Below are 70632 nucleotides of genomic sequence, written 5' to 3'. Positions count from 1 at the left end.
AACTCAAACAATGCTTGCAACAGTTTATTGAAAATTTTGGTTGTTCAGTTATGCCACTTGCATGTTTTCTTGTGTGTACCCCTATATATGAACATATAATTAAGAATACATGCATGCAGTTAGATGTAGAAGCTGGGTGATCATCATGCACTTTCTGGAGATATTATTCGTATTCAAATTCCATATGTTGTGCAGATTTTCAATATCTATATTTTATTTAGTGCTTATAATAAGTTCTCACATCATGCAGAATTACAGATTCAAAATATTCTAATCTTGACTGGAGCCTCAAGTATGCTTGTTTCAATAAAGAAGTTTCTTTTTTTTCCTGATTTAGAGGTTTTATTGACAGTAACCTCTCACTATTCTTCTGCAATAATTCATTTATATCTTGAAATTTTCATCACACAACTCTCTGAACTTTTAGCTGTCTCACATTCTCACTTTGGTCCAGTCCGTTGGCGTACATAGGGTACTAATTAATATTCTGGTCCCAATAAAACTAACGTGATTACCACACTATGCAGCTTCTATAAGTTGTAGGACTACTAGGGCACCATTCAGAGACTATTAAATCTGCATCTGCAGAAAGGTGTTTCCAGCATAGTTATGGATTAACGCCCACTTACCTGAAGTACATCATGAAGAGGGCGCTGCTTTTTTGTCAGAAACATGATATATTCATACATGATCAAATAGCTAGCATGATGTGTAATAATTAAGTCCCTGACAACTTACCTGGATCCTTCCTATTCAGGTTGGATTGGAAGATAGCAGCACAGTACAACAATCAAAGTTTTCACAAGGATGAGACGCTCTGCAGTAGTGCATAAAATCCTGCGCCGATCCTTTAGGGAGAAAAGCCACTGCAAAACCTGTGGCAGCCGAAGTCTATTGGCCAACCATTTTTTCTTGAACACACAGAAAAGTTGCGTATCTTTGTATTAAGAGAGAAAGAATAGTCCAATAGAAGAGTACACTTCCCACCTTGGATCAGGGTGGGACATGTTTAGAAAATAAAAATAAAGGACTGTTACAAGAAACACAAATCAAAAGGACCAGACCACAAGACCACCAGATAGCTAAACCTATGCTGTCACTAGGCTGGGGGTAAAGAGCAGTAAGTTCCTTAGCCCCAGCAAACCTCCAGAAGTGGGATTCATCCTTGAAAGCTTGAATTGCTCATTGCAGATTTAGAGTAGCTCCCTCGAAAACACAAGCATTCCTATGCTTCATTCCATAGTATCCAAGCACCGATGCATAAGGAATTGAACCCTTTTCTTGTATTGTTTCTGGACCTTCTTTTTAGAGGGTTTCCACCACAAAGCAAATGATCTGTAGACCTGTTGGTAGGTGCATGTCAAGTGAGCTAGGCTCAGGTGTAGGATTTCAAACTAGAATTGTCTTGCAAAAACACAAAGAAGTGAGAATATGCTGAGCAGTCTCGTCTTCCTGGGGTGTGTTAAGATGTGGTGTGCCGAACTCGCGGTGGGGTCAGATCCGACCAGCAACCAAGCACGCCCTTAGTGCCAAGTGTAATAGATCCGATTTTCATTTTTTTTTCTTTGAGTATACTATGTACGCCAGTTTAAGCTTCTTTATACTAATTTCAGAATTTTGTAGGCACGAAAGTATTTGCAGTGCAGGTTCCTTAACATTCACTCATTGAGAAAATTAGCCAGCCTGTTCAATTGATTCCAAATTAGGATCTTGACAAATTTTTAGTAGGTCCAACTTGTAAGCTTTATTCATCAATTTTGTCAAAATTCTGCCATTATGGATCTTAAACAAGTTGCCAGAATTTAATAGAATGTGTTGCCCACCACCAATGCTTGAAGTTAAAGAAACTCTCAATAGAAATAAATAATGAAATTCCCAACACATCCCATTGAAGTTCTGGTACGGTCTTAAATATTCATCTATTTCAATCTGATGTCTCAAGGAACACTCAGCACAAGTACTGAAATTATTATATTTCTGATGTAAAAACAAATCTGTAGAAGTTCTGCTACTTGAATCGGTGAATGGGCTACCGTATATAGTTGTTCTTGCTATGTTCTATTGACTCATGATACCATTATTCTCCATAACAAATAAAGTCAAGCATATGCTAATATGTCTATTACATGTCGAATGCATTTGAATTGTTTCAGACAAATGTAATTGGAGATGATGAAATTTAACACATCTCCTTTTTTATCTTATTCTCCTAGCTGTGTGGTTATAAATATAGGATTTGTCAATTTGTTGTGATCCTTAGCCACAGGGATACAATTATATTTACTTCAGCCTATATATACAAATTAATGTCAATATCCTCTCTATATATGCATTTTGCTATATTCTATATTCTTGTCTTTGTTGCTAAGACATGGTTAACTTGTTACGATGTATACATAATTCAATTTCAAATGTATTACTAGCTCCTATGTCAGTTTCAGTGTTTTGACCTGTCTTGTTTAATTTCCAGAAGAGTAGGTTGAACTGATCAGGTAAAGGCATTCCTTATCCAGCACTCACTATCTGGATTGATAGACGGTATGTATATCCTTTCTTTCAGATAAAGGAAAAAAATGTTCTGGCCTCCACATCCATATATACATGTGGGTTCAGATAGCCAATTATTACATATCAAATAACATTTAGCTAATAAACTACAAAAATACCACATAATGGAAATGGTTCTAAGCAAAGCAGAAAAGGAAGGAATAATAGAAAATATATGTTTTTTTTACTTTAGAAGTTATTTTTTATAGTGCCATTCAAAGCATATTATTTCGTTCTGCAAGACAATGGCTTTTATGGCGGGAACAAATTCAATGACTGCTCCGTCATCACTTTTTGTTGAATTCAGCTCACCTTTTCTTATCTGAACGACTTGGCTCGAGTCTTGCACGTATTCAGGACCCTGCTCTGTAGTCTGAATAATTGAACCATTCAGCCGGCCATATGTCGCACCCTGAAATTTTTGGATTTCAAGATGTGATTAAAATTAAAAATAAAACAATAATTTTCTCATAATTTTAAAATTTTTCAACATTCATATTTCTTCACAGGGAATTTAGTGTAAAATAAAATATATGTATGTTGTTTTCCAAATTAAATAAGGTTGTTCTTTTTGTGTTGCACTCATGCCGCATTGCATTTTTTTTTGTGTTGTTCAGTTTAAATTTGAATTCTCTGAATTCGAATTTGTATTGAACTTGTTTGTTTCCTTTTCAAAAATGCAAAACCAATCTCCTTCCTTTCCCTGGTTTTCAGCCCAACCCACTCTCTCTCTCATTCTTTTCCTTTCCCGCGGCCCAAATTCCCTCCTCCTTTTCTTTTTCCGGCCCGAAACCTTCTCTCCGCCGGCCCAGCTGCTTACCCGGCCCAACCCGGCGCCCTTCTCCCGTAGCCACCGACAGGCAGGGCCCGCCTGTCATCCCCGACCTCGGGTCGGAGGCGGACTCCTCCGCTGATTCTGAGCGCCGCACGAGCTCTCCCGGTGTGGCCCGCACACCAAGGGCCCCGACCCCGCCCTATTTAAGCGCCCCCCCTCGCCCCTTGAACCCTACCAAGCCGCAGCACTGTTTTTGCCTCGCATAAACCCTAGCGCCGCCGCCAGACGAGCTTGAGCTCGGAGCCGCCGCCGTCTCGCCGTTCCGCCACTCAATCGACACCGACGACCGCCGCCAGAGCTTCGTCTCGACGTGAGCAACCTCGCCGGACCCTTCCCCTCTCTTTATCCCTCTGTTCCGTGCGGGAATAGCTCGTCGCAGCTTTTGCTCCGCCTCTCGCTGGCGCACGGCCCGCTCCGGACCCTAGCCCACCAAGCCGAACCCGCAGACGCATTCGCCGTGTCGCTCTCTCTCTCTCCCGGACCAAACCCGAGCCTCAGCCAAGCCCGGACGGCCGCATCCGGCCTACACCGGCGAGCTCGCCGCCACCTGACAACGTCGCCGGCGTCCCAGTGCCGCCCCCTTCCGCCGATCCAATCCAAGCCGCCCGATCTGAGATCGACGGTCCAGATCCGATCTGACCCGAGTCAACCACAACCCGTACCGTTCAATCAAGGATCTTTTGCAATTAAACCCCTCTGTTTTCCTAAAATCAACCCACGCTCCGGTGTAGTTCAAAAGTATTTACAAAAGAGCCCTTTTATTTATATTTTAGACCCTGACCTTTTAGGAAATAGAACCCGCCGTCCAGGAATTGTAGTTTTGCTTTCTAACCCTCGCGAGTTAGGTTTAATTTTGTTTTAGTCATCGGTTTCTTTAGTCAGAGCCCCTTTTCTTTCAAATCTATCGCAGATAAGTCCCTAGAACCTTGTTTTAATCATAACTTCTTCGTTTCAACTCCGTTTTCATCGATTCTTGCGCTCATGTGATCCTTGCAACGTATGCAATAGCTCTATCACCCTGTTGTCCTATGTGAGCACACTTTGTTGTGACTAAAAATCTATTCTGTTAGTCCTTAACCCTTTAGTTAGTCGCGACTAGATCCCTGAAGCACCGTTTAGTCTATAGAATCACCGTTTCAGTTCCGTTTTCCGCGTTTCTTGCGCTCTCGTAACCGTAGCAGCGAGCCCTATCCGTTAGTACGCTCTCTTAAAGCTTTTCTTTTGTTTGGTGTATTGTTCATAGATGTATCTTGTTGTTTGCTTTGTATAGTTTCCGATGATTGTCTCGAGTAGAAGGATTGTTGTTTGAGGTTTGAAGATCAAGTTCCCAGTGAGCAAAAGCTGAAGAGCAGTAAGAGTAGCTTTTCATTGGAGAAAGGCAAGTTACCCTAACCATACTTCTATCTATGCTTATTTATGAGAATACTTGATTTAATTGGAACATGGAGAACCACCCAAGAAAACCGTACAACCACAATACTACATGGCTCTGGTCTTGGCTAAGTAATTAGATGAACTATATGTTGTGTTGGGGTTGTTTTGCTTGGTGGTTATGAGTTTGTGTGGTGGAGCGGGTGAAGAAAGTTGTGTCTTCTGAGGGACCGCAATGGCAGGGACCAACACATACATATAGGGATTCTTTGTAAAGGCCTCGTAGCGTCCCTATGCAATCACACCTCGGAAGTGTGGTATTGTGCCTGATCAGCACATATGCGTGGTTGGGTTCAAAGTTCTTCGGAACTTTTATGCGAATTGTGGTGAAAGTGTACAGCCTCTACAGAGTGTAAAACTGATATATCAGTCGTGCTCACGGTCAAGAGCGGCTTGGACCCTCACATGATTAATTTAACGTAAAGATGGGTTTAAATTATTTTCTGATTATTTCTTGTGGCCTTGCTGAGTACCAACCATAAGTGTACTCACCCTTGCTTACTGCTGCTCAGAAGAGAAAGTTGCTATGAAGTTTATTAAAGATGTTGATGAGTTCTAGGCATACGCAACCCCAGTCGATTGCCTGTGAAGTTTGAAGCCTTCTTTTCCAGGATAAGCTGTATAACTCTGATAGTCTTTTAATTGTTTTATTTATCTTTTTCGTAATACTGTTATTGATTATTCACTTATAATGTCTCTATATGTATGAAACTTGATCCTGGCATATATAGTTATGCATTCAGTTTTGTCCTTAAAACCGGGTGTGATAGAAGTGGTATAAGAGCTGTATCGACTGTAGGACGTAAGCCTAGATAGAAATGGTCATTTTCTATGATTTCTTTTGATACAAAATCTATTTCTGTTTAATCCTTGACCCTCTCCATTGAATATTCTCTCTCCTTAACCTTTTTTTTCTTTTTCTCAATCAGCCTTGACAACTCACCTTTCTCACCTGACTCTCTTTCCATTTGCACTTTCATATTTGCTAATGTAAAATCCTTTAACTTTGTATATTAACCTACTCTCTACTTGATAATTTTCTTATTGTTATTCGACTCTTGGTCAATTACCCTTTCTTGTTTTTCCACACCCTCAACCCTTGTGTATTTATTTTTTTGTTTCCTCTCTGAGATCACTTCTTGCTTTTGATCATACATCTCCTTTGATGAATGATTTTCCTGCTCACATCCTTTTGATATGCTGGTGAAATTGATCCTTGATTTTTTTTAACTTACCTTTGTGGACCTATCTTCCCTTTGCTTTATTCACAATATGCTCCGTGCCTCTCCTTTCTTTCTAAATAAATGTCATTTTGGATTCGTCCCTTGACTTTGATTCCAAGGTATCCCTTCTGATTCAAAATTATTTAGATGATCTGTGCCACGTATCCTAATGCCTGCCAAGCCGTCTATGGAATGGAGCTACTAGTTCATCATGAGGAGTCAAGTCGAAGCAATTGGAAATTATACCACTTGCCCACATTCCTACTCAAGTTGGATGAAGGATCCAGAGCACCACCACAAGATTAAGCTTGAGCAAGGTTATGATACTCGCACTACCACTACAATCACGAAGGTAGAGTCAACATTGGATAAGTTGAAGGAGGCACGTGTCATCAATGACAAAGCTGGAAGATATAACCATGCTTAGGAGTACCTTCTAACTCTATTCACAACGTTTAGCATCGTTTCTTGACCGTGTTGACTGGTGGAATTCGGTGTTTGTATGATGATATTTGACTTTATGATCTTGTCTGATTCGTTTCTTTGTAATGATTGTTGGTGTATTGTGGGTCTTCTACCTACAATGACATCAGTTGCCTAGATGTGTTCTTCTTTTATACCTCCCCCTCCTTGTTTTCCTCCGTCCTTCTACCCAACCTTTTAGAAGATATCAAGAAGGAAGTTCAAGGAAACACTGACAGTAATAGTAAAGATATCCAAGCATCTGCAACAGACGACAAATGAAAGCAAGCTGAAGTCAAGAATACTCTTTTCCTTTTTGCTACCCCCATGTCCTTATCCGCTCCACCTTGCTTCATTTAACAAACATGACCACTACAAGTTGGTGAAGATGATATCATGGATTTTACCTTGCTATTCAATCTTCTTTATAATTTATTCTCTGTACTAACCTTATCCCTACCACCTAGACAGATGGTGAGTCTCAATAGAAATCCAGAAGATAGAGCCAATAAAGATGACCTCAACGTTCCAGCACAAACTCAGAGGCTACAAGTAATGGCTCCAATCATGGTCGATACCCGACAACATGTTACAAAGCAAGCGTCATCCCCTGGGAACAACAACTCTGTTAGCAGTGATAACCATCAGATCACAACATTTCGGCCGTCGTTTGATAAAGAGAAGCTATTAGCTATGCAGGCTCAAGTCTTACAAAGAAGGATGCAGTCCAATACAGTATCACCTCATAGCATGGAGTTGGCCAAAGTAGAAGTCCCCACCGGACCAGTGAAGACGCAAGTTGCTGAAGCATGGAACCGCCAAAGAAATAAGAGAAGTCGTGGAACACCAGAGCTGGAAAGGGAAAGACAACATAAAGATATTAAGACTCCAGGAATATGTCAATGTTGTGAGCATTATGGTCGTCCATGTCTCCAGGAAGAAGATAGCTTAATAACAGCAGAAGCAAGGCAACGTTACCATTCGGATATCAATAGGAAGTTGTCTATGCAAGATCTAGACTTAGAAGGAGTTGCTCAAAATCCGACTATAAGCCTCGAGGATTGGACTATCACTTTCAAAGAATTTCAGCCTAAAAGAAGCAAACAGTCCAAAAAACTAGTTAGTAAAGCAAGCCAAGAGAAGATGGAGTTTCCACAACAATTGGCAGATAGCAATACTCGGCTCAGTTTTAACCAACCACAGCCTAAAGTTGTTCAATCTCCATGTGACCACTCTATCAAGAAGGATCCTGTTGTACAAGCCATTCCACCAAGAGTTGTGGAGGAGTAGAAAAGTAGTCAGGATGGACGTATTAAAAGAGTATTGTGCTATAAATGTGGTGAAAAAGGACACTATGCCAATAGATGTCCCACAAAACGAGAAAGTCGGGATGGGTATGCTAAAAGAGTGTGTTTTGGATGTGGTAAAGAAGGGCATTATGCCGATAGCTGTCCAACAAAGCATAAGAAGACTAGGTCCCGTGATGCTCGATTATATTGCCTCAAGTGTGGAGAAGACGGACATCTTGCTAGTTGGTGTCCCAATAGCCCGCACTCGGTCAGACATCATCAGATGGCCCCCTTGCCAGGACGGATGATCAAGATACTTCAGCCAGATAAGGATGCCATCAATCCCCAATGCTCAATTCTCATGCCACCTCGAGTCGCCAAGATACTAAAGCAAGACAAGCATGTTTCTACAAAACAGCGGATGCCTAAGGATATTTGGGAAGATCGGAATTTTATGGGTGGCTTAATTTCGTCACTTTACTTGGAGGTTAAGGGATATTTATGAGGACTTGGGAAATGATACAAGACACCCAAGCCAGAAAGAAGCAATCAAGCTCTATTCAAATCACTTTATCAAGGTACGACAGAAATTCTTCGATAGATGGGCCAACAAAGTTGAGAAAAAAGAATGAAGAACTAAATGTGGAATTAGACTGAGTATCCATGAAGTATTCGTGCGAGTTACCAGAAATCAAGAAGTATGTTTGAGGGGATATTGTAAGATGGAATGACCGGGAAGACAATTAATATGTGTTGGATGCTACCCACCTAAATCTTTATTTCTTGCTAGCCTTGTGAATCTCGGGATGAGATTCCTTTTAAGGGGGTTAGTTCTGTCACACCCTAAATTTTTTGGATTTCAAGATGTGATTAAAATTAAAAATAAAACAACAATTTTCTCATAATTTTAAAAAAATTCAACATTCATTTTTCTTCACAGGGAATTTAGTGTAAAATAAAATATATGTATGTTGTTTTCCAAATTAAATAAGGTTGTTCTTTTTGTGTTGCACTCATGCCGCATTGCATTTTTTTGTGTCGTTCAGTTTAAAATTGAATTCTCTGAATTCGAATTTGTATTGAACTTGTTTGCTTCCTTTTCAAAAATGCAAAACAAATCTCCTTCCTTTCCCTGGTTTTCAGCCCAACCCACTCTCTTTCTCATTCGTTTCCTTTCCCGCGGCCCAAATTCCCTCCTCCTTTTCTTTTCTGGCCCGAAACCTTATCTCCGCCGGCCCAGCTGCTTACCCGGCCCAACCCGGCGCCCTTCTCCCGCAGCCACCGACAGGCGGCGCCCGCCTGTCATCCCCGACCTCGGGTCGGAGGCGGACTCCTCCGCCGAGTCTGAGCGCCGCATGCGCTCTCCCGGTGTGGCCCACACACCAAGGGCCTCGACCCCTCCCTATTTTAGCACCCCCCCCCCTCGCCCCTTGAACCCTACCAAGCCGCAACACCATTTTTGCCTCGCATAAACCCTAGCGCCGCCGCCAGACGAGCTTGAGCTCGGAGCCACCGCCGTCTCGCCGTTTCGCCACTCAATCGACGCCGACGACCGCCGCCGGAGCTTCGTCTCAATGTGAGCAACCTCGCCGAACCCTTCCCCTCTCTTTCTCCCTCTGTTCCGTGTGGGAATAGCTCGTCGGAGCTTTTGCTCTGCCTCTCGCCGGCGCACGCCCCGCTCCGGACCCTAGCTCGCCAAGCCGAACCCGCAGACACGTTCGCCGTGTCGCTCTCTCTCTCTCTCTCTCTCCCGGACCAAACCCGAACCTCAGCCAAGCCCGGACGGCCGCATCCGGCCTACGCCGGCGAGCTCGCCGCCGCCTAACCCCGTCGCCGGCCCCTTCCGCCGATCCAATCCATGCCGCCCGATCTGAGATCGACGGTCCAGATCCGATCTGACCCGAGTCAACCACACCCCATACTATTGAATCAAGGATCTTTTGCACTTAAACCCCTCTATTTTCCTAAAATCAACCCACGCTCCGGTGTAGTTCAAAAGTATTTACAAAAGAGCCATTTTATTTATGTTTTAGACCCTGACCTTTTAGGAAATAGAACCCACCGTCCAGGAAGTGTAGTTTTGCTTTCTAACCCTCGCGAGTTAGGTTTAATTTTGTTTTAGTCATCGGTTTCTTTAGTCAGAGCCCCTTTTCTTTCAAATCTATCGTAGATAAGTCCCTAGAACCCCGTTTTAATCATAACTTATTCGTTTCAACTCCGTTTTCATCGATTCTTGCGCTCACGTGATCCTTGCAATGTGTGCAACAGCTCTATCACCCTGTTGTCCTATGTGAGCACACTTTGTTGTGTCTACAAATCTTTTCTGTTAGTCCTTAACCCTTTAGTTAGTCGCGACTAGATCCCTGAAGCATTGTTTAGTCTATAGAATTGTCGTTTTAGTTCCGTTTTCCGCGTTTCTTGCGCTCTCGTAACCATAGCAGCGAGCCCTATCCGTTAGTACGCTCTCTTAAAGCTTTTCTTTTGTTTGGTGTATTGTTCTTAGATGTATCTTGTTGTTTGCTTTGTATGGTTTCCGATGATTGCCTCGAGTAGAAGGATTGTGGTTCGAGATTTGAAGATTAAGTTCCAAGTGAGCAAAAGCTGAAGAGCAGTAAGAGTAGCTTTTCGTTGGAGAAAGTCAAGTGACCCTAACCATACTTCTATCTATGCTTATTTATGAGAATACTTGATTTAATTGGAACATGGAGAACCACCCAAGAAAACCGTACAACCACAATACTACATGGCTCTGGTTTTGGCTAAGTAATTAGATGAACTATATGTTGTGTTGGGGTTGTTTTGCTTAGTGGTTATGAGTTTGTGTGGTGGAACGGGTGAAGAAAGCTGTGCCTTCTGAGGGACCACAACGGCAGGGACCAACACATACATATAGGGATTCTTTGTAAAGGCCTCATAGCGTCCCTATGCAATCACACCTCGGAAGTGTGGTATTGTGCCTGATCAGCACATATGCGTGGTTGGGTTCAAAGTTCATCGGAACTTTTATGCGAATTGTGGTGAAAGTGTACAACCTCTGCAGAGTGTAAAACTGATATATCTGCCGTGCTCACGGTCAAGAGCGACTTGGACCCTCACATGATTAATTTAACTTAAAGATAGATTTAAATCATTTTCTGGTTATTTCTTGTGGTCTTGCTGAGTACCAACCATAAGTGTACTCACCCTTACTTACTGCTGCTCAGAAGAGAAAGTTGATATGAAGTTTATTGAAGATGTTGATGAGTTCTAGGCGTACGCAACCCCCAGTCGATTGCCTGTGAAGTTTGAAGTCTTCGTTTCCAGGATAAGTTGTATAACTCTGATAGTCTTTTAATTGTTTTATTTATCTTTTTCATGATACTGTTATTGATTATTCACTTATAATGTCTCTATATGTATGAAACTTGATCCTGACATACATATAGTTATGCATTCGGTTTTGTCCTTAAAATTGGGTGTGACACCATATTATGGCGTGCATGAAGCAGTGATGTTAACGCTTTCCCTGTCGAGCAGCTGTAGCATCAACTTGAAATCAGGCAGATGAAGTGAATTATCACTGTGCTAGTGCTTTTTGGCAGTGAACTCATGCATCGTCTTGTATGCAGATAGTAGTTTTGTGCAATTGTTGTATAATTTCCTTGACCAATCCTATAGTATGTTCTAAATACATCTTTGAACCTTGTGAATCTATTATCATTTGGATACAGACATACAGTGTCATTAGATACCTACATAAAAAATTGGAATATTTATGTCCCGAATATAACTACATATCAGTCAACATTGATATCACTACGGGGAAATGACATGTTTGCCGTGTGCCCAATAAGTTGCACACAGCAAAGGCCGTTTGCCGGCAAACTCACGGCTTCCCGTAGTGTATTCTCAAACTTAATTCTATATACATCTCATTCTCTCTCATATACAATTATTTATATAATTTAGATAATTATTAATAGATATTTATATATAAAATACCTATATTGGAGTATTCTTGTTTTTGGAAGGACACCGTATCGACGTACCTGTATTGGCATACCCATATCGAGTATCGGTGATACATAGGGCAGAACTACACCTACTCTATCTAGACCTAGGTATACAAAGGGAGATGTAGACCTACCGCCAGATCCGCAGCTCCCCTTCAACACCCACAGCAGCAAGTCTGCCAGAAACGACGGGGAGCCGACAAAACAGCGGTGGGAAGTGGATCGCCTCTGAGTCGCCCTTTTCAACAGCAGAGAAATGGAGAGAAGGCGAGAAGTTTCGTAAGTGGACTTTGTTTTGTCGCAACAGTGTAACTCTGTTTTGGCATCCACCGCTGCAATGCATTCATATATTCATGGGGCGGCTTGCCTTACGAGCCTCGTTCTAACAATTTCTATAGACAAAGAGACACGTAGTCTAGTAGTTATAAGAGTCTCGGTAGCACCTCAGGTACTACATTTTTGTTGGGATTTCGTCAATTTTAAGGATTTGACAACTCAGTCTTCGAAGATGCTGGTAGGATAGGATTTGTGCTCGTGCATTCATAGAGGTGAGTGTGCGTGTGCCTGTGAGCGTTTGGGTTGTACTGTGTAATTAGAAAAAGATTTAATGGTATAAATTTCGACGATTGGTTACAAAAAGTGTGATTTGAAAAGATTTCATCCGATGTGTTTCAATGAAATAAGTGCTTAATCGGAGTATTTTATTTTCCTGATGGCAATCCCAAAAAAACAACCGTCCCTTTGAGAAAGTAAAAACGTAAAATGCTCCTGGTAAAACGAAGGAAAACGCACGCACACCGTTGGCCGCCCTCGAAGCCGCCGCGCGCCTCTCCCAGCCCGTCGCCGACGCCGCCTCACTCATCCGCCGCTCTCGTCCCTCCCCAGACCATCCCAATCCCTCGGCGGCTCCAAGCCGTGGCGCTCGCTTCGTCGGAGCTCCCCAGGCAGCTGGTATCGTGCTCCCTCCTTGCCGCCGCCGCCGCCGCCTCTTCTTCGGCTGTTCACTCGACTCGCCCCCTCCCTGGACGCCCACCAGGTAGGTCTCGCCGCACCCTCACCACTCGTATTAGGGTACGGAAACGTTTATCTCCCGCCTGGTTCGGCCCAGGATAACAAAAGAAAAAAACTTGTTTCTTCTGAGATCGAGAAAAGCCGGAAGTAAAGGGGGGTGAAAAACAGAGTAGTTGTGCAAATTCCAAAACATTTTAGGCGCTACAGACACTGAGGCACCATAATCCCCACTTGTTGCAGGGGATTACTGCACAGAGTGTGAACAGCTGTTAGCGTTACGGTGCTATGAAGCAAGCTGATGTGTAGTCCTGGGAGGCTTACCAGATTACAGCTTTTTGTTCGTTGCAGGGCTGAATTCTTTGCGGAAAATGATCTGCAAGGCACTCCTAACTGGCTGGGTTCACCTGGCAGTGCTAGCACAGCTGTGGGTACCAGAAATATGGCTGTTCTCGGGAGCGATCAGCGATGTCTGGTGTTTCGTTTTCTCCATGTACATCACTCTCATCCAGGCATACAGCATTGCTTTTAACTTGTAGGCACAATTTTTTTAAGAGGGATGATAAAGCTCAATTAAAATCACCTGAAGAAAAAAGGATGTTTTTTAAATAGTTAATTTTTATGTTTTTTTTTGTTCTCTTGAATAGATTCAGAGGGAATGATTCGCCGGATATGGACTCGCTTCCTTAGTGGGAACCATGGCGTCCGAACTCCGAACTACTAGGCAGTGGTTAAATCATGTGCTACCAACTCTTTTGGTTTTGTCAGGTGAGCAGCACCACACTCAATTGTTAAATGATGGGGTAAGTTCATATGCTGGATACCTTGTTACATCAAATTTACATTTGAGGCCCTTCTTTTCTTGCTGTCCTGGCTTTCTGTTTCAGAAATGACTTGAGGACATTATCTGCTGTCGAACACTCTTTTTTTGTTGCTGTGGATTTTTCTCGAGAACACTATTATAGTGGAAATTGACCATTTGGACACTATCAAATTGAGTACAGTTGATTGGTGTCCTACAAGGCTACAACAAATTTGGAGCCTTTGTTGTAGGACACTAATAATATCTGAGCTAAATCTATTAAAATGACAGTTTCTACTGGCTAATTTCCACTATAACATTCTCTTTGAGTAAAATTCACTATTTATCCAGTATAAATTTTGCTTTACTATATTGATTGCATTGTTGGGTTATGGTTGCTGCATATTTGTTGCAACATAACTGAAATTGCAACTTATTGTCAACATTTCTGGCTTGAGCAGACTGTTTTGAAATATGCTACCTCTTCTTTTGTTTGTGGTCTAAATTTTATGGGTCATGGTTTCATAACTTATATATAGATTTGTGATCAATTAACTGGTTTATGAATAATTCCTAAATATTTAGTAATTGTGATATATAATTCATTGATACATTTAGACTTAGAATTTGCAGCAATAGTTTGATTTTTTGTTGCTTTTACTTCATAATAAAATTTTATATTCAACCCTAAAAGATACATGCTTTCAGAAAATAAACTTAACTGGTCCTGTGAATTTGTGTTCGATCAGTATCACTGGAAGTCTACTCTTCTTGCAAGTTCTGATTCTATCGTCTTTAGATAAATATGCCCTTGGCTAATCTTCATTGATGAAAATTGCAGGAAAATATTTGCACTTGGTGCTCTAGTTGTTTATGGCGACCATAGCACAGCTGTTTTGCTGCGGGCTGGGAGCTTGAAGTTGATTTTATCTTTGGACACATGACCCAATGGTTTCTATGGCTGTTGCTGGAAGCAAGTGTGGGATGGATACGCGGATACTTCGCAAAACTCACGTACCGGTATCGGATACCCGTACTCCACGGATACTCCCGGATACGTATCCCGTAAGTATCGGACTATTTAGGTATTTTCAAATAATAAAAATAAATCGGATACTCGTGGGATACCTGTGGATACCTGTCCGATACCTTCAAACCCTAACAACACCACTCAATCGCTTCGTATAAAGGTCATCCGTTCAGCTGTGCCACCCTCTCATCTCCACTCGCGCAGCCGCAGGCCCGCAGCAGCCTCGCACGGCTCCCTTGCTGTCACCGCCACAGTGCCACCCGCCCACGCCTCCTCCTGCTCCTTCCACGTTGCTCATCGCTCCCTTGCCGTCACCGCCGCCCGGCCACCCGCCCGTGCCTCCTCCTGCTCCTTCCCCATCGCTCGTCGCTCCCTTGCCGTCACCTCCGCCCGCCCACCCGTCCGTGCCTCCTACTGCTCCAGCGGCTGCGCGGCCTGTCCAAACAGAGGCCCGCACATCTGTTAAAGCACTATTTAGGGTGATGTTGCGCTGCTGGAGCTCGCCGCTGGCGGGCCGCCACGGCTGCCGGAGCGCGCCTCTGGACGGCCCGCGCGGCCGCTAGAGAGGGAGAGGATGAGCCGCGGCCTCCGGAGAAGGAGAGGAGGAGCCGCGGCCGCCGGAGCTGGCCGCTACACAGAGAAAGAGAGAGAGAGTGTCGGAGGTTGGGGAAGAAGACGACCGACATCCATTCGTGTAACAGACGAACATGTAAGATAAGGTTGGTTCTTTTTTCCTTTGCCCCTTCTCTTTTCTAATAATTATAGAACATATGAATATATGAGTTTATGACGCATTATAGTCCCTGGAACTTCTATTTTCTCACATTCTAGTTCCTGAAACTTTTATTTATTTTTATTTTTTATATATATTGGCGTATCCCTGTATCTTTGTTTTTGGAAAAATGGCATATCGGAGTATCCCCGTATCGCTTACCGGTATCCGTATCCGCGTATCCGGGCAACATACAACTCTTTGGATTTATTTTCTCTCCTTTATTTCGCATATTTCTATGTTTCTCCTTTTTGCAAGGCCAAAATTCCATTTTTGGTTACTTATAGAAAATTTCCCCCTTTTATTTTGGCTTCAGTTGCTGGATATAGCTTGCATCTTGGTAACTATGAGGTTGTGAGGATGGCTTGGAAAAGATTCCTTCACAATGTTTGCCAAGGAGTACTAACAATCTCAACAATCTGCAAACTTCAGTCTTTAATTAGGTTTTGATAGGAACCAAACAAAGCGTCTAGATAGATCCTGTACGTATTTCCATAGATTAATGAACAAACAAGCATACGATGTCTTAAGCTAGTGCCAGCCTTTGGGCTATAGAATCCTCTACCAAATAAGTAGCATATTTGTTGGATGCAAGCTGTGCATCTATTACTAAATAAATAGTAGATACGACAAGAATTTATGGAGCATACGTCATGAGGTTATCAACGGTAAGTTTGACCGATCTTGTGGTGAACCTTGTATATTTGGCAGTCAATTAGACAGGTAAGAATCAGAGTACATAGATGGCGTTCATGAACTCTTCTACTAAATCAATGAGTAGAGTTATTGAGTAGATTTAAGACAAATCTTTCTGGATTCGCTGGTATTAATCTATTACTAAATAAATAGTAGATACGACAAGAATTTATGGAGCATACGTCATGAGGTTATCAACGGTAAGTTTGACCGATCTTGTGGTGAACCTTGTATATTTGGCAGTCAATTAGACAGGTAAGAATCAGAGTACATAGATGGCGTTCATGAACTCTTCTACTAAATAAATGGGTAGAGTTATTGAGTAGATTTAAGACAAATCTTTCTGGATTCGCTGGTATTAATTGTGCACCTCCATTCTGCCCTATAAAAGGAGCCTCCATCGCACCGGACCGGAGGCACCCTTCAGTCTGGTCTTTGGTGTCTTCAATGGACAACCTCAATACCCATTCTGAACAGGCCAATCAACCTCAGAGACAACAAGCAAATGGCCTTCCTTTGGATATACCAACAAGTCAGGTCTTAGATAGTCATATGATTGAACAACAGAGCACAAATCAGACGCCGCAATGGTTCTCCCTTGAGCAGCACAGGCTGCAGTTGGCTCAGGTTCTCCAACTCTGCGTAAGTGACTTTTTGTGCACCATTTTGGTTTTGAGTCTTGGATAGACGTTGTCTTACTTCTGCTTTTTTTTTTTACTTTTTTCCTCAATAAATAGAACGAGCAGGTTCAGGTGTTGCGGCAGCAGGAAATGTCTTTACAGAATGCAGTTGTATCAAACAATCTGACAACCGATGTGCTGCTCCAGAATGTTGAAGAGGTAGCCAGCATGCGCTTAGAGTTGCAAAGGATCCGAGAGAATGAAGAAACTTCACGGCGTGCTTGGGATCATTTGCTGCAGCATGTTGTTACTGTACATGAAACGAACAAGCCACTTATCAGAATGATTGCTACGTTGCAGCAGGAAATAAACTCACATGTTTCAGGCCCTGGAGATGAAGCATCAAGTGTGGCAAGCAGAGACAACCAGGACTGATCGTACTTGTATGGTTTGCAACTCTGGTGGTGCTTGTATGATGTTGCTGCAGCACCTCTGCGCCTGCAAGCCATGTGTTCTTGACTCCTCTAACACCATGTGTAGTCGATCTCACGGCTTGCCCTATCTGCGGTGCTGTGAAGGATGTTGCGATCGGGACCCGGTTCATATGAGAAGTGAAGAAACAATAGCAGCGATGGGAACCTGTTGTTTCTGATGTGCCCAATAAGAGCATGTATGTGTTTTCTTTTTTTCCGGTGCAAGTGTGTTGGAGCCTTGGTTTGTTATCCTTGTATGTTGTTCTGTGGTAGTCTTCATATCAATGTCATATTTCTGTTTTCTCAATATTTTTAGGCATTTGCCATGTTCTGATCCATCATTTCTTCTTTTGAAGTTCCTGGTCTCCACTATATGGAATTATGTTCCATTGAACTTGATCTCACATAAATCACAGAGCACCTAGCACCTGATCACGAATAGAGTGTAGGGTGCTGCTAAACACCTGTGGTTGGTCTGGCCTGCGGTCGGCTGTTCTTCCTTCCCCATCTCTGAGAAAAACGCCTGCACATAAGGCTAATAAATTTGGTGATTTCACTATAGCTGTGCTGATGTCACTATAGCTATGCTATCCAAGTCAACGTCTTTCTGGCATGCACATCCTCATGCTTTGCCAGCTAACTAGCATTGGTTCTGAATAAAAATTATCAGCATATTTGTTTTCTTCAGAAAAGCACGTGTGAGAATGTATTGCATTAAGAAGAAATTGACATGGTATCTACTAAATAGCTGTTAAGATATAGTCTACAATTGTCAATAAATCTGGTAGCGGATACAGCGTGCTGCTGCAATTAAAGTAGGTTATCGAGGAAGCAGGCGCAGGCACAACAAAATGTCAGGGAAACGTCACTACAGCCTTAGGCATTTTAAGGAGGGCTTGACTAACTAGAGTAGGACAATTTAGGAGGTCTGCTATTGCTGGACTAGGGAAAGGATGCCGTTTGCCTCAACCCACGGCAAACCCAAGACGTGCTCATTTCCACACATTGAGGTGTCCAGGACAGTAGGCGCAGTATCTGGTTAGATCATCGCGGACCATATATCAGAAACATGCTGGGTTTTACTACCTCCGTTCTTGATTACTTGACGTTTCAGACAGTTGAAATGACTTGCAGTTAACTACGTTGAGCTGTCGGAAACGTCAAATAATAACGAATGGAGGGAGTATAAGGTTTGTGTGACAACATGCCAAACGAAGCATTGTTTTGTAACCAGGAGGTTACACAACATTGAGCCCATGAGCCATGCATATTGCACCAAAGTTCGACTACAGTGTTGTCGTGGGTGGACCCAATCACACGATCTGGGTGTATGGTGGTGGTGCTTAGCATAGAGATGGTATGTATATCTGTTGAGAGCAACCCATGGTCAGGGCTAATTAACTGGCAATGTCTGGCCATTATGGATCCTCCGTATGGCACAAAGTGAGAGCATGTAAGAGTCTTCGCGAAGCAGTGTTTTCAATTGCCGTTTCCCTTTCCCTTTGCTACAGTAGAGAGGGGAGAACAGGCGATTCACTTGGTCCGCCGCCGTTCTCGCCGGCTCCCCGCCTCAGTAGGCCACTCCGGCGGCGGAGGAGGTGGGGAGCCGGCGAATCGACGCGCGGATCCACCTGTATAGCTAGGTTTAGGCTTTAGCTCTCTTCTCCATGGCGTCTAGTTGGCGTCGGTGGCATATTTTGGCGCTCTGCTCCGTCTCGGTCGAGCTCGCCGGCGATGGCGCGCGGGATGGAGCTGTGCAGTGGCAAATAAGGTGCTTCGGGGCCTTCTCCGACGTTGATGGTGGCGGATCCGGCATCGGCTTCGGCGAGGCAGCTGCGAAGCTGTTGTTTCTCCTTGGTGGGTCCGGTGAGGTAGCTGCCGGGGCGCGCCCTGTGAGATCTGCTCCGCCCTCTTCTTCCGCGGTGACGGCGCTGGCTTCAGCTCGGGCTCCGACGGTGGGGACCTCCAGTGCTGTTCCACTGATTGCGAGGAAGAGGTGCGAGTCCTTTCCCCTATGTGTGGTCGGGGTGCAGGCAAATCTGCTCCCCTGGGTAGGGTTTTGTTTCCTCGGGGTCTCTGGCATTCTTTGGTTCGCTTGCGGCTTCGGAGGCTTCGCTGGCTCGTCGGCGTCGTCAATGATGCCTCTGCTGCTCAGCCAAATCCATGGCGTTGACTGTAGATGATCCACAACGTTCACGTCTTGTGGCTCACAAAAGCTGGAGGTCGCGCCTTTGGGTTTGGCTACGGAGCTTGTGTCCTGGCTACGGCGTTCCTTCACCGGCTCCAGCGGTTCGGAAGGCGGCGTGAGCTCGGGATCGAGGACGACGATGGTGAAGGGCTTCAGTGCAATTCTGTTGTTCCTTAGGGTCGTCTCTGTAAATCTTTCCGCCCGGAGATTGTGCTGTGTGGGGTTAGTTGTAATTTTATCTTTCTCCAGGGGGTTCAATGTAATGTGGGGATGAATACATGGGCTCAGTGGCGGAGCCTCGGGAGGACCATACGGGGCTCCGCCCCCCTCCCTTCGCCAGGACAAAAGCACCCAGCGAACATCTAAATTTGCATGCCTGCATGTCTTCTAAACATCCATCCGATTGCAGCGGCTCGCTGTCGCTCGCCTAATGCATTGATGCCGACACACCTTCGTGTGCTTGCCTTGTCGTGACACTACCACCAACCAATCTACACGCTCAGCGAGCAAACTACGTGCTCAACTAGCACAACCGCAATGCCTTTGCTCACAGCTCTTGTACTCCCTGTACCGCTGCAGGTCCTTATCCGTTTGTTATGTGTGATTTTTTTTTTGTTTCTTCTCAAGAGTTATTGATGCATTAGGCTTGCTAGATGCAGATAGGGCTGGAAACGAGCCGAGCCGAGCCTGGCTCGGCTCGGTGTGGCTCGGTGGGTTAGCGAGCCGAGCCAAGCTCGGCTCGGTCATTTTGTGAGCTAGGAAAGTCTGCTCGGCTCGGCTCGTTAAAGGCTCGCGAGCCGGCTCGAGCCAACTCGCGAGCCGACACACTGCTGTAGCATATTCATGCAGACATAGTCTTTGCATATGGTTTATACTTCAGTACACAGGCAAGACCGCAAGATAAAAAACAACTAATGAACTAAACATTTATCTACTCATCTACAGATAAAAACTTCAGAGGCAACACATTTCGAGGCAGCAGCCACAACCCACAAAAGCATTCTACTGGAAAAGCATTCCACAAAAGCAGGTAGCCGGGTACCATCCAGCAAGCAACAGCCAAGTCCATCTCCAAGCATTCCACAAAAGCATGCAGCCAGGCGCCCAGGCACCATCCAGCAAGCAACAACGAAGTCCAGCTGACCAGCTCCATGTCTTGATGTCTCCACTCTCCAGCCTAGAAAACATGCAATAGAGAATAGACATAAAAATTTCAGAATAGTAGAATATTAGTATTTCGTAACACTATTGTAATAACAGATGAAAATCACATCTTACTAGTTACTCTCTACAAAGCTTTTTGGAAATGAAATATTCTCGATGTCATCCTCCTCGTCTTCTTCCTGAAAATAGAAAGAGTAATTAAAGTCAAACAAAAAAAGAAACCAACTAGAACAAATAGTTAAAGAATAACATACCACATATCTACGGGTTCCATCATGTGCACCTCGAATCCAGCTAGATGCGCATATCAATGTCTCCACCGTAGAAGGGCTTAGAGAACTACGATAGTCATCTAGAGTTCTACCCCCAGTGCTAAAAGTAGACTCTGAAAACACAGAGATTACCGGAACAGTTAAGAACTTCTTTGCCATTTTCCACAAATCAGTGGTTAAGGAAATGAAATCCACACCTTTAATGATCTTTGCTAGTGCTTCTTTTTCAGACTCATACACTTTCAAGCATTCAGCTTTTATGGTCTTCCTACCAATAAACTGGTATAGAGAATTCAAATAAGTCATAACAATGTTAAACCATGTGTGCTCAACCATCCTAAATGGGTACTCATGAACTATAATCATCTTGGCAATTAATTTCTTAACTTGATCATGATTATAATCTTTTGGAGACGTGATAGTAGGGAGACTAGAACCAGATTCACCTGCCTTTGAAGGAGCAAAGCTCAAAAGTTTTTGATCTAGCTTCTCTACTATATGTTTCTTGTACATGTCACAATTCTTCATGTGCCTTGATAATGTCGACGTTGTTGACCCTTGTATGTAAGCATACATCTTCTTACAGTATTTGCACTTTGCCTTTGATAACATTTTTCCATTCTCATTCGGATCTGGCATAGTCACCTTATCAAAGACATCCCAAACTTTGGATTTGTTCCTGCTGCCCCCTTCCCCTTGCACCTTAACCTTCTTCTTCACCCCCTGCGCCTTTTCTTGCCTCCTTTTCCACTTCCACCATCAGATTCAGCAGCACCTTCCCCACCTAGCACTATCAACTCATCCTTAGACATCTCATCGTTCTTGTCAAATGAATTACTCTCTGAATCAGTCCCCTCACTTTCATTACTCTTCCCTTGCACAGCAGATTCCATACCCAAGAGCTAAACAGATTGCTACGGGCAAAATAAGAAAGCATCTCAAATTACCTTATACTGGTCAGTGCAGAAGAATGAATCAAGATATTCTTGCAGACTCTAAATGATTTTGTTTTCTTATTAAAGTACCTGTATAGCCGAAGAGTAAGATGACAACGGCAAACAGCGTAGACTCGTGTCTCCTGGGGCGGTGGGTTCGTTCAGGCGCAGCTTGGGGTCGAGCCGTCGAGGATGAAGCGGGAGTTGGGCGGCGGTCGGCGCCTCGGCGGCTTCAGGTCGAGGAAGTCCGGCGTCTGGCGGCGGCCGGCGGCGCTGCGCGGTCTGGAGCTGGGGTCGTCGCCTGCGGCCGCGCGGAGGCCCTCAGCGGCGAGGAGGAAGTCGCGGAGGCCGCCGGTGCCCGCGAGGTTGGATGCGACGCGGGCGTAGTACTTGATGCCGGCGGGGTCGCGGCCGACGCCGACGTCGGAGAGGAAGGTCGGCGTCGGGCACCTCCGCGCCTGGGGGACGGCCGGGACGGGGAACCGGGGAGCGGACAGCGGAGAGAACCGTGCAGAGCAGGCGTGCAGCGTGCTGGCGGTGGCGGCTGCTGCGGCTGTGCCTGCGCCTAGTCCGCGGATGGGGTTGAGAAGGGGGGAGTTAGGGACTTAGGGTTTAGCTATTGGGCTTTGGTGTGCTGGCTTGGACTGGTTTGACCTCAACTCGCGAGCCAGCTCGGCTCGGCTCGGCGTTTTAGCAAGCCGAGAAAAGAGGCTCGATTCGTTCTTAGCTCGCGAGCCGCTCCGAGCCGAGCCGAGCTTCGAGCCGCGAGCTTTTTTTCCTCTATGGACCACGCGTAGATCCTAGGGACTAGTGAGCTAGCGACAATGATAGTAGGCGAGCCAGGTGGAAAGATGGAAGGGAATTGAATAGGGGCGAGGCTAACATGTAGAGTAGAAATTTGTTGTTAACATGTGGGGCACGCAGAGCTAGTGGTCCGTGAGAAAATTTTAGAGAGAGATTTTCACCGTTTGCTTTATAAATATGGTCCCATCTACTTTCCATTTTTATTGAAACATTAATTAATAATTCCAGATACTTCTTCTTCAAACATCATTCACAAAACTAAGAATGTATCTGGGCTAAAAAAACTAAGGATGTGTCTAAACCTTGCTCCAAAATTTCAAAATTTTACCACTACTTATAGCAAGAATTACATTACCCTTCTTTCATTAATACATTTTTTTTTGTTTTTAATAAGAGTGAGATGCTGTTTAATATTCAAAGAAGAGCCTGCTTGGTTGAATATTAAAATGTGGGCATGCAAACTAATTTTTTTTTACCAAAATCTTGGCAAGTTTAGAATAACACTTAGTTTGGTGGGCTACATTTTGGAATCCAATCAAATGAGTGCCAAAATTTATAGGCTTGTTTACGTTTTAGCATGCCCACATTTTAGTAGCCAACCAAGCATGCCCGAAGTGTTAAAACATTTGGAAATTCACAAAGAGGTACATCTAAACATTATAGCAAATATTTGTAGTTCATTGATTTAAGTAGGTGTTGATCCTACCTAAATGGATTGAAATTCCCAATTGATTTGAATTATCGAATTAAAAAAATATTGTGGCTTTTTTAGATTTATGATAAAATAACTAAATTAATGATAAAACCACCTAAGAGTTTCATAGGTTTTTATTTATCACTTGCCTTTTTATCTGCAATAATTGTATGTATTTTTTGTAAATTCATGATTTAAAAAGAATGAAATTAATAGAATAATTTCTAAAAAGAAGCTTTAGATATTTTTGCATGCATACATTAACATCTAAAATTATGGCATTATTGGGGAAAGCGGAACCAGGTTCGTATATTAACATAGAAATGGAAAACTAAAATAATTTGATTTGATTCTTTTTTTAGATTGATTTTATATTGTTGCTTAAGAACTATTTCTAATCAATATCAAAGTTGCCTTTTTATCACACAAGTTTTTAGATATTTTTATCTACTTGTATTTGGGACGACATAGTGGATTTCTAGATGTCTCAGTTACGAAGGCCCTTTTTGGATGGGGCTCCATTCTATCTTCTTGAGGATAGATAAGCCATTTTTATTTGATGGGGCTCCTATCTTTAAAATCTATTTTGACCAATTAGCTGCTACAAATATGTTCAATATTTTGGTAAAATTAGCTCAATGTTTTCTTAAACAGGTTCAATATTTAACTTTTAAAATGTTGAAATTGAAAAGACGAGATGTTGAGATTAGAAGCACAAAATGTAGGAAATACTAAAATCAAAATGTTGAACGAGTGCTTCATCTACGGCGAGCTGGGTGTTTCTTCTCTGGCAAGCTGGGCGCGCGGCATGCGCGGCAGTGGGCGCAGGCAGTGGCGGAGGGCAGGCGCTGGCTTGAGCAAGTGGCGGCGGCACAGGCGGCACGCATGGGGAGTGAGAGAAGAGGTAGGTTGATGAGAGAGGAAGCTAGGATTTGGATATGGATCCAACAACTATGGTTGCGTGAACGAATCTCAAATACTGAAAGGTGGGAAAGAAAAAAATCTCCGAAAGATATATAGGATTCCCGTCTTTGGATCACCTACGGATTATCAAAACTAGCTAAGAAATTTGTGTGGTATTGAGACAACCCAGATTAAATTTGTGATGCAGTAGAGCATGGCACCAGGCCCAGATCACCTCCAGCCACCACACCAGCCCATGAGGAGGGCAAGTGCAGCTTTCAGCTCTTGTGGTGGGCGCTTTTTTCATTTTTATATTTAAAAAAAAACAAAATTTCAAAAATATATGTCGAATAGGAAAAATTTCAAAAATAGGTGCCCGTCGCCCCCGTAATGGGCCACAGGGTGCCTGTCGCCCGGCGACAGGACCTAAATGTAAAAAAAATTACATTTAGGTCCTGGCGCCCAAGGCGCATTAAACAGTGAACTTGTAAAATCGATATAAAATCGTAGAAAAATCAAAAAATACAAACTCAACTGTTATGGATTCTATGAAACAATATCTACAACTTTTGTTACATAAAGTTTTTCATTTGATCAATGTATCTTGCTCTATTTTAAATACCAGTTTAATGCACTTTTATTTAAATCTCAAGATCCATCCTTTGGATGCATGTCATCTTTGGCCAGAGTGTTGTATATGGTGAGCATAGGCTTTTATAAAATTGGTAGGCCCAGAAAATATTTCTAGAATAAGTTTTTAAATTAGATCTTGCAATATGTCTAGTTTAAATTGGTTATTTATCCATGCTGCTATACTGAGTATTAGAAGCCATAACTTTTACAGTACCATTATTTTATTTCCTAAGATCTATAAAAAAAGTTTGGTAAATTTTAGATAAGCACAACTGACCAAATGAATTATTTCAGATTTTTCTAGGTACAAGAACTATTTTTCTTGATTTAGATACATTGATCAAATGAAAAACTTTATGTAACAAAAGTTGTAGATCTTGTTTCATAGAATCTAGAACAGTTGAGTTTGTATTTTTTTATTTTTCTACGATTTTATATCGATTTTACAAGTTCACTATTTAATGCGCCCTGGGCGCCAGGAACTAAATGTAAATGTTTTTTTTACATTTAGGTCCTGTCGCCCACTGGATGGGCGACAAGCACCCTGTCTCTCATTAGGGGCGCGACAGACACTTATTTTTGAAAATTTCTCTATTGGACATATATTTTTGAAATTTTGTTTTTTAAAAAATATAAAAATGAAAAAAAGGCCCTTGTGGTGGTATGGACTCGTTAGCCAGTTGGGCCACAAGTGTGACGGGAGTACTGTGCTGTCACTTTCTTATTTTTTTTAAGAATTATAAATCTGAGATAAATACGCTAAACTTTTCTAATATACAAACAAGATTTGTAAAAACGAATGTAAAATATTGGTGTGTTTTTGTTCTCACCACCTCTATTCGGTTTTGTTACCGCTAATGCAAAACGAGCAGAAATGTAGAAAATGTGCGATGTTGGATGAGATTTATCCAATCTACTTTCACCCTACTTACTCCACACATGCACACCTAAAATCTATTATTTTATTTCGAAAAGAATGTACCGACGATATTAAAATTAATGAAGTAATCGCAGTTCTTTCGATTAAAAATACGAGTACCTAAGATGATCATGTTTGACCCCATATCAACTTGCCGGTCCAAGCTCGAGTTTCCCTCGGCGGCGTCGGCTGTCGACGGCGAGCTTTGGTCCTGGATCAGTGGAGCTTGGGGTATGACCCCGGTCAACAGACTATCGGCGACGCCTTCATCTCATCTGTGCGGGTGAGTGTCTATTGCGACTTTCAAAGCCCTGTGGCGATTGGGCTCCTCTTGATCCGTGGAAGACGGCGAGACGGCGACGAACTCCTTCGATGGCTTCCAGCGGCGGCCGTGGGATTCGTGGTCTGGAGGATTGCAGAAGGTCCTAGGGTCTTTTTTTTTGTATTTTTGTTGTTTGTGAGGGGCCTATCTGCAAATCACCTGTGGTATGTATCCTTCTCGAATGTACATGTATTTATTTGGGTCTGTATACGGTTTTCTTAACATGAATACAGGTATGTTTGCATCAAAAAAAACTTGCCAGTATTTCGGATTTATTGATACTCTATTCTACCTATACTATGAATTCCTACATGTCCATGGCACATGGATTTCCCTAAGTAGAAATGCCACATTGCACATTTGTATTTAGTTGGAATACAATAAATTTACTTATCCTATGTGCAAATCAATAGTCGGTCTCATCTCATCGCAACCAGAATTTGCCGGCTTAATCTTTCCAAGTGACATTACAGATTTTCGGAAAGGATAAACATGCATCTGTGTCCATATATAATGTGTTTTAAAAAAGTTGTTTCCCACTCTGTTCACTGCAACCAGTCAACAGTATTTTTCTCTCATACTAAACTAGCACTAGCCAGCAGTTATCAGCCAGCCAGCAGTACTTTTCTCTCACAATAAATCAGCACCAGCCACCAGCACGCCCAAATTACTCTCACTTAAACCCAAAAGGTACTGAACCAATCCTGGAAGTTTTTTTCTTTGAAAATAATCCTTGAAGTTGACGACCACGTCAGGCGTCGGCACCAATTACGGGGCGATGAAACGGCTTCCCGATGAACGATCACGCAGTTCCGGACCACCTAGTAGGCCGTAATCGCCGGACCTTTCGAGATTAGCGTAAAAAATTCAAGATTTCGCACGTACAAACATAGTCCAAAAGGGGTCCCCCGAAGTCCATCATCCATCGGCCTTTCCGTCTCCACAAGCTTCTCTCCTCTGCTCCGCCCCTCCACCGCCTTTGGGCCTCTCTCTCTCTCTCTCCACACGAGGAAAGCTCCGAGCTTTCTCTCTCTACCCGGGGGAGAAGCGAGGAAGCCGGCGCCGCCTGGTGGCGCTGGGGGCTGGCGGCTCCAAGGAATCGAGTTCTTGGAGGGCCGTTCCATGGCGGCGCACCGGGGGGACCTGGGGCGGCAGCTCCCGCTGAGAGGCCCCCTCAAGGCCCTCGAGGCCGACATCCACCACGCCAACGCCATGTAAGCATCTCTACTCCTCCGCCCGCCCAGGATTGTGCGCTGTTCCGGGCATTTCTTGGCCTGTTTCTCCAGCCCCTGTGATGGAAGTTTTCGGATGGGCCCTGCCCCGTGCTGAAAATGGGGAAAGTGCTTTGGAGAGGTCCCCCAGTTCGGGAAAAGCGGAAAGTTATCCTTTTCGTTAGGGAAGATTGTGGTTTGGGCTTCCAGGGTAGAGTGATTTGGTAAATTCACTGCAATTTCTCAGGGGAGGAGAGTAATTCGGGGAGTTCACTCGCGGTTGGGAATTGAAATTGTCCCGAGAATTGCGTCAAGGAGGTTGACTCTGCATTATAGTACAACCCAATTCAGTATTTCGCCAATTATTTGTATTTCTGAAGAATGCTGCTTTGGCAAAGGGTGTTTCCTTCCTTGTTCGTGTGGTGAAGTTGCTGTGGGCATTGATAGGAATGGATGGTTTGTGAATTCCAGGGCGGATGCCATTCAGAGGAACTATGGTGGAGCATGCGTGCAGATGAGGCTGTCGTTCAGCTCCCTGGCTCCATTCTTCCTGTACCTCATCCAGTGGCTGGATTGGGGATGCTGCTACGCTCTTCCCAGTTATTTAGGACTCTTTCACATTCTCATATGCAAGGTAAAAGCACAGTATGGAGTTTGGACCTCATATCTTTGTGTTTCTGTTACTCGCCTATGTATAGGAGTTCTGGGTTTGAGGTATGAACAAGAAATCTCTTTATTTTGTTTCTACAGGTTTATGCAGATGGGGATAGCTCGGTGTCAACATATGAAAGGCGGGCAAGCCTTAGGGAATTCTATGGTAATCTCTGGCTTATATGGGCATTTTGCATTGTACTCTTCATACCGATCTGCTTTGGAATTGAAGTCTCATTAGCTTCTTGCATTGCAGCAATCATCTACCCTATTCTGCAGCAGCTGGAGAGTAGTCTGATTGAGAGGGACCTGAAAGGGAAGGGTCGATACAAAGACATAGTGAGTAGGAGGCGTATGGAGGATTGGAAAAGGCTTTCTGGCAAGGATGTGGAGAGGGAGGATGAATGTGGCATTTGCATGGAGACATGCACCAAGATGGTCCTGCCTAATTGCAGTCATGCAATGTGCATAAAATGCTATAGGGACTGGTAATTACTTTTCACAGTTTTTATTATTTGTATGTAAATAGGAGCAGTCTTATACATTTTGGACAGATTCTGGATCTAATTTTAGTTCTTCATTTTAGTTATTTTTAGTCAGGAAAACAGTATTCTGTTTGTTCCATGTTTATTTTTGTTCTTACTTAATGTTATCTTGTTCTTGTTATAGGTATAAAAGATCAGAATCTTGCCCTTTCTGCCGAGGAAGCCTCAAAAGAATCCGCTCAAGAGACCTTTGGGTGCTTACAAATTACAATGACGTCATTGACCCTGCAAATTTAGAAAGAGAAAACGTGAGGCATTTCTATAGTTATATTGACAGCTTGCCTCTTATACTTCCTGATAATATTTTCTTTTTCTACTACCATTACCTAATATAATCCAGAAGCACCATACATTGAATGTGTAAATTTTCAAATCAGATGAAGCTAACATAGTTCTTTGGTAGATGAATGGCACTCCTATCTTTGACGAACATGCATTTGTATTTACTTGTAGGGTAGCTATGTAACACGAACGCAACAGTGCATAAAATTTGTAGGTGATATTCATTATTTTGTCAAGTACCATTTTTTGGACCCTATCAGTGTCGTCTCTAATATAGTCTATAACAAAATAATCTCTCTCAATTTGGATCCCTATCTCTATGTTTATATTTATTTCTAGGTATCTATGAATGAAGGCACTCCAGTTTTTGTTCATTATTAATAATGTATTGCTTTAGTTGCGTTATGCAAGTGTATGCTGAGATGAACTAGTTCATTTTTGTACCTCAGCATTGACTATAGTTAACATACATTGTTAGCCTTTAGCTTCGTGAAATATATTCAACATTTATTGGGAACTAGAATGACAGATGAAGGCCCTTGAGAAAAAAGATAGAATGGCAGATCAGGGTAAAATCTGGTTGTTTTGACAAATTGATTGGACAGAAAAAAGTATTACAGTACCTCTGTTTCTTTAGTCTTACATACCTCCTACTTGAGAAAGGTAAGGCACCAGAAGTAACAATCTTGTATGCTGTATTTATGGACTTCTGCTAGAGATGGCGCAAAATCTGTGCATCTGCGACACCATGTAGCTGTATATGGTTGGATTTGTGGGGATCTAAAATTTTTCAGGAACAGTTTCTTTCATAAACCGTTTCTGGTGCTTATTTGCTGTTCAAGTTTTCACTCTCCAAATGGCTTCGAATATTGCACTACTTTTTTGTGGGGAAGTTGCTGAGCTTCCATGTGCGTTGTACGGTGCATATGTTTGCCACAAGGTAGGTTAAAACATTGCCTTCAAACATACTTTACTTTCATAGCGGTGTTTGGTGTTAATGTATTAACATGTATCAGCGGAAAGCAGAAAAGAAAAGGGGAGTAAAATATTGTAACAGTTTTTTTTCGTCTAGTAAACAAAAAGATAACAAACGGAGTATGCTTGGCACCCTCTAAAATTATGGATACGAGGGAAAGGGAATGCAAGAGTTCTGTTGCATCACCGTGCTTGATCATCCACTGTATTAGAATTGACTATAGGAAGCTCAGAGTAACATCAGGCTGTTCACACTCATCATCCTATAATTCATCCTCTAAAGGAATATTATTGTCCTGGTCATCAAAATTCTTTCCTCTATACTCAGTTTTTCTGTACTTATCCATCCTCTAAATCTCTCTATACCATGCGGAACTCACGCGTCAGCTTTTTTTATTCTTTACCCCCGCCCCTCCCTCCTCCCACTCTCTCTCTCTCTCCCCTCGGCTCCTCCCTCCGCCGCCGCTCGCCATGGCCCGCCTCCTCCCTCTGTAGCCGCTCGCCATGGCCCGCCTTCTCCCTCCGCCGCTGCTTGCCATGGTCGCTGGAGCTTCGCAAGGCTGCCGCGCCACCCCGTGCCGGCTCTCGTCCGGCCGGCAGCGCGCGGAGGAGCACGCTGCTGCCTCCACAAGCTCGGCGGCGCGGACGGCCATGGCGGCGGCAGGCTCAGCTCCGGCGGCGGGTATAGATGGCCATGCAGCTCGAGCCCGTTGGCTCGGCACAGGGCCCTTTTTTTGGCCCGGCCCGGTGGCCAACGGGCTTGGGCTAGCACGGCTCGAGGGAGCGAGCCGTGCTTGGGCCGCACCCCAGGCCCGTGGCACGGCCCGCTCCAACGGTCGGCCCGGTAGCGGCCTGTTAACTCCCCCCCCCCCACCCCGGCTCTTTTGCCGCCGGCCCAGCCCACCACGACCGCTGGCACCGCCCCCTATAAAACCCGACCCCCCCAAACCCTAACCTAACCAGCCACCCGACCCGACCTCTCCCCTCCCGGCTGCCGCACTCGCTCTCGTCTTCATCTCGGCTCTGGCAGTCTCACTCTAGATCCGTCAGCCACCGCTCGCCTCCGACTGTCCCCAGCTCCGGTGGCCACGCCGACGCTCCTCCACCTACCTCCCTCCTCGTCTCCTCCCTCCCTACTCTCGCTTCTTCTACTCTATCCTCTCTATCTCGACGGACTATGTGAGTTCGTGTTACCGTCCAGTCCCTCCGCCGCTCGCCGTCGATTCTAGTTTCTAATCGGTTCTGTCTCGTCTCCTTTGGGTGGCCCTCGTCTGGCACCGGGCTTCGATAGCGCAGGTAACTCCTCAAAACCTAACCTTAACCCTAGATCTAGATCGATGGCTATCTCTCTCTGTCTCTCACTCACTCTCCTTTTTCCTCTGCGCAGGTTGGTGTCCGATGCCGAGTCTTCCTCCTCTGGCCTAGACATGGCTCGTCGCCGGCCCAGTGCTCCATTGAGGAATGGTGCTGGAGGTGAGGGTCAACCGTCCGGCCCATCCGCGCTCGGGGTCACAATGCCGGGGGTGGATGAGCATCCTAGCGACAACCTCCTAGCGGACGAGCTGGAAATGGAGGACGATGACGACATTCGTGAGGATGCTGCGGCGTTGTTCGATATCGATGTCGGTGACGGCAACGTTCCGAACAACGTTATTGATGTCGATGTCGAGGCCGGTGCCGGCGACGGTGGTGGAGGGGCCGCAATGGCAACAGGGTCGGCTCCACCGACACTCATGGTACCTCATCTTCGGGTAATCGCAAATCCAGTGTCTGGGCTGATTTTAAGGAGGTCAAGGAAAATGATGTGCGAGTTGCTGCTATCTGTAACATTTGTAGCAAGAGATTGTCTGCTAGATCTTGTTCTGGTACTGGTCATTTGATTAGGCACCAGGCTTCCTGTAGGAAATCGTGCTCATAGGGTCCAGTCTAGGCTTGATCTGAATCGTGATAGTTTCCGCAACTGGGTTTATGATCCTGCTGTTGCTCGTACTGAGTTGTGCCGGTTGATTGCTAGGCTGGACCTTCCATTAGGCATAGGTGAGACACAGGCCTGGAAGGATTACATTACTCGTGCTCGTAATCCTCAGTTTGTTAAGGTTTCTAGACAGACCACCACTAGAAATCTTGGTAAACTCTTTGCTGATCGACGTGATGTGCTTATGAAATTTGTGTTGCCTGCTGTTTCTTCTGTTTCTTTAATTTCAGACATTTGATCTGGCAATGCTAAGGAGGACTATGTTAGTGTGGTTGCACATTATGTCAATTCTGATTGGGAGTTACAAAAAAGGGTTGTTGGTTTTAGGCTGATTGAGGTTAAACATTTTGGTGAAAACATTACCAAAAGGATTGCTAGTGTGGTTGAGGAGTTTGGTTTAATTGATAAGATTTTTGCTGTCACTCTAGACAATGCTTCTTCTAATGCTAAGGCTATGGAGACTTTGGCACCTATGTTCTTTGGTTACTTGGGTTCTGATCCTGCACCTACACCTTCTGATCCTAATAAGCGTAGGTATTGTCTTGTGCATCAATGTTGTGCATGTCATATTATTAATCTTATTGTCAAATCTGGACTGAAAAGGTTGAAACCTGTTACAGAAGATTTTAGAACTGCAATTAACTTCTTAAATTCCTCTAATTAAAGAATTGTACTGTTTAAGGAGTATTGTAATGCTAAAGGTGTTAGACCTAGAAAGTTTGGCTTGGACATGGATGTTAGATGGAATTCCACATACCTTATGCTTAAATATTTGGTTCCATACAGGGATATCTTTTCTGTGTTCATTAACTCTCATTATGGTTCAGAATTGTTGACTAGAAATCATTGGTATGCTGCTGAAAAGGTAATGGAATTTCTGGAACTCTTCTATGATTCAACTGTTGTTCTATCTGGTGTTTATTATCCCACAAGTCCACTTGTTTTGCATCATATCTTAGAGATTGCTTCTCATTTGCATGCTGCTGAAAGAGATCATAATCTTAGAACTATTGTTACTCCAATGAAGCTTAAATTTCTTAAATATTGGGAGGACATACCACTGCTTTATTCATATGCATTCATACTTGATCCTAGAGCTAAGATGAGAGGATTCTTTAATGTGCTGGAATTACTTGCTGAAAGTATTGGAGTCACTTACAGTTCATACTATGCTGATGTTAAAACTGAATTGTATAAACTGTTTACCAAATATGAGAACAAATTTGGTGCAGCTAGATCTCACAGGGTTGCACAGCCATCATCTCAATCAGGTAAGAAAAAGCAGGCATGGGGAAGTATCTTTGGGGACCCCCTCTTGTTGAGAAGCTCCAATAGTGAAGACGGTGCCATTGGTGACGCTTCGAGAGAAACGGTGGCGGTGGCCTTGTCTTGGTGACTTGGGGTCACTTAGCCTTTGCTTGCCGGGAGCCTTGGTGGCGAACGCAAGACGGTGATCAAGCGAAGAGACTTGTCATCACACTTGTTCTTGTTGGACAAGTGGCCGTGGACGTAGGGAGGGACTTGGTGTCCTAACCGAACCACGTTAAATCGTGTGTCTTGGTGTCTTCACGGGAGTTTGCATATTCTCTCCCTTACCTCTTTACTTACGTATTACGTTTCCGCATTTACTCTACCTTGCGTGCCTTTACTTTCCTAGTTATTTTGATTATGATTGGCTATATGTTGCAAGTCTTTTAGGGGTAAGTAGAGAGTATCATATATAAACATTAGTCATAACTAGCATGTGTAGGACGTGTTAGGTTTATCTCATGCAAATAGATTGAGCCCTAGGATAGAAAGCGATTAGCGACCCTATTCACCCCCTCCCCCTCTAGGGTCGGACACCCCGGTGATCCTTACAGCCGGCCCGACGTTGTGCCGTGCCGGGCCGGGCCGGCCCATTGGCCATCTATAGTGGCGGGCTCGGCTCCGGCGGGCGCGGCTCCCCTCCATCCTCCTCCCTCGCGAGTGCCCCCCTCTTTCCCCTTCTCTCCGCCGGCCTCCCTCCCTCCCCTCGCCGCCGCCAGTCATGGCGCCCTCCATCCCCGCGCCGCTACTGGCTCTGGCGCCCTCCCTCCTCCCGGGCCGAGCGGGGCCATGGCGGCGGCTGGATCTCGCCTCGAGCTCGGCGGCGCGACGGAGGCCCGCCTCGATCTCGGCGGCCTGGAGCTCGGCGGCGCGGCGGAGGCCCACCTCGAGCTCGGCCGCCCCTCCCTCCCATTCTCTCTCTCCCCCCAACCTTGGCTCGCCGGCACTCCCCCCACGCGGCGGCGGAGCGGAGCCGCCTCCCTCCTCCCTGGCTCGCTGGCGCTCGTCCATCCTCCCTCCGTGGGCCCGTGGCGCGTCGAGGGCGTCTCCCCGGTGGCCTCCGTCCCTCCCTTCTCCCTCCTCTCCGGTGGTCGCGCTGGTCCTGGTCTCCGGCGAGCTGGGGCCAGCAGGGCCGCGCGCAAGCTTCCCGGTGGTTGGGGATGGCGCGCGCAGGGAGGTGACGTGGGGCTGCGCTCGGGGTAGGGGACGTCTGCCATTCCTTTGAATTTGGAGGATGGGGGAGCCGTCCTCCACGATGGAGGATGCTTTAGAGGACACCGCTCCAGTGAAATTTCCTCTATTCGCATCCTCTAGGAAGCTTTAGGGTGCGCCGGTGCGAGCAGCCTCATAAGGAAATGAAAGAGTGTAGATAGGATTACCTCATGCTATTACAGAGGTGCAGATTACCCCTTGAGCTCCTACTTTTAACCTTAAACTCTCTAAGGGCTCATTCCGTTTGGAGGGGATTGATGAGGATTGGAGGGGGGTTGAAAAGGATTAAATCCCTAACAAGTTAAATTGTTAAAATCCATTTCCATCCTCTCAACTCCTCATGGAGGAGATCAACCGAACAAGACCTAAACTATGGAGATTACCGTCCCAGCCTCATGGAAGGCAGCAGGTTGCACGAGCACGGTATCAAGAGCGCAGTCTGGCGGAATTCGGAAAGCGGGAGAGGACGACCACAAGGATGGAGGCCTGACTGATGAACGAACATCAGGTATGGTGAAATTTTTTTTAGACCGAAGACCCTTCGGCCCCGCTTTGTATTGAAATTACAGATAGTGTTCAGGCTGGGGTACCAGCAACAGATAGTAGGAACAAAAGACTCCACACAGAGTCTGTGGCTATGAGAAGCCAGCAAAATAAGTGAAGACCCCCTCAAAACGCCCTCTGTAGGAAGAAACTGAAAGCGGATAATAAGCTAAATGAAGGAGCCGTCAGCCGCCGTCACGCCTCCATGATGTTAGCCGGAGCACCAGCTTCTGTCGTGCCTGGGCTAGGACGACCCTGTCTTCCTTCTTGGCATAAAAGATGTAACACGGGAAAACACCTCCCATTTTTCTAGATAAGTCCATTTGATGAGTTTGAAAAACCACCCGCACAAAGAAAAGAAGAAAGGAAGCCAGCTAGCCAAGTCATCATAGCTCATCTTTTCACTTCACAAAGGAGCTCCGTGTTGTTTGCTTTGAAAACTAGGCAAACTACCTCCTTTTGACCATTTGGTTTGTGGCGATTTTACTGACGTGGCACATGTGGATCCACATGTCACTACATTTTTTTGCCACATCACCTCCCCTTCGCCGACGCTCCATGTCACCACCACTGTGGCACTACTAGCTGCCTTATTCTTCCTCCTCTCTCACTGACTGAACGCCCCACCCGTTAGCCGACCTTGGTTGCCATGGAGGATGTGGCCGGCGCGGGGTTGTTTTGCTCGTCGGCACCGTGGCGCAAGAGGTGGGGCCACGCTAGAGTCGGGCCTTATCGGGCCAGGGCAGGGGAGAGGGCGGCGAATCAGATGGGAGGGTCCTCCCCTCCCACTAGTTTAGAGGTCAAATTGAACCAAAAGATATTTAAGAGGATTATCCGAATTTTAGCCATACTTGAGGTTAGTAATTTGAACTTTTTCTAAAAAAACAAAACAAAATAAGAGTAGGGTTACAAACTAGTTTGCTTTTCATGGAACATGACCCAGCCCGGCCCAGCCCGTGACTGGTCTGTATTTGGGCTTAGGGGGCCCAAACATAGATTCCAACATGTTCGTTGAAGCGTTGGTCTATCCGCCCGGAAAACCTATATATCTTGCAGAAGATTTTTTTATACACCTTCCATTGTTTGAGATGCGTGCAACCCTAGTTGGATGGTTACGATTTACCATGAGCGTACACTATCTAAGCACCAGAACCCCACGTGGGGAGCAGCGGACCGCAGCGTTACTTGAGCAGAGGCATGGGTGTGGACACGTGTCGCATCACAAGTGGGGGAGGCGGACCGAAAGCAAAAGGAATTCAAAACTTAAAATGAAAATTTCTCTTAAACTATATATCCGATTTAAAATCCGCTTGCACATTTATGTTAATTAGAATTAATGCAATAAAATGAGATCCAATAAGTTATTTTCAATTTGTTATCTTAACATTTCAACATTTTAGTATACTAGTTGAACATTTTTAATATACCATTTCAACATTTGTAACATTCAATTTCAACATATTTTTAGAAAATGTTGACTTTTTTCCCAAGTTGTTGAATGTGGTTTTTTAAATTGTTGAACCAGTTTGATGAAAATGTTGAATACCACATTATAAAAATTCGTGTAGAAAAACAAAGTGAAATATAAAAGAGTACAACCCCTCGTTGCTCACGGAAGTGCATTGCAGACCGTTTACTTTGTGGCTCTCTGCTGTGCACGAATGCGCACTACAAATTTATCTTTTGTATATTTTATTTCTAGTATCAAAGTGGACTGTGCTTCAGGATACATGGGCCGCGATGGGCGATACGAAGCTTATTGGTCTTGCGGACGATGCATAGGAGCCCCCCTATCCGCCGGGAATTATTGCGGCTCTCCGGCCTCCGCCCGCCACCGCGAGCAGCTCCCGCCGGAGAATGAGATGGTGGCGTTGACTCGCGGCGCCGAGAAGAGGAGAATGGAGGCCGCCCAGGGGCAGCACCCGGAGGCGATCGCAGGCTCTCCAGCCTCCACCAGCTGAGCCCGCGGCCACCGCCTGCAAATGGCGACGGAGCCGCCCCATCCCAAATCTACAGGCAAGCCGCAAGGGCAGCCGCCGCCGCCGCTCGGCGCCGGCGAGGAAGGAGGCGGCGGATGCTTCTGCGGCGGCGATCGCATCAGCGGCCTCCCGGACGCCATTCTCGGCGAGATCATCTCCCTGCTCCCCATCAAGGACGCCGCCCGCACGCAGGCGCTCGCCTCCCGGTGGCGCCACCTGTGGCGCTCCTCCCCTCTCAGCCTCGACGGCGGCGACCTCCCAGCCGAGGGCGAGGTCTCCCGCGCCGGCCTCGTCTCGCGGGTCCTCGCCGCCCACCCGGGCCCCGCCCGCCGCTTCTCCGTCTCCGCGCTCCAGCTCCTGCTCTGCCCCTCGGCGGTCGGCTCCTGGATCCGCTCCCCTGCGCTCGACGGCCTCCGGGAGCTCGAGTTCCAAATCGGCGAGTTGATAAATCTGCAGTCTCCCTTGCCGTGGCTGCCGGACTCCGCCTTGTTCCGTTTCTCGGCCACCCTCCGCCTGGCCACCATCAGCAGATGCCGCATCTCGGAAGGCGCTGTCGGAGCGCTTCGCTTCCCCCAGCTCAGGGAGCTTGCGCTTGAGAGCGTCCGCATCTCGGAGGAATCACTGCAGAGCATGATTGCTGGATCTCCTGTCCTGGAGTGCTTGCTGCTTAGCCGCAGCGTTGGCTTCAGTCGTGTCCGGATCAACTCCCGGAGCCTTGTGAGCATCGGTGTGCGAGATTTCTCAGGGGAACTCATCATCGGGAACGCCCCTTCGCTTGAACGGCTGCTGCAACTCGAACTATTTCGGGACCTTCGTGTGTCAATAGTTTCAGCACCAAAGCTGGAAACGTTGGGCTGGATTTCTGACCGTGATCACTACTTCAAGCTGGCATTTGGCACTGCAGCAGTTCAGGTACTAGGGGTCTTACTCTTGCCTTCACAAGGCTTCTCATCGAATTTACGTGTACACCGAAAATTTCATATTATTTACATTTGTGGAGATAGACTAATGCAATGCACTTTCTGTGTTTGTTAAAGGACTTGCGTTCTGTTAGCGCTACAGCAGTGGTGCGTAGTATCAAGATTCTAGCTGTTGATATTCTTACACTTAGCCTGGATATGGTTCTTGATTTAGTGAGATGCTTTCCATGCTTGGAGAAGCTGTACATCGAGGTAACAGTACACCATTTGCAGTTCATTGTGTTTGACTATTGGCCTACTCCCTGTTGGTCAACTTACTATTATGTGTATTCTTGATATGATTTTTTTCCATTTTTTTTCAGTTTTTTCTGTCGGTGGACAGAAATTCATGGTGTCGTAAACAACATGATGTTATTAGATGCCTTGATATCCGTCTGAAGACTGTAGTGTTGAAGAATTATTGTGGCACAATGTCTCATGTTAACTTTGCGTCATTCTTTGTATTGAACGCAAAAATGCTGGAGTCAATGACATTTGAGGGTGGAGCCTGCCATAATCAAAGGTTTATTGCAGAGCAGCATAGTTTACTTGAGCTCGAGAAAAGGGTTTCGAGAAGCGCACAGTTTTATTTCACAGTTTGTAGATCTCAGGACAAAAATCTTACACATGTCAAACATGTCCATGATTTGTCAATAACTGATCCTTTTGAATATAGATGTTGAAACTGGGTTGGTTTGTGTAGTTCAGTAGTTATTCTTGCCTAGCTCATTTCCACATCTGTGTTTTGTTCATATTGATCGGTTCTCTTGTGTGTAGTGTTTTGTAATTTGTACAATTCTGCAACCTTCTGATATTAGCCGGCCCATCAATTGCATTGATGAAGGAGGGCTAATCAACAATAGCAGTCACAGCTTTGGAAGGTAGCATCATGATGTGCTCAGTTTTTCTTGAGAACAATAATTAGATGTTTTGATAATTGATACATCACACTTCTACATGGTTTGACTATACCTTACCTACTGTATAAAAATTTCAGTAGAGCTATTGTAAGTCCTTACGATTTTCCAATAATATTGTTGCTATTCATGGTTAGGATGGAGTAGCAACTTGAAGTTCTTTATGCCATGCCTATGCTGATATTTTGTTTAATGATGTGGAACTTTATGATTTTTACCATTATATGTGGCATCTTAAAGAATTAGATTCAGAAGATATCAATATTTTAAAACTTTAATGTAAGCAACCTCACTAGCTTCTTCAGTTTTCAATTTTTCATTCAGCAAGACCTCTGGCTTTTTAACTGATTTACCCTGAAAATGTTCAAGTAAGTCATGTCATATCTCTTTCTGTTTACAAATTTATTATTTATGTGATGTATGTTTGTTGGTACATATATATTTTTCTCATATTGCCTTTTTGTGTACATTTTACCCTTAGTTATAAAAAATGGAAAAGCGTGCCTAGTTAGATTCCTGAACTTGATCCATTGTGAGTTAGCGATTATTCTTCTCGTCAATGTCTTAGGTCCCACCAGTTAATTGAACTAACTGGCACATGACAAATCTGGTGCACCTGATGAAAATGAGATACCTTGTCAGACATCTTGTTAACTTTCGTATAGTCATGTTACAAATAATGCTTGATTTGATCAAGCTTTCTAGCAAGTATTGTTCTGTCCCGCTACAGTCATATTATGTCCATAAAATGCCTGCCATTGGTAATATGGTTCATTTTGACCAGTTGTATTCACCATTTTGGATCCTTAGAAGTAGTATGTACATTTGTGATTCTTTGCTGTTCTATACATGATTCTTATGTTTAGGACTCTTCCCAATTGTAGATACAGAACTTCAGTCCTGTTCATATAGAGATGTGGACCAGGTGATTGACCATATGATTTCGGTAATGAAAAATACAGGTCCATTTCTGTAGCTACACTGGCAGTTCCTTTTTCTTCTGTGGTTAGTTTATTGCATAATCTTAGAAGGATGCGGGCGAGATTTGTAAATTTGTGAACACATACCCCTTTTTGTGTTTATTTTAGTCGAATGATGACCTTTTCGGCTCTGGCAAAACATAAATACGCGTATAGGATAACAACATGGAACTTTTAATGCAGTGTAGACCATGTTCTCTAAGTTTACTGTCAAGATCTGAAAACAAAGTTCATTATTTTCTGAAAACAAAGTTCATTATGTTTTGTGCTATTGAAGCTTCAGTTGCAGGTAATGAGTAATGATAACTGAAACCCAAAATAATAACTTCATAGATTCCCAGATAACTGGGCGTACCCAGTGCCGTAGGCTTCCCGCACTGTGCGGGGTCTGGAGAAAGATTCCCAGATAACTGTGGTCTCAATTTCTTTTTCACTTCTGCATATCTATGAAGCTATTGTTTCCGGGTTTCAGTTATCATTACTTATTACTCTTTGGATAATTTATCCTATAAATTACATGCTCTTTTTTGTTAGAGGATGCATACTGACATTAGTTTTTTATTTTATTTTTGAATGAGACCTCCGGGTTTCAGTATCTTTACTCATTACTCTTAGGATAATTTATCCTGTAAATTACATGCTCTTTTTTGTTAGAGGATGCATCCTGACATTAGTTTTTTATTTTTATTTTTGAATCAGACCAACTTGAAGTATTAGTGCAGAACTGCTGATCCCTGGTATTGAGTTGCATGCACCGACCAGTTCAATCCAAAAGCTTAAGCTGATGGGGAGAGGTGGGCAATTCACTCATATTCCAACACTCCCCCTCACGTGGAGGCTCCCTCAGGCCTCAAGTGTGGAATAGGAGTGAGCAGCAATTATTTTATTTAATTGCGCTAACCAGGATTCGAAGTCAAGACCTCTGGCTTTGATACCATATTGAGTTGCATGCACTGACCAGTTTAATCCAAAAGCTTAAGCTGATGGGGAGAGGTGGGCAATTCACTCATATTCCAACACCTGGTTTACCATTTTGAACATAATTCAGATTAAAAGAGCACTGGAGGATTGTTAGGTAAACTCTGATATATTGTGTGCTATAATTTGTTAACTGAAATCAGAGTAGGCAGCTCTAGATGCGCAGTGTGCAGTTTGAGGGTGTTTGTTGGTTAGATTATTTCTATTTATCAAATACAATGCATACAGATGATTTTTGGTCGCTGATTATTGATCCCTCGGCAGACAGGTGCTGAGACTGTATTTGATACGCAATAGGAGTTACTGCCTCTGTCCCATGAAGGGCGCAATGCTAAATTATTCCAGATAGATTAGTGTTATTGGCAAATGACCATAGTACCAAGTAATTGTCTTAATTTCATTGATTTAGACATAGAAGGTGTTCAATTTTCACAGAGTTAGTTAAATTAATTCCTAAAGTATATATTTGAAAAGAAAAAGGCAGGTAGTTATTGCTAGGATTGCACTTTTTGTAGTTTTTTTTTAATCTTAGAATTGCACTCTTCGTGGACGCAAGGAGTACTATTTTTGACTATTTTGTTGCATGGGCCTCTTTCATATGAGTACTATTTTTGACTATTTTGTTGCATGGGCCTTTCATATTAGACTTCTGGGTCTCTCTTTTCAATGTTGGATGTTTCCATTTCCTACTCTCTCTTTTTTTTTCTGTTTTTCAGGAATGCTTGTGCAACTGTTAGTTTTGTTTCATGGACTTATCCACAACTGTTAGTTTCGTTGCAAATGCAATTTGGTTTCAGCAAGGCTTATGATTGGACCTGCAACTGCTAGGGGTTAGGGTACCGATGCAGCGGTTATTGGTAAAGAAACCAACATATGAAAGCTAGGGCAATTGCGCTCAAGTTTGGATGCTACTTATTTGTTGGATTATCCCTAGCTACCCTACAGGAAAAGCCTAATTTATCTTCAGTGAAGTTTGCTGGTATATTTGTTGCTGCAGCACTAAAGCTGTAATAGTTATCTGGTTTCCAATACTGGCTTCACCTTGAAATTGCAGATCCTCAGGTATTTATATGTTTTACCTTTCACCTTGTGAGCCTTTGCCATCATTTTCTTGCTTCTGCTCTGATTCTTCGGACTATCCTTTTGACTCTGCTGGTAGAGGTATCTGCCCTTGCTGTGGCGATGGTGATCATGGTGGAGTCAGCATGTGGCTTCTAGGCTTTCGAATGTGCCTGAAGGCCTATTAGGTTTCTTTTTGTACAGTGCTAAGGATTGTTGGTTATCTCACTCATTATGTGCTTCATCCAACAAGCTCCCCTGTAAATCTCATTAGCGTTGTCGGCATTTATTTTTTAATGTACCAAATACATACAAAATTGGTGTTTATAATATCAAAATTCTAGGGTGGAGGCTGATAGTGGGATTATAAAAAACTGGTGTTGGATTCTATAATCACATAATAGTCTGTGCTGTCTGAACCTCATACAAAATTTTAAGCTGGTTTCTATAAATTGTAGGAGATCCAAATGGGGCCTTAATAACCAAGACATCTAGAAACAATCATGGGTCATCCCTACTACAAGCTGAGTACAAAAGCAATAATTCTTAGGCAACGGTATGAAGTTATTTCTAGTTTTCTATTTCCATTTTAAGATGAGGATTCCATTGAACTTTCCACAATAATACGGAAATTTTGAGATGTTAAATGTATCGAGGCAAAATTATTTAAATTTTTATTTTTAGAAATTCTTCTATATTAATTGAAGTATTATTTTCTTTTAAATAATGAATTATATAGTTATTACAGATAACAGGCAAGTAACAAAAAGACCCCCATGTTCCTCATTTATTCATAAGTTTGATTGGGTCCACCCACAACAACAGTGTAGCCGAACTTTGGAGCAATATGCATGGCTTGTGGGCTCAATGTTGTGTAACCTCCTGGTTACAAAACCATGCTTCGTTTGGCATTTTGTCCCACAAATCTCATAAAACCCAGCATGTCTACGGTCCGTGATGGTCTAACCAGAGACCACACCTGTTGTCTTGCACACCTCATTGTGGAAACGAGCACGTCTCGGGTTCGCGGCGGGCTGATATAGACTAACGGCATCCTTTCCCCAGTCCAGCAATAGCAGACCTCCTAAATTGTCCCCACTCTAGTTAGTCTAACCCTTCTTAAAACACCTACAGCTGTAGTGACGTTTCCCTAACATTTTAATTGCAGTTCCTGCGCCTACTTCCTCAATACATACTTTAATTGCAGCAACACGTCGCATCCGCTACCAGCATTTCTTGACAATTGTAGACTGTATGTTAACAGCTATTTAGTAGATACCATGTAATTAATGAAATACATTCTCACATGTGTTTTTCTGAACAAAAAATACGCTAATAATTTTGATTCGCAACCAGTGCTGGTTAGCTGGCAATGCATGAGGATGTGCATGCCAGAAAGACGTTGACTCTGAGGATAGCATAGCTATAGTGAGATCAGCATAGCTATAGTGAAACCACCAAATTTTCAGCCTTCTTATGTGCAGGCGTTTCTCTCAGAAATGGGGAAGGAAGAGCAACCGACCGCAGGCCAGACCGCCAGACCAACCAGGTTTTCAACAGCACCCTACACTCGGTTCGTGATCAGGTGCTACGTGCTTCGTGGTTAATGTGAGACCATGGTTCGTGAAGAATAGGAAGTTTAAAAGAAGAAATGGTGGTACAGAACATGGCAAATGCCGAAGAAATATTGAAAAACAGAAATATGCCATTGATATGAAGACTACCACAGAACAGCATACGAGAAAGGATGACAAACCAAGGCTCCAACACACTTGCACAGGGAAAAAAAAGAAAACACACATGCTCTTATTTGGCACATCAGAAACAACAGGTTCCCATGGCTGCTATTGTTTCTTCACTTCTCATAGGAACTGGGTCTCAGTCGCATCATCCATCACAGCACCGCAGATAGGGCAAGCCATGACATGGACTGCACATGGCTTGCAGGTGCAGAGGTGCTTGCACAGCAGTAACATCATACAAGCACCACTAGAGTTGCAAACCATACAAGTACGATCAGTCCTGGTTGTCTCTGCTCGCTACACTTGATGCTTCATCTCCAGGGCCTGAAACATGTGAGTTTATTTCCTGCTGCAACGCAGCAAACATTCTGATAAGTGCCTCGTTCGTTTCATTTGCATCAACTACAACCTGCAGCAATTGATCCCAAGCATGCCGTGAAGTTTCTTGATTCTCTCGGATCCTTTGCAACTCTAAGCGCATGCTGTCTACCTCTTCAACGTTCTGGAGCAGCACATCAGTTGTCAGAATGTTTGATAGAGTTGCGTTCTGTAAAGACATTTCCTGCCGCCGCGACACCTGAACCTGCTCGTTCTATTTGTTGAGAAAAAAAGTAAAAATAAAGCTGAAGAAGTAAGACAACGTCTATCCAAGACTCGAAACGAAACTGGTGCACAAAAAATCACTTACGCAGAGTTGGAGAACCTGACCCAACTGCAGCCTGTGCTGCTCAAGGGAGAACCATTGCGGCGTCTGATTTGTGCTCTGTTGTTCAATCATAGGACTATCTAAGACCTGACTTGTTGGTATATCCAAAGGAAGGCCATTTGCTTGTTGTCCCTGAGGTTGATTGGCCTGTTCAGAATGGGTATTGAGATTGTCCATTGCAGACACCAGTGACCAGACTGAAGGGTGTCTCCGGTCCGTTGCAATGGAGGCCCCTTTTATAGGGCGGAATGGAGGTGCACAATTAATACCAGCGAATCCAGAAAGATTTGTCTTAAATCTACTCAATAACTCTACTCATTTATTTAGTAGAAGAGTTCATGAATGTCATCTGTCTATGTACTCTGATTCTTACCTGTCTAATTGACTCCCAAATATACATCTCTACCGGATATTTTTTTAACACAAGATCGGTCAAACTTACCGTTGATAACCTCATGACGTAGGCTCCATAAATTCTTGTCGTATCTCCTATGTATTTAGTGATATATAGACGGCTTACATCCAATAAATATGCTGCATATTTGGTAGAAGATTCGTTAACCCAATGCTGGAAGTTTCCATTTCCTACTCTTTTTTTTCAGGAACGTTTGTGCAACTGTTAGTTTTGTTTCATGGACTTATCCACAACTGTTAGTTTTGTTGCAAATGCGATTTGGTTTCAGCAAGGCTTATGATTGGACCTTCAACTGCTAGGGGTTAGTGTACAGATGCAGCAGTTATTGGTACAGAAACCAACATATGAAAGCTAGGGCAATTGCCCTCAAGTCCCTAGCTACCCTTCAGGAAAAGCCAAGCCAATTTATCTTCAGTGAAGTTTGCTGGTATATCTGTTGCTGCAGCACTAAAGCTGTAATGGTTCTCTAGTTTCCAATACTGCCTCCACCTTGAAATTTCAGATCCTCAGGCATTTGTATGTTTTGCCTTTCACCTTGTGAGTCTTTACTATCCTTTTCTTGCTTCTGCTCTGATTCTTCACACTATACTTTTTAACTCTGCTGGTGCAGGTACCTGCCCTTGCTCTGTCGATAGAACAAAACTATGGTGATCATGGTGGAGTCAGCATGCGGTTTCTAGGCTTTTGAATGTGCCTGAGGGTCTATTAGGTTTCTTTTTGGACAGTGCTAAGGATTGTTAGTTATCTCACTCATTATGTGCTTCATCCAACAAGCTTCCCTGTAAATAGTCCAGATGCTGAAGATCCTTTAGTTGATTCTGGTGCATGCAGCTGGGTTCCTGCTGAGGAGGAACCTGTTATGTTATGTTTGCTTTTATGTGGTTTCAGTTATGCAATTATGTAGAGCAAAATTTCCTTTCCATCAAATTTTAGTTTTTTTTATCTAGTTTTGGATTGAATTATGGACAATCCTAGCATTGTGCCAGATTGATGAACTTGCAGTGAAGAAAAAAGAAAGTATGCTTCACCTGGTTTTTTTTTGTCAATTTTCAAGGTGCACAATCAAATTTATGCATTATGTGCTTTCCATCTAATATTGGGGGCCAACCAAGTGTCAACTTTTTCTGCAAAATATTTTGTCGCATATATGACTGGAAGTCTTTTGTCACACACCTATGGTAACATCTGAATAATTTTTCTTTCTAGCTGGAAATTTTTTCCCCTGCCAAAAGTGCATAAGCTTTCCATCCAGTCTGAATTCTGAACTCCGAACTGAACAAATAAAAATGTTACTCCCAATTCGTAGCAGCTGGGTGGACAATTATTGGTAGGATGCAAGTTTAATCATCTCCGGACGAAATCACTATGATGTATATATAGCGCATTGGCGTTCTTTGCTCATGTGGACAATAGGTCTGTGAATAAAGTTGAAAAGCTGATAAAATCATAAAATTAAAATGCATAGCACTGAGTGAAAATCCCCCTCTCGTCTCAGAAGGTAATAACAAAAAAAAAGGCTAAACCTAAAGACCCACACATCAACTTTCCTTCTATCTTTCCACAGAGCGGACCTAGTTGTGGCCCAGTAACCACCAGCACCCCGCCTCGTTTTGGCCCAGAAGAAAGAAGCCCAGATATATTTTGGTCGCTTCATGTAGCTGAATTTTGGTCACTGAAGTTTGGTAGCTGAATTTTGGCGCCAATTCTATCCATCCTCGACAAGATTTTTTTTCTTCTCATCTTTCAAGTGTTTGAGATTTGTACAAACAAATCATATCCGTCTTTCAGTGTTTGAAATTTGTACAAACAAATCATATCCGTTGATCCACCCCAAACCTAGCTCTCTCTGCGAGCTTGTCTCCCCGCCGCCATCACCGCCGGCCGCACTCGTCGTGCGCCCGCGGCTCCCGCTTTCCCCACGCTGCCTGCAGCCGCCTGCTGCTGCCTGCAGCACGCGGCCGCTGCCCGCCGCCGCCTCCTGCTTCCTGCTGCCTGCGGCGCGCGGACGCTGCCCGCCACCACCTGCAGCGCGCAGCCGCGGCCCAGCGCTGCCCACTTGCTGATGTCGAAGAGGCTTGAGCATTTGCTCCCGCTGCCCCTAGATAATTAGGATGGAGCAAAAATTGAATCCTTGCTGTTCACGAGAACTGATGGAAGGCGACGAGATAACCAAACTGGAAGGGATCGAAGTACCTGCAGGATTTGCCGGTGATGAAATTGGTCACGAAATCCCAGAGGATGCGCCGCCGCAGCGTGCAGCCCGCGCGCCGACGCTGCTCCCTCCGTGCAGCGCCGCTGCCTGCGCACTGTTGCGCTGCCGCGCCGTTGCTCGCGCTTCGCGTCGCCTCTCGTCGGAGAAGAAGCTGTCTGCTCGCGTTCAACATTTTGAATTTATTATTTGAACATTTTATGCTTCCAATTTCAACAATTCATCTGTACAATTCCAACATTTTTATTGTCAAATGTTGAACCGGTTCAAGAAAATATTGAATTAATCATATCAAAATGTTGAATACTCCCTCCATATTGAAATACTTGACGTTTTGGACAAGGGCATGGTCTCCAAAACACAACTTTGACTAATTATTTATATTAAAATATTTATCAAAGAGTGATATATGTATATTTTTATGAAAGTATTTTTCAAGATGAATCTATTCATATAATTTTTATATTTTCAAACTCAACAACTTGAGATTTATTCATCATTTATATTCCCGAGGTTTGACTCAAACCTTGTCCAAAACGTCAAGTATTTTAATATGGAGGGAGTATAGTTGTTGAAGTTTATACAGAATAATTGGACTAAATGGATTTTAAAGATGGATAACTACAAGATAGATAGGAGCCCCCAAATTTTGGCCCTAGTCTTTGTGAAAAGCCCACTATACTAGGATATGCATGCTATTGTGATTGCGTCACCTGGTCATTGGCAGCTAGCGCCTGAGCCATGGAATGCTGTCTATGGAAAGGCATACCCCACCTTTAGGCTAGGCACCATGCATGTTGGACCATGATCTTGTGATTGTGTCTACCATCTGTAGCACCGTAGCCAAGCCTTGGAGCTATATGGCTCACCATCTTAATGTCACGTAACCACCACATCTCACCGTTTGCGGTGGGGTGGGCTGACCGGAGTCTCCAACTAATTGTGCCATGCACATCCTTAGGGAACTGCTGCATATTCGATCCACGGTACGGTAGGCAGATAGATGTAGCATAACACCATCCTCGCTCTCCTCTCTCCAGCCTCAGCAGATCTCCTACACTACTAGAAAAATAGCTAAGCTATCGGTCCACTCTAAAAATACCTCCGTTTGGATTTAAAGTATTTTTTGACGTAAAATATTTTTAGCACCGGATGGAAGCCTCACCCGATACTAGAAGTTTCTTTTAGTAATGGGTCATACAACTGGATACTCGAGACTTTTAGTCTCGGATGCTTAGTACCAGTTGTACACTGATGCCTCATTCTACCAGTACTAATCACGTTTTTTTCTAGTAGTGCTAGAATTTTTTCCTCTCTCATCGGTCAACCCCTCTTCAATAACGCCTATGGCTGTAGTGACATCTTACTAACACAAATGTAGGTTGTCATCCGATCGCCGTGTACATCTTTTGTCTTAGCTGTGTAGCCCCTGTAAGTTAACAGCTATTTGACCATCACATAAATTGCTTCTTAAATCTTAATGAAGTATGTGCTCAGTTGTGTTTTAAGGAAAAAATTGATGATGCTTATGGTTTTGATTCGGAATCAATTTGACATGCACACACAAAATGAGGATGCGCTGGGGGCGGAGCAGCCACCGGGGTCGCCAGACCCTGATGAAATATGCCAAAATCTAATGGAAATAATTGTTTAGCATTGTTCATCCATGTAGCTGACCTCAGCGTTCAATGCATCCGACCCTGGCAGTGTCTGGCTTCAGCATGGGATGTGCAGGCCTGATTTCTAGAACAGCGGTTTCCATGTCTGGCTTCGGCCCTGGGATGTGCAGGCCTGATTCCTAGAACCTTCTTGGAGAATCAATATGTCTTTGGTCTGCATGGCGGTGTGACTGGAGTCTCCACTTAACTGTCATGCACATCTCCTTTTGGGTGGGTGGGGGTGGGGGTGGTGGTGGGGTGGGGGGAGGGGGGGCTGGGGGCATCGTGTATCATGAAACTCCCACTGAGACTGGCCTAAGCATGTAAGCCTCAATTGCCGTGTACCACTTTTTTGTGTACCACTTTTTTGTCTTGCTGTTTAGCCATTAATTGTAAGCTAACACTGATATAGTAGCCACTCTGTAAATTGCTGTTTAATGAACCTATTAAATTTATTATGTTCCACATTTCATTTCATATTTATGGGGGCTGTCGAACGACATTTACTATTTTGATCACAAATTAATTCAAATATTTGTCATGAACTCACTAGCCTCCATAGGTAAGAAACATACAATCCACAAGTTAGGACCTACACTATACCCAAATCACTGAAATAAGAAACAAGAATATTTAGGTACCCCTCTGGCATCTTTTTGAGTGATAAAAAAATTTATTTAAATTTATTGAAACTTGAAATCAGTTTGGTTCATTTTAGAATATTTAAATATTTTTAGTTAAGGAAGTAAACCTAAAACAGTTACTGCACATGATTGGGTGTAGATAAAATGTGAAATTTTATGGTAAGGATCTAAACACATATCGTAGTGTTTGAAGGATTGCTTCTGCATTAAATGAAAGTCAATCAAAAACTCATTAGGATGCAAGTTGAATAGAAATTAGATAAAAAATAAAAAAAATGAGATCATTAATTAGAAAACAACTAATCATCAGAAATCAGTTATTTGTATAAATATAAGTCTTGTGTTCATTGATAAATACAAGCACGCTTCATCAATTTTCTAAGATGTTTCCTCACTTTGGAAATCTGTTATAGTTGACTATACTTCCTCCATACTAAAAATGAAAGTCGTTTTGGACAAGGTTTGGATCAAACATTGAGAATAAAATCACGAATAACTTTTAAGTTGTTGATTTTCAAAATACAAAAACCATATGAATAGATTTGTCTTAAAAAATATTTTCATAAAAATATAAATATATCACTTTGTGATAAATGTTTTTATAAAATTAAGAAGTCAAAATTAAGCTTCGGAGACTGTGTCTCTATCCAAAATGACTTTATTTTCGAGTATGGAGGGAGTATGCAATTCAAAACAAACTGTTTGGGTACTATAAAGTGAACCAAAATCTCATTAGCGTTGTCAACATTTATTTTTAATGTACCACACACTTATAAAATTGGTGTTTATAATATCAAAATACTGGGGTGGAGGGAGATAGTGGGATTATAAAAATTGGTGTTGGATTCTATAATCACATACTTCCTCCGTCCCAAAAAATAAGTCATCCTACCATATTTAGAAAGTGCGTGTACATGTAAGAATCAATTAGTGCTAATATGGATAGTAAATAGGGGCAAACATGGTCATTTTACATTTTTGTTAATTTGTCCTAGAATTTCTAGGATGACATGTTTTTTGGATGGAGGGAGTAATAGTCTGTGCTATCTGAACTTCATACAAATTTTAAGCTAGTTTCTATAAATTGTAGGAGATCCAAATGGGGCTTTAGTAACCAAGACATCTAGAAACAACCATGGGTCATCCCTACTACAAGCTGAGTACAAAAACAATAATTCTTAGGCAATAGTACCAAGTTATTTCTAGTTTTCTATTTCCATTTTAAGATGAGGATTCTGTTGAACTTTCCACAATAATACGCATATTTTGAGATGTTAATGTATCTAGGCAAAATTATTTAAAGTTTCATTTTTAGAAATTCTTCTATATTAATTTAACTATTTTTCTCTTAAATATTGAATTATATAGTTATTGAATATAAGTAGATAACAGGCAAGTAATAAAAGACCCCCATAAAATTCTAACTTTCTTAGGTTGTTCCTCATTTATTCATTACTTTTGAAGTCCAGGTAAATTCAAAGATTTTATTAACTAATTCAAATTGATTAGGAATTTCAATCCACTTAGGTAGGATCCATACCTAGCTAAATCAATGTACTAAAAAGGTGGGCAGAAATATTTCAATGTACCTCTGTGCAAATTCCCAAATGATTCGATACTTCCTTGAATTTTAAACTGCATTTCATTCTTCTTAAAAGCAAAAAAAGATTTGTTAAAGGAATAAGCGTAGAGTAATTATTGCAACAAAGTAGCTATAAAAAAATGAAATTTTGAAGTATGTTTTAAATACATCCTTAATTTGTGAATGACGTTTGAAGGAGAAGTAAATAGAATTAATAGTTAATCTTTAAATAAAAGTGGAAAGTAGATAAAAACAAATTTATATAGCACACCGTGGGCTCAAACTACCTCTCCCAAAATTTATCACCCACCACAAGCCCAGTTCCTCTCGGAAGGGGATCGAAAAATGAAAGTCTTGTGCCCCAAATGTCACCCTCACCGTGGGCTCAATGTCGTGCAACCTCCTAGTTATAAAACCATGCTTTGTTTGGCATGTTGTCCCACAAACCTCATAAAACCCAACACGTCTCCGGTCTACGATGGTCTAACCAGACACCGCACCTATTGTCATGCACACCTCATTGTGGGAACGAGCACGTCTCTGGTTCGCGGTGGGCTGATATAGACCGACGGCATCCTTTCCCCAATCCAGCTATAGCAGACCTCCTAAATTGTCCCACTCTAGTTAGTCAAACCCTTCTTGAAATGCCTACAGCTGTAGTGGCATTTCCCTAACATTTTAATTGCGGTGCCTGTGCCTGCTTACTCGATACCTACTTTAATTGCAGCAACATGCCGTATCCGCTACCATCATTTCTTGACAACTGTAGACTGCATGTTAACAGCTATTTAGTAGATACCATGTAAATTTCTTCTTAATGCAATACATTCTCACATGTGTTTTTTCTGAAGAATACACTGATAATTTTGATTCGGAACCAATGCTGGTTAGCTGGCAAAGCATGATGATGTGCATGCCAGAAAGATGTTGACTCTGAGGATAGCATAGCTATAGTGAGATCAGCATAGCTATAGTGAAATCATCAAATTTATCAGCCTTCTTATGTGCCGGAGTTTCTTTCAGAAATGGGGAAGGAAGAACAACCGACCGCTGGCCAGACCAACCAGGTGTTCAGCAGCACCCTACACTCTATTTGTGATCAGGTGCAAGGTGCTCCGTGGTTTATGTGAGACCATGTTCAATGGAACCTAATTCCATCTAGTGGAGACTAGGAACTTCAAAAGAATAAATGATGGAAAAGAGCATTGCAAATGCCTAAAAATATTGAGAAAACAGAAATATGACATTGATATGAAGACTACCACATAACAGCATACAAGAAAGGATAACAAACCAAGGCTGCAACACACTTGCACTGAAAAAAAGAAAACAAACACATGCTCTTATTGGGTCCATCAGAAACAACAGGTTCCCATCGCTACTATTGTTTCTTCACTTCTCATATGAACTAGGTCTCGATCGCATCATCCTTCACAGCACCACAGATAGGGCAAGCTGTGAGATGGACTGCACATGGCTTGCGGGTGTGGAGGTGCTTGCACGACAGCAACATCATACTAGCACCACCAGAGTTGCAAACCATACAAGTACGATCAGTCCTGGTTGTCCCTGCTCGCCACACTTGATGCTTCATCCCCAGGGCCTGAAACATGTGAGTTTATTTCCTGCTGCAACGTAGCAATCATTCTGATAAGTGCCTCTTTCGTTTCATATGCAGTAACACCAAGCTGCAGCAATTGATCCCAAGCATGCCGTGAAGTTTCTTGATTCTCTCGGATCCTTTGCAACTCTAAGCGCATGCTGGCTACCTCTTCAACGTTCTGGAGCGCCACTTCGGTTGTCAGAATGTTTGATAGAATTGCGTTCTGTAAAGACATTTCCTGCTGCCGCGACACCTGAACCTGCTCGTTCTATTTATTGAGGAAAAAAGTAAAAAAAAAAAACTGAAGAAGTAAGACAACGTCTATCCAAGACTCAAAACCAAACTGGTGCACAAAAAGTCACTTAGGCAGAGTTGGAGAACCTGGCCCAACTGCAACCTGTGCTGCTCAAGAGAGAACCATTGCGGCGTCTGATTTGTGCTTTGTTGTTCAATCATATGACTATCTATGACCTGATTTGTTGGTATATCCAAAGGAAGGTCATTTGCTTGTTGTCCCTGAGGTTGATTGGCCTGTTCAGAATGGGTATTGAGGTTGTCCATTGCAAGACAACAGAGACCAGACTGAAGGGTGTCTCCGATCCGGGGCGATGGAGGCTCCTTTTATAGGCCGTAGTGGAGGTGCACAATTAATACCGGCGAATCCAGAAAGATTGTCTTAAATCTACTCAATAACTCTACTCATTTATTTAGTAGAAGAGTTCATGAACGTCATCTGTCTATGTACTCTGATTCTTACCTGCCTAACTGACTGCCAAATATACATCTATACTGGAGTTTTTTTCAACAGAAGATCGGTCAAACTTACCGTTGATAACCTCATGACGTAGGCTCCATAAATTCTTGTCGTATCTCCTATGTATTTAGTAATATATACACGGCTTACATCTAATAAATATGCTGCTTATTTGGTAGAAGATTCGTTAACCCAAAGACCGGCGCTAGCTTATACCACAATGGTGCTGAACAAACTATAGTGAAGAACATAGTTGATGCGTAAACAATTACATACGGCGCAAACTATACTTATCACAAAATCTAACCGGACACTTCTCGAAGCCTTTTTCTTCATCTGAAGCCTCCTATGATGTTCTATAAACGAATTCTCCTTGTAATCATTGTTTTTAACATCAATTCTCATTACCCCCATCTCTATTGCATTGAGTCTAAAGAATGAATCAAAGTTGACTAGCGCTCTAATGCCCGAATACGCGTGCCCAACACTATAGCCTTGATATGGATGTCATAGTTTCGTATACAATGCTTCTGTTACGACACCACAAACTGAAACAAACAATGAAGAAAAAAATCAGTCGCGCGCTATGGTATGAGGATTCACGTAATAGTAAGTCAACTTAAACGATGGAGCTGAACAAACTATAGTGAAGAACTGTGATCTGTATGCACAACTTCTCAAAACATGGATAGCATTGGATAAAGCCAAATAACCATATCCAGCTCAGTAGCCCACAAATTGACAGCCAAAATCTTTTACACGGCGCACTACTGTCGTCAAGCTGACACCATTCAATTCCTTTGGTCAAGCATTGAACAAATTATCATCAATGCGTCTGCAAGTGCAGATGATACAACATCTATCTGTAAATGAAATTTATATTTTGCAGCCTGTACAAGAAGCAAGAATATAATGGCGCAGCTACCTGAAATGCTGTGCTGGCAAACACAAGTCTGCAGACATCGAACTGACCAACACTCCAACAGAACAGCCTAAGGTCTCTAGTTTAGGTGCAGTTGTTACTGGCACACCGAGGCATCCTTGATGATGAGTTCTGAAAACGAAGCTCAGGATCTTTGATAAACATTCTGCTCGAACTCCAATGAACCTGAGAATGTGGATTGCAGAATGCGCAGTGAAGCTGGGGTTGGCCGAGACAAAAGGTAGATGCCGGGGTAGGCTGAAGAAGTGAGTTGAAGAGGAGCTGGCACCGCTGCTCTAATTATTTTCTTTGTTGAGGAGGTGGATGGAAAAAAATCCCATTTCCGTATGTACGTTTTTCTATATTTATCCCATATTTACAAAAAAAATACACATTTTTGTATGTACGTTTTTCTATATTTATCCCATATTTACAAAAAATACATAAATGGGATGGAAAAATATGAAAATAGGATGGAGGGGACCAGAAAGGGAATGGGAAACTGAAGAGGGTGTATCCTGCTCGTATTTGAGAGATCCCATTTTTATCCGGGAAGGACCCGTATTCATCCCTTTTTAATGAATCCGAGATAGGCCCAATTACTAAATACTAATCCCTCAGCCCAAGAAAGAGAATATGGCCCAAAGACTGCTATCTTTGATGCTGCACGAAAACAATGAAATAAGCACTCCATTTGGCGCTATCGACTGCTCTCTCGAAGCCTCTTCTTTCACTCAGTGACTGCAGGAGAGGCGAGAGGTCCAGGTGCTCTCGCCGGCGGGACGTTGTTCCCTTTCGCCTTGGATGGCCTCGTTGGCCTCGGATTGGGGGGGGGGGGGTTCTCCCTCCGATGGTGTAGATTAGGTTCTCTTAGTGGTAGGATCCTTGGCTGTGCTTGCAAGGTGGAGGCGACGCGGTCATCTTGGAATAAGGTTCTCCAACCCTCTCTCCACCTCGCTATCACTAACTCCAGTGCCGGCGACGGGCTCGTGTGGTTGGGTTCATCGAATTTGAAGACCTAGTTGGAGCTTTAGATCTCAATGGCTCATGTACAGGAGTTTTGAGCTGCTTGGCATGCAGTGGCTGCGTGGTTTCTCCAGCGGACGACGGGGTGGGTGCATGGAGGGAGGGTCCAGATCTTGTCTTGGCGACTCATCCTTTGACATCTCCGGCGTCTCTGCTAGCAATGGCTACAGCAGGTTTGTCTACCAACGCTTTGCGAAAATCAGGTTGGTTCTTCAGTCCCATCTTTCTTGGCGGTTTGCCTTCCCTCCTGGGTGTGCTGGTCATATGGGGTCCTCGTGTATCTTGTGGCATTGGATCTCTGTCCTTCCGACGAGGTGATGGCTGGTGGCCATCTTCAGCGGCCAGAGAGTTTAGCGGCATTTTGGTATCCGATGCAATCGACATGCTACTCTTGGTGCCAATAAAAAAACTATGTTTAGCCAGAAAGGGGCTTGGCTTCAATCTGTGGAAGATTGCTCCGATCGCCGGCGACGAGCATGACCGGGCAAGGATCAGGATGTAATTTTTATTTCCTTCGAGAATGTCTTTGTAAGATCTGGTATGCAGACCATCAGAAAAATATATAAAATGCAACCCGATATTCTAAAAAAAGCACTGCACCATTTACCTGTTTGGTACGCGGGTTGGAGTCTATCATTGCACTTGTGCTAGCTCCAACTAGAGGTGGTAAAGGGTCCTCGATTTTAGCCTAAAAAATTTAAAGGTCCGGCCTTAAAAGAGCCGGACTCTAATTCTATATAATTTTGAGCTAAAATATTTAAGAGTTTTTTTGGACTGTGAAGAGGCCTGGCCCGTTACCACCCCTAGCTCCAACACGCAGGTGTAGTGGTGCAGAGGTGCTACTTCGTGTGCTGCCGGCGGGGCGCCTCACAGTTCACGCCTGCCCTGGTTGTGGTTGGTGTTGCGGGTGCACGCATGCAGGCCTGGTGCATGTGCAAATTGCGTTAAGTCTAAGCGGTGCGTTACATTTCGTGAGGCGTGGTTAATTATAAACCTTCTTAGTGTGTCATCCCAGTATGATTTCCGTTCCCATCCATTTCCACAGTATTCCCGTCCGTATTTATTCGTTTTAGAATTCCCGTATATTCCGATCCCATTCCCACTCTCGTTCTTGGTCATCCTAGTCTCGGTCCCATTTTCAATGACAAAAATACGGCAATGGCAATGGAAATGAATAAGGTTTTTTTTTCATTGTTCTCGTCCGTTTTCATCCTTAGTTGAGTGTGACCATGACTGTGACAAAGTGCCAGAATGGTATGGCTAGATTTTACAGCCCATTTATTAGAACACCACTCATATGACAATACCAAAAATAAAGGGAGCCAGAGAGATGGCTGGAATGAGGTGGGGTTTAGGAGTTGGAGACGAGAAGTTACAAAAAGCCTGCCGCAGCCCATGACGAGCTCATTTCCCCACCCACCTTCCTCATCTCTGGCAGCTTCTACCGCCTCCGTCCACCATCTGCCGCGCTAGTCCAAGCGGCTACCGTGCCCCCCCTCCCGGCCCTGGCACACCGGATGTCTCACTGCTGCCCCTGGTTGGTGGCGTCCATGCTGTGCTCCACCGCCCAGCAACCCGCCACCACTGCTTGTCGACCTCCTAAGTCCTAACCCCTTTCCCTTCTTTCCTTAAAAAAAAAACCCTTTCCCTTCTAAGGCTGGAGGCCCCTTCTTTCCTTAAAAAAAACCCTTTCCCTTCTAAGGCTGGAGGCGTTGGAGATCCCCCGGCAGCCCCTCCTTTCCTCTCTTCGGCGAGATGCGTTGGAGAAAAAAAAAACATGGATTTCGAGACCACCAGGTAGCGGCTTGGATGTTGCTTCTGCGATGCAATGCATCGCACTCACGCGCACGACTCGGAAAATTTCCGGGAAGGAGAGGGATTGAGGAGAGTGATAATGCCACAAAATTGTTCCGCATCTATAGGATTTTGATTTTTTTTCAAAATTTTAAACCTCGTATTTGTAACCTAAATTAAGTTACACATCTTCGTTCCTACTTTTAGGTGGACGGTAGCTAGCTTATTTCAAAAAAGTTTCCTCAACCTATAACTTAACTCATTTCTTCTATGTATACACTGGTAAAAATATACCCATTTCTTTCTCTCTTTCTAAGAATCACAATTGTCTCTAACTATGAAGCATGAATCGAATCATAAAGACCATCAAAGAAGAGAAGATGAAGTTGCTAACCTTTGTCACAATTGGATGAATGAAACCTTCACAAAACTTGAAAAAAATAGGCACCACCTCCTCTCTAAAATGCCATGGAGAGGAACAAGCCCGAGTTCGATCAAATGCTTGGCTCGGACTCAGGAAGAAAGAAGGTGGGCTAGTATATAGAAGGTACATTGGTACCGGCTCGTGACTCCAGCCGGTACTGGAGCTATAGGCTTAGTACCAGCTAGAGCCACCAGCTGATAATAAATGTCGTTGAATAGTACCGGCTGGTGGCTCCATCTGTTACTAAGTTTCTGCTAACTAGTCGTTGCCTGGCGGCACCCTTGGTGCACTTTAGGGCCAGCTGGAGGCTCCACCCGGTACTAAGTGCATTCCCATGGCATTGTTCTATTGGGTTGATATTTGTCAGTTAGTATTAGTATCGGCTTAAAGTAAGCTCGGTACTAATGGCCGCGGACCAATGCTCCATTTTCTGGCAGCCATAGTAGCGTGATCTCTAGCTGTTAGGCAGGGTGAGCCTGCCTACATGTCCTAGGCAGGCCGCCGTAGACAGCCTTGGCAGGTCCTGGGCCTCAATTTGACTGGTTGGCCCGCCTATTGGGCCACTTTGGGTGGAGGACGCCTTGTTCCTAGGCTATTAATTTATTACTTTATGAATACTTCCATAAATCCAATTTTTAAGCATTAGTGATTCATATGGGTCATGGATCTACCGTCCAGAGACGCTGAGATTTTTACATGGAGCAAGTAGGGAGGTTTGTTGTTATGGCACTGAAGCATGCTGCTACTAAAAAGACCAATTATATTTGTTGTCTACGCCGTGACCACCAGAATAACAAGAAGAAATCTTTTGGTAGGTAACGTATTATTTATTTCACAAAAATCAAAATTTTTTCATGTTTCGCATTTTGTGACACTGGCATGATGAAAATGTTTTGTCACCAATCACGTGTAATAAAAGATGTTATGTGATGAAAATATATATTTTTTTCACATACTTTGTAACAATCCTTCTATTGCCACTTATTTGTGACTTGCCTTTTCGTCACTATTGAACCACAAAAACATCACAGAATCTTTTCTAATGCAAATGGCCGGAGCTCTGCCTTTTAATTAAGTAGTTCTAAGAGTACACATGGCACCATAGCCACGGAAAGAAGGGTGGAGACTAGAAACAAACACCTTGTCAGAGAATCTTGACCACATATAGATGGCTAAGCAGGTGCCACATAGGACAAAGAAGTCATAAAATTTCATCATCCTGTATTGTGGCGATGATTAAAAACATATGCCGCAAGCATATTTGTGAAGATTTGATTTGTTATAAAAGGTTTAGTTGCAAAAATAATAGCCATGAAGAACATACCATTTTAAAGGTACTGAATGAAAATATTCATAACTTGCCACTTATATAATATCAAATACAGTACCAAGTTTGCTAGACATAGAAATACAAGCACACCAATATAGGAAGTCAATTGGTTGTTGGTTGGAGTCCTGCTCCCCTTCTTTTTTTTTCCATTTTGCTTTTTGTTTATATTTTTTTTCCATTTTGCTGATCAGCGCTAGGTGGTGCGGCCTAGGTTGTGGCCCACTCTATGCGGTCTAGGTTGTCGCCTACTCTGCTACGGCCTGTGCTGTGGCCCACTCTCCTGCGGGATGGGTTGCTGCTGCGGCGTGGGTTTGTGGCCCACTCACTGCTAGGTGTTGGCTCCTACTACGGGCTGGGCTGGGATCCACTCACTACTGGGCTCTGGCTCCTGCTGTGGGCTGTGCTTCTACCCATTGCGGGTTAGGCTGAAACCCACAATGGAAACACAAATGGGCTAGAACCGGAAGGAGAGAAAAATATATCTATAACTAATTAACATTGTTATAAACTTATGCCATTTACTGGTTAACCTTTATGACGAATCAACTTGCGTCACGATATAGCATTGGACTAGTTTCACAATGATTTCTAATTGGTCTCGATGATGAACATCTTATTACTTTCACCAAGCCATAATACCTCACACACCATGTTATAAAATAGAATGCAATAGTGACAAATAGCTCCAATATCATGCTGTAATAATCACAAAAGGTGATATATGTTGTAGTGCCGGTTCAGTCTCTTCCGCACCTTTTGCCCAAGCCCACCGCCCCCAGGAAACGATTGTTCCGTCTGCATTTGGGCCACTGGCGTGTGGGGACAAAGTCAGGGAAGGCTCCCCCCACCCACACACACACCACACACACACAAAAGGCTTTCTTGGGGATCTTGTGGCAGCCTACGTGCTCCATTCACTAAATTATGTAAAAGAACAACAATTAATCTAAAAAAAATGTAAAAGAACGACAGATACACAAGACATTATATTGAAAATTATATTCTTATGATAATTGATACACTACTACAAAAATGATTTGCAGTAACACCTCGAGGCAGACCAAAGTTTCACATGTTCCTACAAAAGAAGCAGGATTACTGTAGCAACTTAACCTCCCCTAAAAAATCAATTTATATGGGCGGGTCACCCCCTCACCCGTCCCTTCAAATGGGCTTCATTTTTAGGGGTGGATGATTAAGTGACCCGCCCCTAGAAATACCATTTTTAGGGGCGAGTCAATCCATCACCCGCCCTTAAAAAATTTGGACACAGCTAGCGGGTAGGATTAAAATATTTTCCTGGTGCGGCGGGCACGGGAGGGCACATCTTCTTGTCTCTTATATTCTTCGTCTCCCTCTCCTACATTATCTTCTCTCTCTCTCTCCACCAGAGTGTCCGCACCCACACCCGGGCGTGGGCCTCCTGTGGTTGGCAGGAGCAGGCGGCAACGTCAAGGGGCGGATCGAGCAGCAGCAGCTCCAAGCAACAGTGGTGGGCGGGCGGCCTCTGGGAGAGGCGGGCGCGGCCCCCGGCAGGAGCTGCGGCTCGGCGGCCACTGGGATCTAGGGCGCAACCCCTGGCAGGAGCGGCGGGTGTGGCAGCCTTCGGGAGTGGAAGTGTTGGTGTTTCTTATGCTCAATAGAATATGGATTCCGCAAGCGTATAGAATCACCGTTGTAACACTTCACCTTGGAGTATTCCAGGGTATCGTAATTTCCTCAGGGAAGCACTATGGATAAAGAGTATCGAAGAATCGAATGACAAACTTTACTAGAGATATCAACCGACTAACTTAGTGGGGGTAAGCCTGATATGATAAGATAAGATAATGGCCAACGATGACCGTCTGACATAGGAGACTCTAATCCTTAGATAGGTAAGTAGCTGGGAGGACAACGAGCGTGAAAGACTCCTAAAACACTTCTAAACTATCGAGCTAGCTTCTTTAGACTAAATCTTGCTTCTAACTAGTTATCGGGAACCTAGAGCTTACTTTGGTAGCTGGAAGAGGAAGGACTTCAGAAAGGGATGAGAGGGGAGCCCAACGGAAACATGCAACTACTGCTATGAAAACACCCGAACGTTGTGAACTACAAGGGACGGGCTGTCACCACCTGCCGCCTACCACAACGGTTCCGTGGGGTGGAACACACTTTCTAGCTAACACTAAGCTCGGACACCACGTCCGTACTCGATGTTAGGATTTATCTTGACGCGTTTAAGAGAAACCCCCCTCAACCTAGAGTCTAACTTGAGAACTTCTAGTCCGGGCGAGAAAACCCATAAGGTAAGATCCCGATAAACAAGAAAGATTCAAAATCTAAGCTAGAGGAATTACTTCCGCACACAATCAAGATAACTTGAGAAGATAAATAAATGCGAAAAGTAAATCTGACTCGAAATGATAAATAAGATAATTATATTGATAAATGTCAAAGGAAAAGATACACGAGCTTATACTCGAGTTCCGATGATGACTCCGGAATCCTGAGACAAGCTCGACTCTACTCTAACTCCCAACTACCTAACCTACTCTAGAAAGTAAAAGTGAGAAGAGAGAACTCCTTTGGTGTGTCTTGAGAGTGAGGGTGTTGCTCTCTATTTATACTAGCTAGAGGTCGGTATTTGGCCGAGGCGTCGGTTGTACACAAGAGGGTTGGTTGATGTAGCTTCCACGCGAAGCTGAGGCCGAGACACTGCAAAGTGGGGCCGGCCGGCCTCCCGTAGGCCGGCCGGCATGGGCTTTCTCGTGGACGCTCCTGATCTCCTCCTGGTGTCGGTGTAGGTTGCTTGGCTTCAACGCTGAAAATTGTAGGTCGGCCGTCCTGGAGTTGGCACATCTCGGCCCTCCGTTTCACTAGCTTGCTGATCAACAGGTGCATGAAGTCCATGGTGGTGCTCCGGGCCAAAAGATCTCGGTAAGTGCTGCAGATGAGTCCTTTAATCCATGTGCTAGGCCTTTCGGTCATATCTTTTGTATTTGCTTGTATGTCCAGTGTATAGGGGTCCATTGGAGGGTCCCTAATGGTCTGTGGCAAGGCAAGATGTGTTTGGCAAAGGTGCTGGGCCGGTCGGCCTAGGTGAGGCTGGGCACAACACGAGTCCGGAACTTGTAATTTGCATAACTTTTGCGTACGGACTCCGAATTGGGTGATCCAAGTGTCCAATTTGATCATCTCAACGAGCTCTTCAACATGGCACTGTCAAATTTGGCATTTGACAATATTTATAATGGTATCATCTTATATCTATATTTCACCATCCTTGTAGGTGCTCCATTTAGTGTTGTTTCTTGCATATTCTGAGCATAATCCTGCAAAACATCTCAATCCACCAAAACTTGTGGAACTTGTTAGGAATAGGTAAAATATGTATGGAACATAGTGCAAGGCTCAATTTATTCCCAAAAAGTTGACGGTCAAAATGAGAAATAATGGCCGTCAACAGGCGGTCTCTGGGATTTAGGGGCACGCCCCCGGTAGGAGCGGGCACGCCGAGTGTGCAGCAGTCGGGCCGGGCGGCGGCTCCGAGCATGCTGTGGCCGGGGTGTGTGACGGGCAACGCGCAGCTAGTGCGGCAGCAGTTCCATGCGACGGTGGTGGAGCCGGAGTGGCGTGCGGGAGGAGCAGCGTGCGGCGGCAGCTCCAAGCAGCGGCGGCGGCTAGGGGCAGCTTGCTGTGGCCGTCGGGCCCACTTTTTTTAAAATCGGTTTGTAGGGGCAGGTGACCTCCTCGCCCGCCCCTACAAATAGCACATTTCTAGCTGCGATAAGTAGGGGCGGGTAGCCCATCCGCCCCTAGAAATGTGTTTTCACTCGCTCGCCGCTACAAACCATTTTTTAGTAGTGATACAAAATGTATAGAATGTAATATTACATTGTGTGCATGAATTGATAAGTAAATAAATACAATCCATGTAAAAAGCAGACTAGCTTGTTGGCCCAGGGGTTGCCGTAAAATCTGACCTCATGCGAAAGAACAGAAATGTAAAGGAAGAGTTGGCTGACTGTAACTGGACTAGAGAGGTCTATATACTGAGAATAGATCTTGCTTCTCCACCAGCTCCTCTATTGTCGTCTTTATTGGCAGTGGCTTGGTCTCGGCGGGCATCAACTTTGTCACCAATGACATGCATGGTTGGTATCCAAGAGAAATCTTGTTGGATTCTTTTACTACTACCCTTTGTCAACATCGGGGATGTTGTCCTCGTCGGTGTCGATCTTTGGAGTTTAGATTACCAACCACGAAGTGAAATCGGGCTGGTTTTTAGTTCCCACCTGTTTTGGTGGTTCAGTCCACGGTTCTGGGATTCGGCCTGAAAGGACCAAATTTCACTGAAATTCATCCAATTCAGCCCAACCTGGGATAAAACCAAACATTGGTCAAAAAATTTCGGCCCGATTCAAATATTTAGTATGTTTAGGGCCCAAGAAGAGCCCACAAACATTGGTCACGCTACAAAACTTCTTGACCATCCCTAGCCAGCGACATTTTCTTGCGAGCCATCGCCGCCAGCAGTGTTCTCTGCTCCTCCCCGCCTGCGCCAGCGCCCTATAGTCACCGCAAGAGCAGCAGTTGCTTCTCGCACCATGGACGCACCTCGACGCCACCCACATGCCATGGCTGCTCCTCAACACCCGCCGTCATGCCGTCAGTGCATCAGACGCACCATCTGCACCACCTGCTAGGCTGCTACCTCAACTGTATCGTCGATGCCGTCCTTGCCATCTGCATGTTCCACGTCGGCGCAGTGTGCATCCTTTGTAAGCCCACTGCAATGGTTGATTGTTTGGAGAAATTTTGTTCAATTTGCTCAAATTTTGAGAGGATACCTGTCCAAATTTTCTAAGTTTTTTTTTAAAAAGAATCCTAGAACCTTCGGTACTCCTTCTGGGTGACTCGTCGTCCAACGATTGGTGTCTATCGGTCTTTGAGGCGTCAGATTCCTCGGCACCTGGCGATGTGATGGTCAGTGGCCATCTTCTTTGACCGGGTCGTTCAGCGTTCATAATGCAAGTTGGATCCGCTGTGCTGCTCAAGACAGCAACAAAAAAAAACTGTGTATCTTCGCCAGGGAGGAGGTCGGCTTCAAGCTGTGTGCTCCGGCCTGCAGCGCCGAGGAAGACCGGGAGAAGTTCCCAAGGACTTGATTGTAATTTCTTTTCTTTCCAGGGTGTCCTTGTAAGATGAGCTGTAATCACCAAATTTTATGAACGAAATGTAAATCCAGTTTCTCTCAAAAAGAAAAAAGATGTGACAAACTAATTGCCATGAAAAAGGTAGGACAAATTAATTGAGCCAGATCTGAAGGGTAGGACTCGGATGATTCGTCATAACAACACGAGAGCTTCCATGGTGGAAGAAGTGATTGATTATGATCATGCTAGCGGATAAACTTGAGAGGCTGGGCTTTGATCACCAACCTGGGGACTGGAGAATCGGACTGGTAGCATGTATTTGGTTTGGTGATCAAATAGGATGGGTTAGTTTCATTCTAATTTTTTAAGTTGTGTTCAATCCATTTTCGTGTTTGGTTAGATGTGCTAGATTTATTTCTATTTTTTATTTATTTTGAGGAATTGTGAGGGATGAGATAATGCCCTTTTAACAATGTCATGAATGGTTATTATCGGATCCGGCCACCTTTCAGCCATTGCCCCTACCTAGCATCCTCTATTTCTTTATGTTTTTGGTCTACCTTATCTTCTCCATAGTTACAGAGCATCGATCGCCTGCCCTATGCTGGTCATGGCATTGCCTCTGCCTGCCCCCGTATCGGTCATGGCCTTGCCTGTGCCCGGCTCTGCCCTAGCGTGCTCACCCAAGCCCACGCACCCCGTCCACTCGTTTTGAGGGGATGGAATAAACTCATATCTACGAGTTATATTCCTTCTCGGGTCCATCCCAATCCACATCAACTTCCATCCGAATGCAGGTTCACCTGGATTCGAACCCACGAAGCAAACACACCCTAAACCCTAAACACAAGAAGCATGGGGAATCACTGCATGTCCAAATTGGGTCACGCAATGCAATGCCATGTATCATTCCATAAAAGCTATTGTTCTATGATGAAAACTCAATGACAACCATGTAAACCGTTATAGATTTATATATGACCTTTCTATAGAAAATATCATAATAATTACCTTATTGGATTGTGTTGTATTAGTCATGAATTTAGGATATTGACAAAAGAATATCCCCACTGAAGGCCAAAACAAAAACATACTGATTAATAAGGCACCTAAAATATCTCCAATTCTGTCTTGCCTTGGGCTTTCCAAACACATTGTCATGCATACAACCCCTTCTTGTTCATATAATAAACCAGTGTGCTAAAATGACAAAATAATGATTCCCCAAAGCTGCGACAGTACTGCCTGCAGTAGAGGAAAAGTGGTTCCCGATGCCTTCTATTCTCACATTGCTATAGGAGGTGACACTACAAAAGTTGAATGTTGGAAGAAGCCTAGTGCTGGGATACAAAAGTGGTTCCTCAAGATGAATAGTGGTGGGGGGTTATGAGGTTACATTTATAGAAGGTGATGTATCCTTTTCATAAGGGGTGATATATATATGATGCTTCAATAAGGAGGAGTTGCTGGGTCTGGTCGTGCGGTCAGATTTTATTTTTTTTATTTAAGAATAGGAATAGTCCCTCTCCAGCCTCTGTAAAAACTATACACCAAACCAACCATAACTGAAGTTTTTGGCATAGGCTCATAATAACATTGGTAGCAATAGCAATAGTTCTCCATCACCCCCCCCCCCCAACAAAAAAAAGAGTAGGTTGAGTATTATTTAATTTTGAAATGTTGTAAAGTTCAGATATTCTTGTGATTGCAGCACAAAATATGGTAAAAATATTTGTTCTTCCAGCTATTAGAGAAGGACACACGGAAAGAGAGACTTTAACCTGTATACTTTTATGTTAAGTGCTTTGACCTCCATACTCCTATTTTTTTTCAGTCGCACCTGTATGTCCTGTCACTAACTTATCTTTACCCCCAGTGGCGGACCTAGGCACTTTTTGAGTAGTCCTAGGACTAACTAGATTTTGTGCTATCCTTTGTTTACTAGTTAGATATCAATGTCTAATAGCCAGCTCCTGTCCTAATGTTTTGCAGTGCTGCTTCAAATCTCTCTACCAGGCATATCTTAGGTTTAAGTTCTGAGTCCGCCACTGTTTACCTCTGTACCCTTCCGTTCAGGTTCCGTTAGTAGTTAACGGGAGCAAAGGCTTGACAGGTGGTTCTAAGTAATGGAAATGACCATATTGCCCATGTGCCCTCTATCCATATTCCCAAGTCAAAAAAAAAACTTTCGCCACCGCCCTCCACCAAAAGGATCGGGAGAGGCCCGAGCCTCCCGCACCGACGCGCCGCCCTCTGCCGCCGCCGCTGGCGTTCGCCTCCTCCGGGCTGGCTCTGCCTAGATCTGGGAGTCTGTTCATCTCTCTCATTGAGCTCCTGCCCGTGAGGCTCCTCCGCGCGCGTCCAGCGCGAGCTCCGCCTGCTGCCGCGGGCGCGAGCTCCGGCGACCGCCGCGAGCGGCTCCGAGCGCGCGTTCCGCCCGCCGCCGCGCGAGCAGATCCGCGGGGGCGAGCTCCGGCACACACCCATGCAGCTTGGCGTCGTCTTCCTCAAGTCTGCTTGCTTTCTGTATCTCCTCATGAAAGTGAAACCCGGACACCCGCCGTCCAAATCCATCACCATCTATCCTCAATTTGTACCAAGAACTAGTAAAATCGATTACCCATGACCTTTTCTTCTATCGTGTGCTCTCAATTTTGTTGGTGATAGCTTAATTCTTCTTTTTTATTTATTTATTTTCAGAGTTTTTTTATTAGATCTGAAATTAAAAATAAAAAAATTGCACCGTCGGTACACAGGAGCACAGAACTCAACTGTTTAAAACCTCTCAAGGGTTACACAGGTTAACAACACTTAACATAGGGGCATACAGATTAAAAACTTCCCAGTGCAACACCTCCTCCATCTAAAGGCAAAATTGTCTTTTCCCATATCCGTTAGGCACTATTAGTGCTCATTCCGTCCAAAAAAATATAGGGATAAAGATAAGTTAACGGCAGAACATACATGTGCGACTAAAAAAATAGAGGTATAGAAGTTAAAAACACTTAATATAAAGATATACAGGTTAAAGTCTTACAGAAAGATGATATCCACTAATTACATAGGACTCTCACTTTACTGATACCCAAGTCCATTGCAGCTCTGATCCCCATCAAGCACGCCATCATCTCAGCATGGAGCGCATCTAACAGGAGCTGACAATGCCAGCTCCAGCCCTAACCACATCTCCCTGGTCATCTCCCGAATCGCAAACCCCCAGCCTCCCTTGCCGATTGCCGGTCGCGGCGTACCCACCATCACTATTCATCTTCAGTATCCCAGCACTAGGTTTCTTCCAACATTGCTTGCGCCTGTCCGGCTTACTGGTCTCCTTCTTCCCTATTGTCTGAAACTCATCAAACAGATATGCTAGGCATCCGACAACAGCAGAGGTTTCCCTCAAATCTTAATATAGTTCACGGATATCTCTATCTCTCTACCTATTTCTAAAGCAAGAATTGATTCCTTGATCTATTTTGGGCTTGGTCTTATTTTTCTTAGCCTTTTAATGAGAAAAAGAAATTAAAATCCATTACAACAATGAGAATGCCAACTTGCCAAGGAAATCAAGGTGATCATAAGGGGACCGCCAATTTTACAAAGTCAATATTAAAAGTGTCAAACTTGCTAAACCCCACTAACTAATAATTGTCAAAAATCCAAATTTCTCCCCCGAAGCCACGGTCCTGGCACCCTCGATTCGTCCCATCTCCGTAACTCCTTCACGGTCGTGGCCCTCATCCCACCTCTGATCGGTCTCTGCAGCCCAGCTTCCTTCCCCAAATTGTACCGGTAGGTTATCGTACCAATCATTTTTCAATATTGCGCCGGCCGCTGTGGTTATCGTCTCCGGCCATCGACCATCGAGGTTTTGTCTGGCGGCCCAGCGCGGTCTACCCGTGCGGCCGCGGCGTCATGGCAGGGCCGTCCCGGCAGAAACGGGCCCTGTACAAATGTTTAAAGTGGGGTCTATATTTACTTGACTAGCAAAATATAACATAAAATTTTGAAAAGCTTTCTGTCTGAGATTAAGTCTTCGATTCTTTGCTTTCTTTTACGCTTTTGAGAACTCGAATTATATTTTATAGAATGTTTTGCAGAAGACATGATTTGATCTTGAAACAATAAACGCCTAGATCAACTGATGCACACATATACAAAACATCAATCAATTATCGATTGATTCATAAATCATAATCCATTTATCCATTAAAAAAAGTATAATGACTTGTGGCAGACTAGCAATAACCAGTAAATAGCACTGACTTACGGTTCTTGAAGTTTAGACGATCAGCACGTAGCAGCCTGGAGCCGGCAGGCGTGCGGACTGTGGAATCGGCCGGTCAAGGCGTCGAGATGGTGTGCCGTTGCGGCGATGCCATATGGCCTGCGCTGCGGAGATGCCGGCAGCTGGCCCTACCCTGCTCGCTACTAGGGTTGAAAACGGATGGGAACGGGCGGGAAAACCTCTCTCCCATTTCCGTTACCATATTATTTTACCGGGAATAGGAGCGGGACCGAAATAGCCGGAAACGGGAGCGGGACTGGGATATTCGGAATTACAGAAACAGACAAATATGAGCGGGAATATCACGGAAATGGGACGGGAATGGAAACTTACACCGGAATGACAGGTTACAACTTAGAAGACATGAGTCTATACTGACGTTCAAATCATGTACCAGCATTCGCTTGAAACAAAAAAAAAAAACATGGACCATCAGACTTGCTGCTGCAAGGCCACACGCCATGCAGCCAACATCAACTTGGCAGGTTCAAGGTGAGTGGCTACAGGGCAGTGGACACGGTGCCGAGAGTGTACAGTGCACTGCGTCCAGTCTTCCAGCGCACAAGCAGTCAAGCATCAGCTAGTAGTGCAGGCAGCAGACGAGCCGCGAGCATGTAATGGGGAGGTTACAAAATTTGAGGAGATGAGGATCATGTAATGGGCCTGTTCGAGTTAGGTTTGGGCTGGTACTGATAGGCCTAAGTTATTTGGGTCATCTCGTATAAATAAAAAAACGGGATGAATACGTTAATATGGGCGGGATGCACCCTCTCCCGTATCCTGTCCCGTTCCCGGTCACTTCTATCCCGTATCCCGCCCCGTTTCCGGAACTTTCCATCCCGTTTCCGTTTAGCCGCAAATATAGAACAAATATAGAAATACGGACGGACGGAAACGGGATTTTTCCCGTCTGTTTTCAACCTTACTCGCTACTGCCTACTGCCCTAATCGCGCGATGTGCAAGCTGCGAGAGAAGGCGAGACGTCATTGGTGCGCTGCGGCCGCGGAAAAAGCAAATCGAGCACCGGCAACTATAAAATATGGGCTAATTGCCTAATTCTAATAGACCTAATGTGCTGTAGCATGAGAATTTGGGGGCCCCACAGAATTGGATGCCCTGTTCAGTCGAACCGGTCGCACACCCACAGGGACGGGCCTGCATCATGGACCCACCCTTCCACCCGCATTATGTGATTGCAGGAACAGCGGAATAGTGTTTAGAATAAGTCCAGCAGGTTCGTTTGCATGATGTAGACAAGAGCAGGTTTCAAGATGTAATATTGGCTTGATCCCACTTAGGGCCTGTTAATTGGGGGGGGGGGGGGGTGTGGACCAAAATCCATAGGTTATAGTTATAAATCGGATAATCTAAAAATTGTTCCTGAATCCCCCTCTTCCAAATGAACTTTCGCCATGTGCCTGTTAATATATTTGAATTGGTTGCTGAAGGGAATGCAAGTAAAACTAGTAAGAAACTCTTAGGAAGTTGTGTAAGATGCTTCCTTCTTACTAAGTGCGACTTTACATGCTGAAAGGCCTACCTGTCTAACAGATCACAGATGACAGGTTATTCCAACACTTCCGCAAAAGTCATCCTAGTCGCAATTATTTTTCAAGCCATGGTGACTCAACGACATTAGTCCTTTAGTTTTGCATGTCTTTCTTAACTGCAGTAGAAAATCAGAGAATAGAAAATTCATTGAACGTTTGCCTTCTATACAAAGAATTGCCCTGGTAGACCCTTTCAAAAATCAACACAAATCTCAAAGCATACAAATCTGTCCTTGAGCAGCGATGTCCCTATACCAGCATTGATACTATCGCCTGCTCGGGCGTGCCCTAGTACTGGAAGCCTGTGAGAGAACACGAGAGAACCCTGAAAAACTTGCACTCAACACAGTGTAGGATTGACAAAGAGGTGTAAAACTGTCCAGAATACATTACATACGCTACCCACGGTAAATAAATAGGATGTCTTGTTGGTTCCGATGGCATTATTATTAAGGCATTACAATTATTACCAGTCCCCTTTTGCCAATATAATGGAAACCATGGAAAGTTGTTGTAGTAGTAGGAGGTTAATAAACATTCCATTCAAAGATGAATAATAGCACCTACCAGCTTCAAGTGTATTCACCATGGTTTCTCTGTTTGTTTCCACTGCTTATATATAAATCATTGGCACCACCAAAGGAATGTTTATATAGGAGTATAGCTGCAGACATGCATGGTTCAGTGGCTCATTGTTGCCAAAGATAAACTCTATACACACCATGATAGCTGGTTACATGTGACATCGGAATGGGATGCATAGATGGAAAATACAAGAAGTCATCATCAGAGAACGGACAAACTTCGGCATGAATGGCAGCATGCGCAACAAGTAGCACTGGATCATTTACTCAACGGCCTGCCGCCTTCCCATCACATCTGGGAGGGTTCTGCCTGACCAAGGGGTTGGTCTAGGATATTCTAAGCTCAGCAGAAGCTGACGGTGGTCATCACATCCCTTGATTCGATCGATCAATCCGAGCGATATGATCATGGAGTTTCTTGATTTCCTCCTGTCATTTCCAATTGGTGTTCACAGTCCCATACGTTGAAGAATTACCTTGACCAGAAGCTGCAACCAATTCTTGTGGCTGCAAAACAATGAATCCACAAATCTTGTAGCCAGGTTCTTTGAGCACCACTATACTTGAGGTGAATTTGCGAATGATTTTAGAACACATTTGAATGGATCTCAATTGAAATAAGTTTGGATTTCTAGATATAAAGCAAATGCCAAATATTTTTCATAAATGGTATT

General features: G+C 44.0%; 4 protein-coding genes and 1 long non-coding RNA gene across 15 annotated transcripts; 3 read left to right on the top strand and 2 right to left on the bottom strand.

Moving 5' to 3' along the window:
- The first annotated feature begins 16379 nt into the window (after positions 1 to 16379).
- On the top strand, positions 16380 to 17213 carry LOC120668453. Its single transcript, XM_039948174.1, has 2 exons — positions 16380 to 16729; positions 16825 to 17213. The coding sequence occupies exons 1-2, from the start codon at positions 16535 to 16537 to the stop codon at positions 17140 to 17142; spliced, it is 513 nt and encodes a 170-aa protein (XP_039804108.1). The 5' UTR covers positions 16380 to 16534; the 3' UTR covers positions 17143 to 17213.
- A 3318-nt stretch (positions 17214 to 20531) lies between these two features.
- On the bottom strand, positions 20532 to 21626 carry LOC120695934. The gene is made up of 3 exons (XR_005683953.1): positions 21361 to 21626; positions 20787 to 20815; positions 20532 to 20711 (listed from the first exon to the last, which is right to left on the bottom strand). It is a non-coding gene; the product is annotated as an uncharacterized LOC120695934 (long non-coding RNA).
- A 5310-nt stretch (positions 21627 to 26936) lies between these two features.
- Positions 26937 to 28957, top strand: LOC120668442 (E3 ubiquitin-protein ligase AIRP2-like). Of its 2 annotated transcripts, none has more exons than XM_039948161.1 (5): positions 26937 to 27228; positions 27697 to 27859; positions 27976 to 28042; positions 28133 to 28364; positions 28546 to 28957. In XM_039948161.1, exons 1-5 carry the CDS (start codon positions 27137 to 27139, stop codon positions 28754 to 28756), a joined length of 765 nt encoding a protein of 254 aa, XP_039804095.1. In that variant the 5' UTR covers positions 26937 to 27136; the 3' UTR covers positions 28757 to 28957. The 2 variants fall into 2 exon arrangements, with proteins under 2 accessions (XP_039804095.1, XP_039804089.1); XM_039948155.1 differs by having other exon boundaries at positions 28118 to 28364.
- Positions 28958 to 36455: 7498 nt separating this feature from the next.
- On the top strand, positions 36456 to 45486 carry LOC120668357 (putative F-box/FBD/LRR-repeat protein At5g44950). 10 transcript variants are annotated; one of them, XM_039948131.1, is made up of 7 exons: positions 36456 to 37607; positions 37733 to 37867; positions 37978 to 38535; positions 39456 to 39533; positions 40251 to 40544; positions 41246 to 44967; positions 45062 to 45486. In XM_039948131.1, the coding sequence occupies exons 1-3, from the start codon at positions 36699 to 36701 to the stop codon at positions 38335 to 38337; spliced, it is 1404 nt and encodes a 467-aa protein (XP_039804065.1). In that variant the 5' UTR covers positions 36456 to 36698; the 3' UTR covers positions 38338 to 38535; positions 39456 to 39533; positions 40251 to 40544; positions 41246 to 44967; positions 45062 to 45486. The 10 variants fall into 10 exon arrangements, with proteins under 10 accessions (XP_039804065.1, XP_039804038.1, XP_039804025.1 ...); XM_039948104.1 differs by having other exon boundaries at positions 39456 to 39517; positions 40251 to 44967; XM_039948116.1 differs by having other exon boundaries at positions 36478 to 37607; positions 37978 to 39533; positions 40251 to 44290; positions 44751 to 44967.
- LOC120668434 lies at positions 43569 to 44241 on the bottom strand. The gene is made up of 2 exons (XM_039948142.1): positions 44019 to 44241; positions 43569 to 43922 (listed from the first exon to the last, which is right to left on the bottom strand). The coding sequence occupies exons 1-2, from the start codon at positions 44211 to 44213 to the stop codon at positions 43605 to 43607; spliced, it is 513 nt and encodes a 170-aa protein (XP_039804076.1). The 5' UTR covers positions 44214 to 44241; the 3' UTR covers positions 43569 to 43604.
- Positions 45487 to 70632: the final 25146 nt, after the last annotated feature.

The sequence above is a fragment of the Panicum virgatum genome, chromosome 2K (genome assembly GCF_016808335.1).
Source record: "Panicum virgatum strain AP13 chromosome 2K, P.virgatum_v5, whole genome shotgun sequence".
Taxonomy (NCBI): domain Eukaryota; kingdom Viridiplantae; phylum Streptophyta; class Magnoliopsida; order Poales; family Poaceae; genus Panicum; species Panicum virgatum.
The sequence above is the reverse complement of the archived record's forward strand: the minus strand, read 5'-3'. Positions and strand labels throughout refer to the sequence as shown.

Excerpts from the sequence above, each read along its gene's own strand:
- LOC120668357 (XM_039948104.1), top strand. The coding sequence starts at position 36,699 with ATGGCGACGGAGCCGCCCCATCCCAAATCTACAGGCAAGCCGCAAGGG. Across the intron at positions 37,608-37,732 it reads TTGGCACTGCAGCAGTTCAG|GACTTGCGTTCTGTTAGCGC; the intron begins GTACTAGGGGTC and ends TGTTTGTTAAAG. Across the intron at positions 37,868-37,977 it reads TGGAGAAGCTGTACATCGAG|TTTTTTCTGTCGGTGGACAG; the intron begins GTAACAGTACAC and ends ATTTTTTTTCAG.
- LOC120668434 (XM_039948142.1), bottom strand. The coding sequence starts at position 44,213 with ATGGACAATCTCAATACCCATTCTGAACAGGCCAATCAACCTCAGGGA. Across the intron at positions 43,923-44,018 it reads GTCAGGTTCTCCAACTCTGC|AACGAGCAGGTTCAGGTGTC; the intron begins GTAAGTGATTTT and ends CTCAACAAATAG.
- LOC120668442 (XM_039948155.1), top strand. The coding sequence starts at position 27,137 with ATGGCGGCGCACCGGGGGGACCTGGGGCGGCAGCTCCCGCTGAGAGGC. Across the intron at positions 27,229-27,696 it reads ATCCACCACGCCAACGCCAT|GGCGGATGCCATTCAGAGGA; the intron begins GTAAGCATCTCT and ends TGTGAATTCCAG. Across the intron at positions 28,043-28,117 it reads AAGCCTTAGGGAATTCTATG|CTTCTTGCATTGCAGCAATC; the intron begins GTAATCTCTGGC and ends AAGTCTCATTAG.
- LOC120668453 (XM_039948174.1), top strand. The coding sequence starts at position 16,535 with ATGGACAACCTCAATACCCATTCTGAACAGGCCAATCAACCTCAGAGA. Across the intron at positions 16,730-16,824 it reads CTCAGGTTCTCCAACTCTGC|AACGAGCAGGTTCAGGTGTT; the intron begins GTAAGTGACTTT and ends CTCAATAAATAG.